The 72,089-nt window shown below is 35.3% G+C and overlaps 4 protein-coding genes across 5 annotated transcripts; 3 read left to right on the forward strand and 1 right to left on the reverse strand.

Annotated features, from left to right (window-relative positions):
* Nucleotides 1-3,385: 3,385 nt before the first annotated feature.
* Nucleotides 3,386-20,317, forward strand: LOC100373486 (metal cation symporter ZIP14-like). Its single transcript, XM_002739090.4, has 8 exons — nucleotides 3,386-3,928; nucleotides 7,060-7,318; nucleotides 11,788-11,957; nucleotides 15,269-15,388; nucleotides 15,710-15,952; nucleotides 16,451-16,703; nucleotides 17,128-17,315; nucleotides 18,436-20,317. The coding sequence occupies exons 1-8, from the start codon at nucleotides 3,494-3,496 to the stop codon at nucleotides 18,586-18,588; spliced, it is 1,821 nt and encodes a 606-aa protein (XP_002739136.1). The 5' UTR covers nucleotides 3,386-3,493; the 3' UTR covers nucleotides 18,589-20,317.
* Nucleotides 20,318-25,367: 5,050 nt separating this feature from the next.
* Nucleotides 25,368-32,561, forward strand: LOC100373331 (metal cation symporter ZIP14-like). Its single transcript, XM_085501790.1, has 8 exons — nucleotides 25,368-25,799; nucleotides 26,248-26,503; nucleotides 28,605-28,774; nucleotides 29,447-29,566; nucleotides 29,827-30,084; nucleotides 30,501-30,756; nucleotides 31,567-31,754; nucleotides 32,406-32,561. The coding sequence occupies exons 1-8, from the start codon at nucleotides 25,368-25,370 to the stop codon at nucleotides 32,559-32,561; spliced, it is 1,836 nt and encodes a 611-aa protein (XP_085357916.1).
* A 6,436-nt stretch (nucleotides 32,562-38,997) lies between these two features.
* Nucleotides 38,998-41,735, reverse strand: LOC100373183 (uncharacterized). 2 transcript variants are annotated; one of them, XM_002739088.4, is made up of 2 exons: nucleotides 41,619-41,735; nucleotides 38,998-40,766 (listed from the first exon to the last, which is right to left on the reverse strand). In XM_002739088.4, the coding sequence occupies exon 2, from the start codon at nucleotides 40,739-40,741 to the stop codon at nucleotides 39,923-39,925; it is 819 nt and encodes a 272-aa protein (XP_002739134.2). In that variant the 5' UTR covers nucleotides 40,742-40,766; nucleotides 41,619-41,735; the 3' UTR covers nucleotides 38,998-39,922. The 2 variants fall into 2 exon arrangements, with proteins under 2 accessions (XP_002739134.2, XP_006822014.2); XM_006821951.3 differs by having other exon boundaries at nucleotides 41,658-41,734.
* On the forward strand, nucleotides 41,731-54,459 carry LOC100373036 (actin-like protein 6B). Its single transcript, XM_085501130.1, has 13 exons — nucleotides 41,731-41,862; nucleotides 42,903-42,979; nucleotides 43,203-43,383; nucleotides 44,185-44,285; nucleotides 44,511-44,608; nucleotides 45,102-45,196; nucleotides 45,868-45,974; nucleotides 49,539-49,687; nucleotides 49,907-50,021; nucleotides 50,943-51,023; nucleotides 51,999-52,094; nucleotides 52,632-52,718; nucleotides 53,096-54,459. Exons 1-13 carry the CDS (start codon nucleotides 41,838-41,840, stop codon nucleotides 53,174-53,176), a joined length of 1,293 nt encoding a protein of 430 aa, XP_085357256.1. The 5' UTR covers nucleotides 41,731-41,837; the 3' UTR covers nucleotides 53,177-54,459.
* Nucleotides 54,460-72,089: the final 17,630 nt, after the last annotated feature.

Genomic DNA, 72,089 nt, shown 5'->3' on the forward strand with positions numbered 1-72,089 from the left:
TGTCCCTTAATAGTTTTAGTTTAATAATTTGCATTTAATGTCACCGTTAGTTGTTCCTAAATAGAACAAATTAATATGACTTCAAAAGTGTCCCCATGTCTTCAAAAGTGTCCCTTAATAGTTTTAGTTTAATAATTTGCATTTATGTCACCGTTAGTTGTTCTTAAATAGGACTAATTAATATGACTTCAAAAGTGTCCCCATGTCTTCAAAAGTGTCCCTTAATAGTTTTAGTTTAATAATTTGCATTTAAGATCACCGTTAGTTTGACTTCAAAAGTGTCCCCATGTCTTCAAAAGTGTCCCTTAATAGTTTTAGTTTAATAATTTGCATTTATGTCACCGTTAGTTGTTCTTAAATAGGACAAATTAATATGACTTCAAAAGTGTCCCCATGTCTTCAAAAGTGTCCCTCAATGGTTTTAGTTCAATAATTTGGAGTTGTCCTAGTTCCAAATTACTTGATGGTCCATTGTATTTTGCATGCATATAATTATGCAAGTCACACTTTCAAATTAGTCAGTCACTAAATTTTAACCATCTCTCAACGAAACTTTAATATGTTATAAATATTAAATTATAAATTATATTAATTTTATCTGTTTAAAATATGAAAGGTTTTAAAAACTATATTGTAAGTTACATTATACGACCTGTTTTATATTATTTAATTATAACCTAACATTTAATTTTGTGTCTGGAACCCATTTACACAATTAAATACACCTGTATTTGGCTGAAAAAAAAGACCGCAGCTGGGTTACTGCAACTTGGCAAAAAGGAGTGACATCACACTACGCACATCAACACCATTGATGGCGCACTATCGCTTGCGTTCCCGACACAAAGCATATTGCTTCCGCAATACGTTATATCAAATATATCTAGTCGGTGTTTAGTGTCTGCTAGTATTGCTGTCATTTCGCCCTCGGTGTTGTACGCCCATCGCAATAACGAACTGTATCAAACCATGGATCAAACTTTAAGCTCCATTGTCGTGTTTGAAGCCTTTAAAGACATTTTAAAAGATACTAGTAATTTATTGTAATAAATGCAACAGCTATGAAGTTCGAATTCGCAGGCTACACTGTAGAGGCACCATACATCCTGGCTACCCTCCTTGCCAATATATTAGTAGTTTAATCATCGTTTTATTTAAACAATAATGAACGATCCGGCAACCCATAATGCGCGAAGATGTACTTTGTGTGGCATACTATGTGCAAGGTATCAGCCGAGCACATACATATACATGCATCGTCCGAATCGCACGGTTTGTTTGTGTCGACTTATTGCCGACTCCGCCAACAATATGGTTAGTTGGGAGGGGTGACTCTAAACAACCGTCCCATGGCTGGCGAAGATCATATAAATGAAGGGCCATGGAGGACAAAGTATTTCGGTATTGTACAGCGCCCTCTGTTAACGAAATGTTGAAACCTGCAAAACTTGTTTGTGCCCCTCAATTTTGAAAAACAATTTGACCGGAACATTGTTTCTCCAAGGCAATAGGCTACTCACATATATTCGTTACATATGCGCATAAAACAATGGCACTACTAAGTTCGTCATCAAAAGTCCGTCTGTCCATCACCGAGTCCGTTCGTCAGTTGCTTGCAATGAGTCACGTGGGTTAAATAACTTGGTGACAGGCCAATAAATGATTCATGTGTAGTATGTTGCATCATGAAATCAATTCAAGCCCACACTGCTGGTATCCAGTAAGGTTATTTAAAAATTGTGGACGTTTTCCAGCAGCTATATTATTCGTTGGTTGGAAATTAATATGTAATCACATGGTATACTGTAGATAAGTGCATTTCCGCAATCGGGGTGTATTTTGTGGTAATTTTCTTATATGTACCATTGGTAAGGAAGTGGAAATGTTACGAAAATGGAGTTATTGCTAGTATGATATAATATTTACGTAATTGTTCTGTTAGAGACGATAGACTTTTATAATTTTAATTTCAGTAGAAATAAAAAAAAAAAAACGTGCACACAACAATGACTATAGAGATTACTTTCTAGTCATGATACGCACTGGGGGGATATCATGATTTTGTTTCAGAGTCCTCAGTGTACCGGGTCTCATCATCGGTGATTGTGGTGTGTAACCAACTATACGAAGAATTGAGATTACACAGATGTGCACTGAATTGCAATCACACTGACTTCAATATGGCACAACAGATGTGACCACGGCACCTAATTTTAATTACATTGTCTTCCCAACGCGGAGGTATAATTATCCACACATTGAATCGTCCAGTATACTGACCGTACGTAGATGTAATGGATGGTTGGTGTACAAACCACACACGGAATAGATATCTAACATATACATACATAGTAAGTGTTCTGTATGCAATAGCACCCGTCCCCCGGGGAGGAGTTACGCACACAAATTACATATTTAAAATAAGTTCCGTCAAGGGGTCAACCATTATAAACTCGGGGTATGTTAATAGGATTATGTAATTGGTAAGGAGATTACTCCATTCTGTAAAGCCTGGGATGAATTGAATTTGAGGGGAAAATACAGATGAAATACTAAACAATAATACACTTTATTGGCTACGACGTTTTCGTAATACGTAATACGAATCAACGCATTGGCACTGACACTCAATGAAATGTTGACCCGGTCCAGAGGGCAATATGTACGAATGTGGGATACAGTAATAAGTCCTCTGAGGTCATACAAATTACAGCGGGAAATCGATTCTACTCGACAGTTTAATGTGAGCAGCGTGCAACTTTATTTTGGATTAATTTACTGAAACACTTATAAAAGCTTGTCAGACGGAGGCACTACCCTGGCAGTGAGATTGCACAAACAACGGACGCTGTAAAACTTCTGGCACGCGGTCAATATCAACAACAGAGATAGTGACCGCAATGAACAAAACACATTTAGTTTGTGTCCGTGTATTTTCAATATTCAACTCGGTACGATCAAGAAAATTCACCAAATTCTTCGCTCTGTTCGAGATATAGCAGCAGATTATTAACAAAAACTACATGTTGAATATCTAGACGTGCAATGAAACACAAAATGATGCGTAGAATTCAAGTTTGTGTGATTTAGTGGGCACGGTGATTAAGTCCAGGGAATATTATTATGTTTTTGTTTTATCACTGTACACTAAAAATAGTATTTAATTATTACGAATCCCAGCAGTAAAGTGACTGTTGTGATTCCCTCGACTTTCTTTGAGTCAGTGTTTGTTACGTCTAGACACTCGTTTATTTGAATTGAACAATGCAAACGCTGTTACTATCCTTGGCCACGGATACATTAAGTCTGAATGGGCGTGGTTAACTCTTGCCAGCCAATCATGGCTTCGTCATGTGGTACCACTGAGGTCAAAGTGCATAGTTTTATACGCTGAACCAAACGTGTCGGTGGTATAAAACGTGGTTTTAGGCAGACCTTTTTTTTATGTTTTAGCTACTTCTGTAAAAGACTCTACTAGTGTTTATAAGGAACGATGAACCCCACAAATGCTGCCATGTGTTGTCTTGGCGTTCTCTATACGTCTCTAATCCTGTGGGTGCCAACATCACTAACCCTCGAACTTGAAGACAACACTTTAGAGCTAAAATCTTATTTTCCGTCGCCGGACGAGTTTTTGGACGATCTCATCAACGAATATGGTAGCGATGGTACTCTGTCAGTGAAACAGTTACAGCATTTATTAGGGAAATTCACTGAACGTGGCAGCGTGGGGTCTCGTAACCTTGGTCAAGTTGCGGGTGATGTTGTTGAACGAAATCACGCATTTGCGTCGCCATCTTTCGAACATCCTCGACAAACAGAACTCGGTCACGACACGGTTAACGACCGTGATCAAGGCGGCAATGACCTGTCCCGGGGCTTACATAATAAGGGAGGCGTTATGGAATCAACTCAGAAGGAATCGCGGGTAAGTACGCCGTGATTACGTGTATAAATGCACGTACTTTCGCTGGATGAATGCGCTGGTGTATCCTAACTAAGGGTTTGACCATTATTTTGACGAGGTGGGGAAGGCAGACACTGAAATTAAAATGCATTGGAGCAAAAAAAGTAACATAGAAGAAACTTGTTTGTGGTAAAAATTATTTATATTTCCCAGTGGACTATAGTAATCTACCATAAAATTCAGACTCCTGTAGAAATAATGGTTCATCCCTTGACCGAATTTCATCTAATTTGCATACAATGTGTTTATGTGTATACGTGATGAAGGCAACAACCAGTATTCCTTTTAAGTGTGTTGTTTTTAATCTGCGTGAACAATTCTATTTATTATTTTTCATTCAATTTTTTTATTGCTACTGGTCTCAAAAACAACCAAAGGCAAAGAATTCCTTTTGATAACTGAAGGGGCATATACATGTACAATTAAATTGGAGGGTAGGGGTCGGAATGCCGAATATTTTGGTATTGGACGTTTCAGCTAAGAGTTTTGACCAGGGTGGACGTTTCGGCCCATGGCTCTCTTCTGTAAAATAAACGATCTTCAGTATTTGAAATTAGCGTTATAAGTAAAGTTGCCCACAATGAAGCCATACAGAAATATCTCCCAAATAGATCAAGCAAACAATGGTGGTAGCATATAAAAAAGCAACGTTATTAATTACCACTTTTATGGCATAAGAAGACATTATGATTTTCTTTCTTTCTTTCTTTCACACCTATCGTTATGTGTTGATTGCATGGTCTATTACGTGATATCAGCATTCTTATTCTGATTGACCAGGAATAGTAATTTTGTCTGATAGTAATTTTGGCCCCCAAGGATGCCATAGAATGCTCCATTTTAACTTTATCAAAAACTCCACACCCTGGTAGGAAGAACCCCATCTCCCCCACTTGGTGGCGCTGGTGAATTGCAGTGCTCCCTTATGCAATTTTTTTCTAGAAAACCCCCCGCAGAAATGTTTAATACAGTCTATTTTGTGATATCGGCATTCAATTGTTTCATAAATAATTAATACATAGTCACGTTGTGGCTAAGATCATCTTACCATTGAACTCTACGAAGGCCGAAACGTCTGCTCTGGCCAAAACTCTTGGCCGAAATGTCGGGGTTCAAAACGTTTGAGCCAAAACGTCTGGGGCCGAAACGTCCATCCACCAGGGGTAGAGGGTACAAAGGGGACTCTTTCCAAAATATTGCCTGCTGACTTCTTTTGGCTGTGGAGCGTAATAATAATTATGGGTGTGATATGTGCAGTGATTGGCTGTCAAGTCATTAGTTTACCCGTAGTTACAAATTCTGAATTGTTTATTAAGGTAAAATAAACTTGTTTTTAGTTCCATGTTGTGAATGAAAAAGGAAGTTTTATTTTTTTTAGTGTTGAGGGAATTGGAACCCAATTTTCAACTTTTACAGTACTCCAGAGACTGAACTTCACAAAACCGTTATAACTTAAACAGGCAAGGGTTGAGTTGTCTCAAAATTTGCTTAGGACATTCTAGTGTTATGGGAAATTTCTTATTGTTTGCCATATACATGTACAATTAAATTGGAGGGTAGGGGTAGGAATGCCGAATATTTTGGTAAAATACCAGCAAATTGCTGATGTTTAGGTCTTAGTAATAGGTTTTAGTGTTACTTGATATAGCTGTTTTTTCATGTCATTAAATGTTGACCCTCAATATAAAATGTGTGTATTGTTTAACTTTTTAATTTTAGTTTTTTGTTTCAATTTACTGATATTTCCATTCCATCAAACTGTCATTTAATTGAAACCCATTTTATAATTATTGAGTGGTCAGCCACGGTGATCCTGACCATTATTTGTGGCTATTTGTTTTATGAAATGGAGAAACCACCACTCACTGATATACAGTAGTACTCTTGATGCATTTCAACATTGTCAGTTTGTGGATGCAAATGATTCATTGCATTAATAATTATAATATGAACTGTTATTCATAATGTGATTTGTTCCTAAAATTTCTTCTAAATTTGTTATTTTGTTGTAGGAAAGTAAATAAAATATTAAATATTTTTTTTGCTAGGCCTTAAATAAGTATCAATGTCAAATAAACATGATTTATTACTTTAAGTAACAAGTATACAATAATGCATTGTCATAATACTACCTAGCCTTGGCTTATTGTACAGCAAGCTGCCACCTTGAATAAAACACAATTCATATACCTATGCATTAAACCTAAAATGTGGTGTCTGTAGGATTGAATCTCACAGCTGTGGCAGTGTTCTCGCATGGCCTGTTTCTCGTTTTCACATTTGCAGTTCTATTGCAGAGAATCACCTTGATTGTCTCGTTTATTTATGACAATAGCCTCTGATTTCTGACTACAAATTCTTTTGTTTGATGTGCAAACCTTAATTGAATGCAAATCAAGAAAAAGCAAACATATTCATTATGATTTATTTTGTTTTGCCCACCTGACAGATACTGAATGAATCAAGTTCTCACATGATTGAACGTTATAAAGCAAATATGGTACTTAAATCCAATTAAGAGTACCCCGCGGTACTGAAAATCAGAAAAAAGTCTGCTAATAAAATAAAAATAGATAAAATAATATAAATTTTATGTCTCAGCTTAACATTTAGGGTAGTCCTAGCAAACAAACTATCAGTTCTTTCGACTTACAGAAAGTGTACTTTAAATTACAAAAATTGTTACCAGTGAACTTTTCCTTGAGGTCCTCATAGTGGAAAGTTGAGTTTGTAGGATGCCATTTTACCTTAACTATTATCGCTTACACTAACTACAAACTATCAGTAATTAATGAAATAAATCACCAAATCTTGAAATTAGTGTATATTTTATTTATTTACTGATAACTACATGTATATGTCGTCAGAGGTACATTACTTGGGGTTTACAATGCGCGTATATAAAAAAAAAAATGTTATGAAAATACTATTGCTCGTATATTTCACTCTGGCTGTGCTTACCTTGCAACTTGTCTTGATTTTCATGTATCAAGGTAACATGCGTTGTATATGTATATATGGGATGGATATGGACCACAACATAATGCAATGACTGACTTTAAATATTAAATTGTATCATGGTTACCTTACAGTGCTACACATCAGAAGAGATTCTACAGATTCATAACATGGACAGTGACATTGACATTGATCGGCACAAAATGGTTGAAATGTGCCCAGTTATACTACAGCAAATAAGTAAAGGATGTGATGCTGATGACGATGTTGCTGATCAAGATGATGGTGATGATGATGAAACCTTGGAGTTTGAACACTTTTGGTTACACCGGGTACTCAGAAATGTTGGTAATGAAACAGACGATAGTGATGATTCCCCGACCACTGCTGAAGGTAAAAACTGCTTGACTGAAAATCCAGAGATTGTATTAAAGGGCGATGGTCGTCACGCATGTAAATCATTGTCTACATCGCTACAGTATATCAAACATGACATTGCACGATGATCTCAGTCCTTTAACTTCATTCTCTGTCAGAAACAACTCTCATATTTTTTTTTACAAGCGTGTGTCCAATTTGTGGCAATGGTATGCAGAATTGATCATAATGTATCTGCTGACTGGAGAGTACATGCACACCTCATGTATCTGTGGTTTATTAGTCTCAGTTTCAGGCGCAGCCTGAAAGGTGGACTATTAATTCTTATTTCCAGTTTCCGTCTGTGAGGTCTCTAACATTTTCTCAGAAATTCTGCAGCAGATATCAATGAAACTTGGCAGGGTGATGAATAAGTCTATGCCGAATATGCATGTAATTTTTTTTCCAGATCTGAAAATCCTAAGTGGGTCTGTTTCATAATTTTCATCCAAAACTACCTCTTCCAACACCACTGAGAGAACAACTGAGCATGCTCAGGATAAATAATTAGCTAAAATTGTAATGCTAGGTCATGTCAGGGCTACATTTTGTTGGAAATTGTATTGGTGATACTGAAACAAACCCAGGTCCTGGTAATATACAAAGACCTGAATTAACAAAGAAGTCAAGTTGTTATTAAAGGTACATCAAGGGTTACTCAGATTTATGAATGCAGTTTCTTGAGCATGTATGAGACATATTTTGGTTGCACTTATGTACTCTGAGATTTTGGACCCGGGTCAATAAAAGTTATCAGTTATTATGTTCCATGTATTATTTCAACATGAGTATTTTATAAATAAATGATAGGGACGGGGGCTGTGACATTCATGTCTTGTTCATAGTATACACACCAGTCTCCATGACTGGCACACACTGTATACACCCTCATGATCAGAAGTTCATGGAACATGGTCAAAGCAATGCAGTTGCAATGTAGTTTTTGTGCTACATATATTGTTTCTTTGTTATCTTATAGTTAATCGATTTCTAGTAAAAACTGTATAACTTTAAGCATGCATGCCTATGAACAACGTTTAACATAATTTTATTAATTTTTTACTACATGTATGAAAAGCAGTTATATTGGCCATACTGTAAAAAAATGTTTACGATACTTTACTCTACTGAAAATATAGTTTTGGTGCTAGCAAAATGGCTTTAAATAGTGCTAATATACACGTTCCTTGTATGATAAACTGCTTACGTGCATTTGTAAAAGTAAATAAATTATGGTGAAATCTGATAAATAACTTGTCGTACTCTGGCCTCTCCACCAGACTGTTTTAGTTAAATTCCAAAGCACAAAGTTACAATGTATACGAATCATTTTTTATTAAGCTCTTTCATATCATATATACATAGTCTGATTAAACTTGTTCAAAGTATACAGTGTACGTACGATTCAAGCAACTTTTGTATGTTGCAGAAAAATGTATTTTTGGCTCAATAAGTAAATTATGTCAGTTGGGCATTGTAGATGGTGCTCTCTTTGCATTTGCTAGGTGTTAGCTCAAATAAGCCCCAATTGATGCTCTAATTATTGTTATGGATGAGGGTCGTGATCTGAACTGAATCCAGGTGTCTGAGTACACAGATGTACATGTGCATAACCGAGTTGAGGTTCTTGCCACCCATCTGTCATTGCAGTGACTTACGTGATCTACGATTGAATCTGGTATCCACCATAATTTCACACTCCTAATAATACTTGAAACAAAAAAAAATGGTTACCAGTATTAACAATGTGGTGCAAGAGTTATACTTATTAATTTAGCCGGTATATTCGCATTAATTTAGCCGGTATATTCACATTAATTTAGCCGGTATATTCACATTAATTTAGCCGGTATATTCTCATTAATTTAGCCGGTATATTCACATTAATTTAGCCGGTATATTCTCATTAATTTAGCCGGTATATTCACATTAATTTAGCCGGTATATTCACATTAATTTAGCCGGTATATTCACATTAATTTAGCCGGTATATTCGCATTAATTTAGCCAGTATATTCGCATTAATTTAGCCGGTATATTCGCATTAATTTAGCCGGTATATTCTCATTAATTTAGCCGGTATATTCACATTAATTTAGCCGGTATATTCACATTAATTTAGCCGGTATATTCTCATTAATTTAGCCGGTATATTCACATTAATTTAACTGGTATATTCACATTAATTTAGCCGGTATATTCACATTAATTTAGCCGGTATATTCGCATTAATTTAGCCGGTATATTCACATTAATTTAGCCGGTATATTCACATTAATTTAGCCTGTATATTCACATTAATTTAGCCGGTATATTCACATTAATTTAGCCGGTATATTCGCATTAATTTAGCCGGTATATTCACATTAATTTAGCCGGTATATTTGCATTAATTTAGCCGGTATATTCGCATTAATTTAGCCGGTATATTCACATTAATTTAGCCGGTATATTCACATTAATTTAGCCTGTATATTCACATTAATTTAGCCGGTATATTCACATTAATTTAGCCGGTATATTCGCATTAATTTAGCCGGTATATTCGCATTAATTTAGCCGGTATATTCGCATTAATTTAGCCGGTATATTCACATTAATTTAGCCGGTATATTCACATTAATTTAGCAGATATATTCACATTAATTTAGCCGATATATTCACATTTTACTTGTGTCCTGCTGTCTCTTTTTACCATGCTCTGTAAAACAAAAGCAATCTAAAACAAACACAAAAGTTATGCACTTTTACTGAAGATGTTCTTCTAATAGGGCAATTACAGTAACTGCATTTTTGTAGCTTTGACATAATGACCATGATTAGCATGTTTATGTAGGAGCCTAGCTAATGGCACTTCAATTGGGCAGAATAATGATTATTCAGAGTGGAGATTTGCAGTGACGGAAAGTAGAAACATTCTCTTTTTTTGGGAACTCCATTTAGTACATGATTTGCAGACAGTTGTAATTTTACAATTTGTAACCTCTGTATTGTTGCAATTAATTAAAATGAAACCTAATAAACAGGTCACTAAAACTGTCAAACTGCTATGTTTCCTGAAAGTTCAATAGACCCTTTTTCATTACCTACAAGATCCCATGAAATCGAATGTAAAACAGAACAGACATAGCATTGTAGTTCCCTCAAAACATGTTGATAAACACAAAAATATGTTTTGGGTATTTCCTGGTTAATAATGTGCAATACACATTTGATGATGGTCGATTTAGGTGAAGTAAGGGTATCTCTATGCCATATTCTTCTCTGAAAGATATATATTTTGACATTGAACTGTTAAAAAAAAAGAGAAAATCAAAACATTAGATTTCCGTGGCCATCGATCTGCGTCTTTCAGTCATTGCGCAAGATCACATATTAAATGGAAATTCACTTACTGCTTTTTAGCTCCGCTGTCGACTTTGTCGAGCGGAGCTTATCATATGAGTGATTGTCCGTCGTCGTCGTCCGTGTCAATGTTTTACTTTTTCGACTTCTTCTTGAAAACTACAAGCCTGAATGCTTTGATACTTGGTGTATATGTACCTTGGGTAGACCTCTCTTAGGTTTGTTCATTTCATGTTGATATCTTCAATTCTCTAATTTTGGTGAATATTTTTGTCATTTTTGGTAAAAAGTGATATTTTCGACTTCTTGTTAAAAACCGCAAGTGCAATTGCTTTGATATTACATATATAGGTACTACATGTGGACCTCTCTCAGATTTGTTCATTTTGTAATGATATCTTTAATTCTATAATTTTGGTGAATATTTTTGTCATTTTTGGTAAAAAGTGATATTTTCGACTTCTTGTTAAAAACCGCAAGTGCAACTGCTTTGATATTACATATATAGGTACTACATGTGGACCTCTTTCAGATTTGTTCATTTTGTGATGATGTCTTCAATTCTCTAATTTTCGTGGATATTTTTGTAATTTTTGGTAAAAAGTGATATTTTTGACTTCTTGTTAAAAACCAATAGTTCAATTGCTTTGATATTACATATTTAGATACTACATGTAGACCTTTCTCAGATTTGTTCATTTCGTGATGATATCTTGGATTCTATAATTTTGGTTAATATTTTTGTCATATTTGGTAAAAAGTGATATTTTCGACTTCTTGTTAAAAACCAAAAGTTCAATTGCTTTGATATTACATATATAGATACTACATTTAGACCTTTCTCAGATTTGTTCATTTCGTGATGATATCTTCAATTCTCTAATTTTGGTGAATATTTTAGTCATTTTTGGTAGAAAGTGATATTTTCGACTTCTTCTTAAAAACTGTAAGTCCGATTGCTTTGATACTATACATATTGTTCATTTTCTGATGATGTCTTCAGTTCTTTAATTGAAATGTGCATTTCTAACAGCGGAGCTATCTCAGCCGATAGGCTGCTTGTTGTATTACTAATGTATTGTATTTCTGTTTACTTTCAGTGTGGGGATATAGCTTCTTGTTTGTCACTTTGATTAACCTATGTTCATTGGTTGGTGTAACCATTGTACCATTTATGAAAAAGAAAGTTTACCAAACCATTTTGATGTTCTTGATATGTTTAGCTGTGGGTACATTATCCGGTAGTGCATTGCTGCATCTATTGCCCGAGGTAAGTTTATATTGAAGTTATTGAACTATTACGACTTAAAGTTTCCCAAATTTATAAGATTATTCAAACAACAAACCCTCATGGCTCACATTAAGAAATCCTTGCTATTTTCATATAGAAAAAAAGCATGTTTTTCTCAAGCTACAACTGCACCTATATTCACTTTTTAAAAATTTCAGGATACCGTACTCGACCACGTTAAGCCCATGCTTAGTCAAGCGCCCACCCAGCACTTTTGTGCAATTTTCATATTTGTGGACCCATTTGGCAAAGTGCCCATCCCTTCAAAATGCCACTATTTTAAAACTTGGTCTTTGATCATTGATTTACGAATACTGGTAATCATTTTTATATGATACAGTGTGGATATCGACCACCATGTTGTGAATGCTTAGACCACGGTGACCGTGCATAAACTATGCTACAACGATGACCTGTCAATAATAGTAAAATGCAGTAAATATTTCATGGCATATTCAGTTTATACATAAACAAATAGGTACTACAGGTGGACCTCTCTCAGATTTGTTCATTTCGTGATGATATCTTCAATTCTCTAATTTTGGCGAATATTTTTGCAATTTGTGGTAAAAAGTGATATTTCCGGCTTCTTGTTAAAAACTGCAAGTTTGATTACATATAGGTACCTCAGGCAGACCTCTCTCAGATTTGTTCACTTTCTAATGATTTTTTATTTGAAATGTGAATTGCTACCTAACAGCAGAGTTATCTCAGTCGAGAGGCTGCTTGTTTTAAAAAACCATGTCGTCTATTCCCCAAAATCAATTCCAACAGATCGTACTTCAACATCGCTAATTCACTTCCGCATTGTGTTACCAGAAAGTACAACACAGCAATCTGATTGGTTAATAACAGACTTGACCCATAAAGTCAAATGACACTCTTGCAGGTCAAATCATGCAAAAATACATCATGGCAGAAAGTGCTTTTCATCGAGAGTTTGCGTACGATCCAACACATTCATCATTGGGTATAATGATTTTGACCTTGACTGTGTTCCAACAGACTTTAATATTTTTAGCTCCGCTGTCGACTTTGTCGAGCGGAGCTTATCATATGAGTGATTGTCCGTCGTCGTCGTCCGTCGTCGTCGTCCGTCTCCGTCGTCCGTGTCAATGTTTTACTTTTTCGACTTCTTCTTGAAAACTACAAGCCTAAATGCTTTGATACTTGGTGTATATGTACCTTGGGTAGACCTCTCTTAGGTTTGTTCATTTCATGTTGATATCTTTAATTCTCTAATTTTGGTGAATATTTTTGTCATTTTTGGTAAAAACTGATATTTTCGACTTCTTGTTAAAAACCGCAAGTGCAATTGCTTTGATATTACATATATAGGTACTACATGTGGACCTCTCTCAGATTTGTTCATTTCGTGATGATATCTTCAATTCTCTAATTTTGGTGAATATTTTTGTCATTTTTGGTAAAAACTGATATTTTCGACTTCTTGTTAAAAACCGCAAGTGCAATTGCTTTGACATTACATATATAGGTACTACATGTGGACCTCTCTCAGATTTGTTCATTTTGTAATGATATCTTTAATTCTCTAATTTTGGTGAATATTTTTGTCATTTTTGGTAAAAACTGATATTTTCGACTTCTTGTTAAAAACCACAAGTGCAATTGCTTTGATATTACATATATAGGTACTACATGTGGACCTCTCTCAGATTTGTTCATTTTGTAATGATATCTTTAATTCTCTAATTTTGGTGAATATTTTTGTCATTTTTGGTAAAAACTGATATTTTCGACTTCTTGTAAAAAAACGCAAGTGCAAATGCTTTGATATTACATATATAGGTACTACATGTGGACCTCTCTCAGATTTGTTCATTTTGTAATGATATCTTTAATTCTCTATTTTTGGTGAATATTTTTGTCAATTTTTGGTGAAAAGTGATATTTTCGACTTCTTGTTAAAAACCGCAAGTCCAATTGCTTTGATACTACATATATAGGTACTACATGTGGACCTCTCTCAGATTTGTTTATTTCGTGATGATATCTTCAATTCTCTAATTTTGGTGAATATTTTTGTCATTTTTGGTAAAAAGTGATATTTTTGATTTCTTGTTAAAAACCGCAAGTCCGATTGCTTTGATATTACATATATAGGTACTACATGTGGACCTCTCTCAGATTTGTTCATTTTGTGATGATATCTTCAATTCTCTAATTTTGGTGAATATTTTTGTCATTTTTGGTAAAAAGTGATATTTTCGACTTCTGGTTGAAAACTGTAAGTCCTATTGCTTTGATACTATTCATATTGTTCATTTTCTAATGATGTCTTCAGTTCTTTAATTGAAATGTGCATTGCTAACAGCGGAGCTATCTCAGCCGATAGGCTGCTTGTTAATATTTAAAATCAGGTGGTATGTACTTGATATTGTAATAAAATGTGCATATTCTTGTGACCATGCATTTCTGTTTCTTCATTGTAAAATTCAATGACGACGCAACTTATTTCTTAATTTTATTTTCCCACAAAGACGTAATATCCCCCTCATTTTGTCGCATAGTGAATTAAAATTGTCATTTGCACTCTTTTCCAAGGGGGGTGCTCGGGTAAACGCCCACCCCTAAAAAATCATGATTTTTTGAGTTGAGGACCCTGGGTGCTAGTACGGTCGAGTATGGTGTTATAAATTGGGAAAAAAAGTCTCTGCACTGCCCATTATCACATGACAAAGTGGAGACGTTTGGTAAAATAATTCACTGCATCTGCCCATTATTAGTGCATCCCCCACATCCTTTCCCTGTTATTTAAAACTAGAAAAAGCCTGACCATCGTTCTTTGTTTCCTAATCAACGGACAAACCCAAATTGGCTGTGGTCATTGTTCAACTGGTTTTTTGTGATGATCAATAAAGTAAGTTATGACTGAATATACCGGTAGAATTTATGACAGTACATGTTAACTTTTTTCCCCACCAGAATTTCTCGCCAAAATTATTGTTATATATGTATTCTTCAATATTTCTGGAAATGAATTCTAATTTTGGAGCCAACAGACAAAAATTTAGTCATTTTTCAGTTTTTACTCAACAAATTTGGCTACTTTTGTCTTAGTCTTCATAAGAAAAGTGCAGACTATAAATGGGACTTTTTTCTGAATTTGTGATGAAAAAAGGGATCTGGTGGTGAAAAGATTAAAGACTAATATAATTGGAGAATACATAGTTTTGATGACAGTGTGTCTTTAATGATGACCAAAAGTAACTGGTCTAACTGTACTTATGATTTCAATTCTGTAACGTTACTGTTTTTTGTTTACCTAGGCTCATGGAATGCTTGTAGTGGAACCTGGTTATGTTTGGATAAACACTACAGTACTTGGTGGAATCTATCTATTTTTCTTGACAGAAAAAATCATGAAAATATACATCAACAGGAGGAAGGTAAGATTTAGTGTACAAAATCTCCCTATATGAATGTGCAAAAGTCCATGATACATAGATGCTCTTTGATAATACTCAGGCCTGACAAGTTTTTAATTAAATTTAATATTTTGAATTCTTGTTGAAAACAACAAGTCCGATTGCTTTAATACTATACATATTGTTCATTTTCTAATGATGCCTTCAGTTCTTAATTGAAATGTGCATTGCAAACAGCGGAGCTATCTCAGCCGATAGGCTGCTTGTTTTTTCTTCTCTTCTTCAAAAAGTTATTAATTTAAATAATTAAGTCGTACATGTCTTCATCTATCTGATATTCAGAGATTGGCTAAAGCTGAAGCAAAAGAAACTGGAAGTATTGAACTTAAGTCTGCTGATTTATGTTCTTTGATGGCAAAGCCGGGACATTCTGACCATCGAATATTGGACCCAGTGGAAGAAGCAGCAAATAACATTGATAAAGACAAGTGTATTGATATTAGTAATGGTACTAGCAAGCATACTACAGATTCTGAAATGGGGAACAACATCACAGTTGCTATAAGCAACGGCAATGTCTTCCAGGTACGAGTGTCCATGGCATTCTTTACATAATGGTTTTTAATAGAAATTAATGCATGTTGATTGGCCCAACCTTGATCTATATTTTGGCATTATTTGCAAATTACCGGTAGTCTATTGATTGTCTAATATGTAAATATTATTTATAATGACCAAACTTGATGCATATTGATTACTTTAATTATCATAAATGTTTTGTGCATTGGCCAAACCTAATACATATTCGATATCTATTTAGCATACTTGGCCAAACCTAATACATATTTGATATCTATTTAGCATACTTGGCCAAACCTAATACATATTCGATATCTATTTAGCATACTTGGCCAAATCTAATACATATTCGATATCTATTTAGCATACTTGGCCAAACCTAATACATATTCGATATCTATTTAGCATACTTGGCCAAATCTAATACATATTCGATATCTATTTAGCATACTTGGCCAAACCTAATATACCACATTTAAGATTTGTTGCTTTTGTTGTATATAGACTTTCCAGAATGAGGAAAACGGCCTTTCAGAAAGTGAGAATACACCGTTGGGACATAAACATTGTGCCCATACTGATATGGCTTTGAAGGAGACTCCTACTATAGCAACTGTTGCATGGATGGTAATATTTGGAGACGGGTTACATAATTTTATTGATGGACTCACTATTGGTGCTGCGTTTTCTGTATCAGTTATGAATGGTATCAGTGTATGCATTGCTGTCGTATGTGAAGAGTTTCCACATGAGTTAGGTAAGTCGAATAATATGCTGAGAGAATTATTTTAGTTCCGCTGTTGACTTAGTAGAGCTGAGCTTATCATATGAGTGATTGTCAATCGTCAACTTGATATATAATTGACATGGATATGAACAAAAACAAAATGGCCACCAGGTGGCCTTTTTGATGAGGTCCACCTGAGGTGCATACATGTCCTATATATCAAAGCAATCAGTCAACAGAATGTACACCCACAAATCTGGATTACTGCTAGTGATAGCATTTGTCATTCAATACAGAACTTTGACTTACATGTACATTGTAGCATTGTCAGTGCTTCTGAATATGGTACATTCTGTTGCCATGATACTGTTGTACAGTTGGCATCATTAGAAATCAGAGATATCTCAAATTGAAAAGTAAACAGTTTCTTTATATTCTTATTGTTTACATACAGGTGACTTTGCAATTCTGCTGAATGCTGGTATGAGCGTAAAGAAAGCGCTGACGTACAATTTCCTGTCTGCCTGTATGTGTTATCTTGGTTTGGTATGTGGTATATTACTCACTAATCACACAGATGCTGCTGTGTACATCTTTGCTATAGCAGCTGGAATGTTCCTCTATATCTCTCTGGTAGATATGGTAAGTATTATTAGTCATTTATTAAATGAGGTCTGAGACAGAATAATCAGGGTGAGGTTAGAGGTGTGTATAGAATGTGAATAACACGGAGGGCAAATACTGAGTGCATAACACTCTTTCAGAAAGGGATAGTGTGAATGAGAAAACAATACAATGCTGATGGATTAAACATAGAGCACGGAAACTTTAATACATCTGGTGAATCATCCTGGTGAAAAATACACAATTTCCCCTCAGGATAATTTGAAATTTTACATAGTGAAATCATATTTTACCTCTTTGGGTGTTCAGTTTAGACAGGTTTCACTGAATCAAGAAACCTCTATAAACGAATTATTTTGGTGTTCAGTTTAGACAGGGTTCACTGAATCAAGAAACCTCTATAAACCAATTCTTTTGGTATTCAGTTGAGACAGGTTTCACTGAATCAAGAAACCTATATAAACCAATTCTTTTGGTGTTCAGTTTAGACAGGTTTCACTGAATCAAGAAACCTCTATAAACCAATTCTTTTGGTATTCAGTTTAGACAGGTTTCACTGAATCAAGAAACCTCTATAAACGAATTCTTTTGGTGTTCAGTTTAGACAGGTTTCACTGAATCAAGAAACCCCTATAAACCAATTCTTTTGGTGTTCAGTTTAGACAGGTTTCACTGAATCAAGAAACCCCTATAAACCAATTCTTTTGGTGTTCAGTTTAGACAGGGTACACTGAATCATGAAACCCCTATAAACCAATTCTTTTGGTATTCAGTTTAGACAGGTTTTACTGAATCAAGAAACCCCTATAAACCAATTCTTTTGGTGTTCAGTTTAGACAGGGTTCACTGAATCAAGAAACCTCTATAAACGAATTCTTTTGGTATTCAGTTTAGACAGGTTTCACTGAATCAAGAAACCTATATAAACTAATTCTTTTGGTGTTCAGTTTAGACAGGGTACACTGAATCATGAAACCCCTATAAACCAATTCTTTTGGTGTTCAGTTTAGACAGATTTCACTGAATCAAGAAACCCCTATAAACCATTCTCATTCTTTTGTATTCATGTTTGAGTATCTCGCCATCACACAAACACATGGACACACCATACAACGTACTATATTTATTGTATTTGCAGTTGCCGGAGATCAATTCAGTGGAGGAAGACGAGGAGAATATTTCTGACAGTAAACAAGCCAAGATATTTGTTATTCAAAATTGTGGTCTTCTTCTTGGCTGGGCAACCATGATAATACTTGCTTTGGTTGAAGCAAATATACAAATAGGTTAATGGTTATATCATAACTATTTTGAACAACATATGGAAATGAAACGCATTTTCTTCCATAACATTACATCTCACCTTGGTGCCTTTCAACTTTAAATTGCAAATACAGATACCATATTTGCTCTATTAGAAGCACATCTCCAAAAATTACATTTATTATATATTCGATCATTATAATATGACCATAGACACACCTCTGTCATTCACGAAATTTCAGATAATACTAATAGAGCAAATTTGATATAGATGACAAGCTTCAGAGCTGAACTATTTGCAACAACTATTTGTTTGCAGTAAGACAATTTTTTTTTTGTTCATTCTTCTACACATTTACGTAAACAGACTGTTTTAAGTAATTATAACTTTCCTAGTTTAATGTGTAGATTCAGTATTATGATACACTATCTGCCAATATAATCAAATATAACTTTATTATAAAAGAAATTACAATTTATAAAGTCTGGGATTTCAGCTAAGGGATCTGCGTACAATATATTGTCCAATAAGTCAATTTTATCTTCTGCAATTACTGGTGAAGTTTGGTCAGTGTTTGGAAACTCATTATCCATGAGTCAACTGGTTTGGATAACTGCTAAATAGTTATAAGCTTATAAGTTATAAGATATTTCATGTCATGTCAGCTCATCAGTCAAATTCAGTGCAATTTACTGTAACATTTACACTTCTGGTCAGTTTTTTGATCAATATTTAATTCATACTGCACATTCCATATATTTATATTAAATGTGCCGGGAAGTGTTTTTCCCCCTATTTGACTCTGCAATAAATAGTAAAATAAGTCGAACAAATTTAATTTTATTGTACAATGTCATTCTTGAAGTGAGATTACAGTGTACATATTAATGAAGCTATTTATAACCCTATTATTTTAACTTAAAGTGTTTTTTACGATGTCCCTTATTTTGAAGACATTGTCAAACTCAGTGGAGTTTACTTTTATATATTGAAAAGAAATATGGCTGCCTTTACAGTCAAGTTTATTTTTTTAAATAATGACAATTATAATAAGTTGTCTAAGTTGATAAACTAAAGCCCAACTCAGGTCAAACTCAGTGAAGTTTACTGTATATATATTTTGTAAATGCTACATTTATACTTGCCTTTACCCTGTTGTGCACTGCCCTTCACATTCTTAAAGAGGTTGCGCTTTTAATGCTTTACTATATACTTAATAATTCATAATAGGCCTCTCTACATTTTCATCCTGCATTTTTTCATTATCACTGATTTTCTCAAAATATAATCTGTTTTTGATGTTGAATGGATACGAGATACAATAATATGTTAAGAACTTGACTAATGAGTAAACCTGTTCACTAGTATAATAAGTGTTGGTTTTGGTTAGTCAATCCCTGTAACTTTAAAATTTTAGTGTTTAATATAAGTAGTGGTTGATTTTGATTTTTGTATGGAATGAAAGTAGCGAAGAGATTATTTTTTTGTGACAAAATTTAATCTGGCTATAATTTAATTATAGTATGGTAACATAATTACAATTAGTTACAACAGTACAATTTACTGTTTTCTTTTTTCTCAGTTTTAATGAGAAAAACAAATTTTAAGACTTTCTGGGTGACGTTACTTTTGTTATAAGTTTTATACATTGGTTTAGTTGAGTTAATGTTTTTTTTTGTCATACAGTGAACTTCATAGAATTTAAATACCAATTTGTAATGAAGATCTGTGCAAATAAAGTTGGTGTCAATAAAAACTTTGTTGCAGCATGCTTTTTAGTCCCCATTCAGGCATAACCTGAAAGGCGACTATTACCACGCCTTCCCAAAATGATGCGAATTAGATCAATGCAGTTATTTGCTGCTATCTCTAACACCACCGTGTCAGTTTTTACCTTGCCCGTACCATCAAAGATGGAAGGGAAAGGTATATTAAGGGAAAAATTTTGTCCGTTGTCGTTGTTGTTGTTGTTGTTGTCGTCGTTAATAATTGTTATTGTGTGCATAATAACTTTACTAATTCTATTCCAAACTTTATCAAACTTGGTCACCTTATTCATCAGTATAAAGTCTTCCCCGAGTTTGAACAACAGATGTCCTGTATGAAAATATCATGCAAAAATTCGACAAATGAAAACTCACAGGAATATGTTTCAGCTATTAGAACAGAATGATAGAGTTTTTATAATACTAGTTTAAAAACGCACTTCAAAGATTGCAGTGTTTGAAGATGTAGATTCTCAGGAGGCACCAGTACTGTTGACTTCTCCCTCCACTGGACACCAACTAACTATTTAAGTTGATTTGCATACAAAGCAGAGCTTGCAACATGATAGCTATTCATAAAGGGTGTTTTTTTTTACTTTTCATATAATACAGTAGTCACACAATGAGGCAGTTCATATTTGTCTCAGTGAATCATTAATTTTTGACAGACACCTGTACAAAATACTTGGACTAAAGCCAGCTAAAATTTTCTGTTATCTTGCATGTTTTATGAATCTATTCACATCTAAATGCAGCACTTTTTTTTTCAATGAGACATTTGTTTTTATACTAAAATATCTGAATTACTTTGAAGAAAGCTGGAAATTATGTCCCTTAAAATAAACAAATAAGGCACCAATGTTTTTGTAAGATATTTACATCTTTTAAGGACATTCGGTAGACTGATTCCCCACTGTTGGTTCAACCCCCAAAACTTGTTTGTATTCAAAATTAATTATGACAATGCATATTTATATTGAAACAAACTATGATAAAGGGAATTATATTATATAACAAAGGGCAAGGTCACCAGAGTACATCCATGGTACGGGCAAGGTAAAAACCGGTCACTTGTGGCTTTGTAGACTGCCGCCAGTCGGTCGTACCTAATATTAATCTGTTATTATTAATAAATATTGTGTATAAACGTAATAGGCGTGAATAAATTGCGAACGCCGGAATAGGAAGTATGGAATGCTGTTAGGCATGACCGACTGTCCGGTGCTGCAATTCACTGGTAAGATTTCGTACCAGATCCGGGTACTTTCATATGCAAATGTATATCTTTTTATCGTGGCCAATCGTGAAAAAGGTCAGGGGTCGCCGGCTACTAGGATCGCCCACGACTTACGCGAAGTTTGTTTTGACTGTACGCGATCGCGACACTTTCCACAGCAGTTTTGATATCATGTCACAAACAAATCTTGACGTGAACAACCATCGCATTCAGGGGTCATTTAGAATAAATTTGCATGCATTATGTTAATATATTTATTTCGTTACGTCTGCATCAACTATGAATTATTCATATCAACTAGAAACTAAGGTCCCTCGCGTGAAATGGTTCGCATTTCTAATCAAACGCCTTCGAATTTCGAATGTCTCAGTAACATAATTACATTAGGCCCGAGGACTGTCGACAGTCTAGTGGCTTTGTTGTCGCCCATTTACGCTATAGAAATGATTCATCACTAGACGGCGCACTTATAGACATATAGCATATATTCAATCAGATCTTGGTGACCAAACTAAAATTGGTGCAAGTAGTGCCACACGTAGACTGATATCTTCTTTTTAAAGTAGTCTGGAATTTCTGCTAAGATACTGCTCCTAACCTTTTAAATTTCATGAAGAAATGTAGTCACACTTTCGTCATTGTGGCAACTATCAACGGATGTAGCACATGAGGAGGGAGAATACTTATAACTATACATTATTTGGAAAATTAACATTCAGATTAGCAGTGTGATGTATTTATCTGCCAGTCAATATCACTGTCATCTACAGAGGTAAATTTGCAGACCGTTAGAAGAGCCTCGGAGGCAACCCACATTGTATAATATAATATTACCATTGTCAATGTTGACAACAAACTTGAGTCCATATCTGCATATATAGAGGACACATTGCAGTAATACAAGACCAGTCTTAACAAATGCTTTATTGCTTTACTCAATGTACGAGATACAGTATATGGTAATACACATCAATGAACTTGTAAGTTGTATATGTGTGTGTGAAATGATATCAGCATGGACTACATGGATTATTGAATTATTTGTTATGCCACACAAACATTTCGTTGGCATTGTCACTTCCAATCGGTCGCTTCTATCATTTTGTATCAGAAAATCTGTCTTTTATAAAAATTGTCATTTTATAAATCAGTTATACAAGTAGTGGTCGTTTTCTCGATATCTATATGTACGTGGTCATGTAGGCCTTCGACAATTTATTCCGGTAACGGTGCCTGTGAACAAATTTCAATTCATCTGAAAATTGTCCTTGTACATTTCACCTGTAAATGAATCCTCCTACTTACTAGTATTTTAATAATCTTGCCTATGAGATGTCGTATATCTTCAAATTCGAATTGTCCAACGTAATATTGCCATCCAAAACGTTCACATTCGTCCTTTTCAGGCGAAAAAAAAGAAATATTCTGAAATTACAATTTTAATCATGGCAAAAGTCAAACACAATCTCTTTTTTAAAAGAGATTCAAGAAATCCACATCGTTTCTGTATTATAGAAACTTGTGGTGATTATTAAAGCAATTTCAAAACTTGACAATCCGCCACTGTAACCACATATAGTATATACTGTTACTAGACAGTGTAATGATTTTGATTTCCATTAAGAAAAAATAGGATATGCTACTGTATTTCACTGTGAAATCAATAGTTGCCAACCAGCATATCAGCACTAGCTCGCCCTCAGCTGTGACAACGTTGTCTATAAGTTAAAGCGCATGCGTCAGATGACCATAGCATGTCATTGTTTACAAACAAGCGTCTGCTCATGAGACTTTGCGTTTTTAGAGTGTGTTGTTATCGTCACTTGGGACTCGCGCGTGCGCAGGTGACAACCCTCCCGCTTTAGTGTTTTACTAGCAGGGATACACAGATGTATTTTTAATAACAAAAGTAGCAAACAACGCCATTAGCGGTACTTTATTTTCGAATGCCAGCGTCACTCGGCAGACGCACACACGTAAACCATAAACAATGCGATCTCCTATAGGAGATCTATAGTACATATCCCAAATAGATCTCGTATTCTGTGTAATACAACATTCACTGCCATACACATTTGATACATGACTTAGAAAAGGAATAACATAGGTATTACTATTTTGCGGTACGTGGCGCTCGCGAAAGTTTGGCCTCAGGTAACATAACATGTCATAGCTGTCATAGTAATGTGTGAATCAACTGGGAACAGTTACAAATTTGGCATTCAAAATATCCCTGAAATGTACTTGAAGTGCAAAACTATATCCTGGAAGCTGTGACTAATAATACTGAGTATATATTCCAAGTTTGAATGTAATTGGTCAATTAAAAGCTTAAATGAGAATACCAGACAAACAGAATAATACTTCCGAGTGAAAGCGCTTCACAAATGTAGGAGACTATATCATGTTTCATTCTCTAGATTTTCAAGTTTTCATCAGTATGATGGAGTCCATCTTGATTGATTCTCCAGCCAAGGATTGTGGGTAAAAGATGACGATCGTAGCTTTTTTTGAGAAACATTGAGGAAATGTAAATTGCATTCTACATTTATGGAGCTCCTTCATCTAGGGACATTATGTTGTCTTCGCTTTTAAACGTTGAAAAAACACACATAATTCTCACCCTATTTTTTTAACCAAAAATCCTAACATATTTTGACCCTAAATAACAACCTTAAAACGCTTTGATTGTGAAATTGTGTCAATCAAGCATTTTATGGTTTCCAGCCCTTTCGACTTGGACTATTGCTACGCGGCGGGTCAATGGGCCATCGTTGGTTATTGGCACGGGCATACCAATAACCACGGCCTAAACAAAAACAATAGGGTTCAAACAGACTTTACCCCCAGTCATGGTGTCCTGATGCGATAGCGATATCACAGGGACAGTCTGTTGCACGTCATTGGTTATCGCTGTAATGGGCGTGGTAAACTGAAGTGCCGCCTCTTTAGCTATCGCCTTGTCGCACATTTTAGAAAATATGCCGATTTAACCCTTAAGAAGCTATGATGTGCTCATGATAAAATTACATGTCGCATTTTAGCATCTAACATAATACAGGAGGCCTGCTTTTTTAATTTTGTTTCACTTTACGATAGGATTCCATGTTCAAATGCGTCGCATTTTGAGACCGGAATAATGAATATTAATTTCTTGGTATTGCATAATGAATAAATAATAATGAAATACCATCACATTCAATTTTCCGAAAACAAACAAATCATAAAATCAAGCCACGATGAGTAGATTTAAAAAAAATAACCTGAAAATTTTTGTTTTGCCTATATATTTTGTAATTTCTGTCTGTGAAGCAAGAAGGTTATACGTACAACTTGGTAAAATAGGGTAGAACAATAATAAAAAGCCACACGCGAGCGTCAAAACAAATTACCAGAAATATTTTTCACCCAAATATATCAATCTATATTTTGGATATATTTGATATAACACTGTCTGCACCATACTCACTTAGGGTATGTCATCAATTAGGGTTCAAAAGTACTTTACGTGAATGATTAATCATTGTGTTATCACATTCATCCTGTTCGATAGCGATAACAACACGTCTACATACGCTGTCAACTGTCGAACACAGGCTGTATTGGTTATCACTGTGATGGGCGTGGTCAACTCAAGTGGTGAACCCCAATCATTGGTTCGTCAAATGGTACCACGGAGGTCAAAGTGCATACTTTAGGCATAAACAAAAGATGTCGGTGATATGAAAACGTGGATTTATACAGACCTTTTTTGTAAGTTTTTGCTACTCTTGTAAAAGATTCCTTGGTGCTTGTACGGAGCTATGAACCCCACAAATGCTGCCATGTGTTGTATTGGCGTTCTCTATATGTCTCTAATCCTGTGGGTGGCAACATCACTAACCCTTGAACTTGAAGAGAACACTTTGGAGCTAAAATCCTGTTTTCCATCGCCAGACGAGTTTTTGGACGATCTCATCAACGAATACGGTAGCGGTGGCACACTGTCAGTCGAACAATTACAGCATTTATTAGAGAAATTGACCGAACGTGGCAGCGTGGATTCTCGTATCAACCTTGCTCAAGTAGCAGGTGTTGATGATTTTGACCGAAATCACGAATTTGCGTCACCATCAGTCGATCATTCACGGCAAATAGAACTCCGTCACGACGGCAATGACCCATCGTTTTGGAGCTTACAGAATATGGAAGACGTTATGGAATCCACGCAGAGGGGATCGCATGAATGGCCAATGGTGGTTAATTATTAATTTTTCGCATTATAAATATTTAAGCACTGGAGCTCATGTTAAATGTCTCTGTTAAACTGAACCAGAATTATGCTTTCTCCCAATATATAAATGCATATTTTTGATATATTCGATATAACACTGTCTGCACCATACTCTAGTAAGTCCCACGCACATGAATACATTTCATATTTCAGACTTATTGCAACTATATGTATTGATGTACTTTGGTATACACATATTGACCTGTTTGTTTTGACATTTGGCAGAAATATTTCAAAAACATGTCAGCGCTAAAACATGTAATAAATAACAAACACATTTGTATTTTCATATATTCTTTTCACCCTGCAGCACTCATGTAACACGGCAATTTACACTTGTTGTATATTTCATATGAGATCCGTATCGACTAAAACATAATGCGATGACTTATATCATGGTTACCTTACAGTGCTACACATCAGAAGAGATTCTACAGATTCATAACATGGACAGTGACATTGACATTGACCGGCACAAAATGGTTGAAATGTGTCCAGTTATACTACAGCAAATAAGTAAAGGATGTGCTGATGATGATGATGCTGATCAAGATGATGGCGATGATGATGAAACTTTGGATTTTGAACACTTTTGGTTACACAGGGTACTTAGAAATGTTGGTAATGAAACAGATGATAGTGATGATTCCCCAACGGCAGCTGAAGGTAAATAAAACTTGACTCAAAATTCAGGAATTGCATTAACCCCAATTTCTGCTTCCCAGTACTATTAAACTAGACTTGGACATTACCATAGGAAAATACCCAAAAATGGGGATCTTTAGGTAGAATGCTACTCTGATGCTGACTTTTCTTTTTAACATGTACGCATATTTTAGTGCATATAACAGTGACGAAATCTGTTTACATACGATCGTTTTAGCATTAGTCAATAGAATGTTTTTTGGTTGAATGCCAATCAGTCCTAAAACAAAACATTTCCCGATTTCCGAGCTGACCCTAGTACAAGAACCCACATTTTCAATCTATTTTTTAATAGTTGATAACATGATATATCAATTATGATGAAGAAAATTACAATATTTTACTTATATGTAGCGTCCTACCTTAAAGACAATTTCCAACATAGATATCCATGGACCCTCCCCCTTCCAGAACAATTTAACAGTACACTTCTTTACACATGAAGTATTGGGGGGGGGGGTATGTTCATAGATATTTTACATTCTCAAAATGCAGTGTTTATATGGAATATTGCTAAATTCGAATACTTAATCGTGTCCGGTACTGCTTTTCAGAGGTAAAAAGGGCGAATGCCTCTGAAAAAAAACACATTTCACAGACCAGGACCATGTATGCAGGGTTTTTTGTGCACGTCATACTTATTTAGATTCGAAAAAAGTAGTTAACTGGCAGTCATTTGTTTGTGTGGTATCCATGTTAGTTTTTTCTGTCTGTATGTGGGATTATAATCACTACATATTCAGTCCGTGCAATTTTAGTCATAGTGCATTAGAGTGACATACAAATATAGACATGTATACTTAAATGTGATTTGTATTTATCTGGCATTTTCAAGGTGAATTTTCCGGCAAAGCAGTTCAGGGAGAAATCTTCGAACGGAACAACACCGTGCAGACGGACAATGAGAATACTGAATCAAAAATAGCACATGGGTTGTACATAATCAATCGCTTGTTGGCTCTGTTTTAAATTATATCAGAAGTGCATTATATCGGGGTTCTTAGTTTGCATTTGATAGGTATTGGTTTCAAAAAGCTCTAATTGAAGCCCTAATCATTATTATGATCTGGACTGAATCCAGGTCTAAAAACAGGTATCAGAGTCAATTCCGGTGGCCGTGGCCTACACTTGAACTGGCACTTAACACTCCTAATAAACATTTGAAGAAAACAGACGATTTCATACAGTTTGGTACAAGAGTTATAATTATATATGTAGCGGGTATAATCGCATTTTACTTGTTCGCTGCTGTCTCCATTTCATGCATTGTAAAAACAAACACAAAAGGAACTGGAAAAAATGTTTAGTTTGACATTAAAAACAGTTCAAAGTCTGTTTACTTCTAGTTTAATTAATAATTGACTATTTAATATGTTTTATATCATGTGTATAACTCGTGACTGTCATGTGTATAACATGTGACTGTCATGTGTATAACATGTGACTGTCATGTGTATGTCAATGATGAGAGTATTTACGATGGACTAGTTTAGTGTCAGACTAATTTTTCAGAATATACATTACAGTTTTTGGTATTTTAACAAATATTAAATAATTTGTCGTTCTGAATTGTAGTTTATGGTTGTTGTTGTTTTTTTCATTTATTCGCCGTATTTGCTTTAATGATAATGATGATTTGCTTTAATGCACAAGTGTGCCTGTGGTAAAAAAAAATAAGTCATATTTTAACAATTCAGCATCGCAGTAAATGCATTTTTTTGTTTACGTGCTCTTATGTCAACATACGCTTTTACTCGTGCAAATACAGTAACCGGATTTTTGTTGCTTTGATGTAATAGCCATGATTAGCATGAATAACCATGAGCCAAGCTCACAGCACAGCATTTTTGTAGTTAAATGTCACATTACATAAATATGCAATTACCACAGGATAGCGAGAAAATTCTCTTCCATAGAACTAGTAGATGATTTGAAAACAGCACTATTGTTGAAATGGAAATAAGAACCGATCGACATATCACTAATTAAAACTGTTTTCAAGTGTTACATAATAATTACTCTATATATTACTAATGTACTGTTGTGTTTTGTTTACTTTCAGTGTGGGGATTTAGCCTCCTTTTTGTCACTTTGATTAACCTGTGTTCATTGATTGGTGTCACCATTGTTCCATTTATGAAAAAGAAAGTTTACCAGACCATTTTGATGTTCTTGATATGTTTAGCTGTGGGTACATTATCCGGTAGTGCATTGCTGCATCTATTGCCTGAGGTAAGGTTTATATTCAAGTTATTGAGATATTGTTTAAGCAGTTAAACATGAAAGTGCGCATTAACTACAAAATGTATACTAAAACATGTTATATTTGACCATTGAAATGCTACTGTCAGACGTGTTGACACATATATGCGCTATGAATAGAACAAATACAATACAGTCATTTATACCAAAGACTATAGAAAAGATATGTCTTTGTTTATACCGAGTTGAGTTTTTTGTTCATATCGTACATGTTGGTGATTGGACTAAAATCGCACACAACTAGTGTATGTTCGAATCTCGTGGAAACAAAACATGTTTCTTTTCATACATCACGTGCGCGCACATGTAGTATGACGACAGTTTACTTTTCAAACCAAAAAATGTATAAAAAGTATTTAACAAAACCAAATTTGCCGTAGTCATTGGCTTTTTGTGATGATCGATGAAGTAAGTAAGAACTGAAGTAGGTGTCACTTTACATTCACATCATTTCAGTAAACTGAATATAAGTAGTAGTTATGACATGCACATTAAAGACTATCCGGAAACAAATAGAACAGATAGAATTGAAAAACAAATATATAGTTGTGATGGCAGTGTGTCTTTTAATGATGGTCAAATGATCTAATATTACCCACTATTTAATTTCTTTTCTAACGTTACTGTTTGTTTTGTATCAAGGCTCATAGAGTACCCGCAGGTGAACTTGATTTTGTTTGGATAAACACAACAGCACTTGGTGGAATCTATCTATTTTTCTTGACAGAAAAGATCATGAAAATATATATTAACAGGAAAAAGGTAAGATTTTGTGGGCAACATACCCACTCCCTTTGAACAATTTCTCTAGTTTTCGATGAATTGAAGAAAACAAAAGACCTTGCCTGTAATGTGACTTCAAATAAAGACTTTCTAATCTACCATAATCTAAGGGTAATTGTACCCTGACTGCATTATACTTATTTTGTTCTCACTAAAAATAATAAAATGTAAATTAATCTTCTCTTCTTCAAGAAGTCTTTCATCCCTGATTCATGCCTCTTTATCTTTCCGATATGCAGCGATTGGCCAAAGAAGCTGAAACAACTGGTGTTGAACTTATATCTGTTGATATATGTTCTTTGATGGCAAAGCCGGGACATTCTGAGCATCGAATACTGGACCCAGTGAAAGAAGCAGCAAATCTTATTGATAAAGATAAGTGTATTGATACCAGTGATGATACTAGCAAGGATACTACAGATTCTGAAAATTCTGAAATTCTGGAGAATGAAGTCGCTGTTGCTACCAGTGCTACCAGCAAGGACAATGACCTTCAGGTTTGAATTTAATCTGTATGTGGTCGCTTTATAAAACTTGTATATTGCTCAGCGTATTCTGTATATTAGCCAAATTTGATGCATATTAATTACATAATTAGCATTTTCTATAAATTGACCCAACTTGATGTAAATGTTGTTTATATTGGCTCTACTTGGTGCATAATTGATTATCTGATTAGCATATACATTGTATAGTGTTCATATTTCTATATTTATATAACAAATATGTAGTATTTATTTATTTCCAGTTATCTTGAAAAGCGTTATTTTTAAAATACCCAAAATGCATTGCTTTTAAGTAACCCAAAATACTGTAACTGAAAGAGTTAAAACTAGACAAGACCTTACTTCCTCAGATTCTCATCATTCAGGAGTGTGCCACTATAAGGACTTTTCGCTTTTGTTGTATATAGACTCCCGAGAAAGAGAAAAACGGGCTATCAGAAAGTGTACAGAATGCACCATTGGGAGATAAACATAGTGACCATAGTGATGTGGCTTTGGAGGAGACCCCTACCATAGCAACTGTTGCATGGATGGTAGTAATTGGAGACGGGTTACATAATTTTATTGATGGACTCACTATTGGTGCTGCGTTTTCCGTATCAATTCTGAATGGTATCAGTATATGCATTGCAGTTATATGTGAAGAGTTGCCACACGAGTTAGGTAAGTTGAAAATGTGCTCTGGACGAACGCATAGTATGACAACTATACCATATGTAATTTAAAATGTCATTTCTTTTGAACCACTGTGACATTTGAAGGTCTAACACAGAAATAACTAATTGCCACATTGATAAAAACATACTCAATGATCTCAAGCAGGAATTTTAATTTCAACATTGTAACATTGTAATGTTTTTCATTAAAACATCTTGTACAATGTAAACAACATAATAAATGCAATTATACCAGGATATTTTATGTACAATTGCTCAGTCAACACAATGGCAGTTACTGGGTTTATATATAAATCTCTTATTGCAATGCCTGAATGTATAAAGTGGGCGGTTATGATGGACAATCAAGTTTGATATCTGCACAGAACATTTAGGCAAAAGTCAGTTTATTCATATTTAGATGTCATCTTTTCTACAAATATGAGCAAAGGTCAGTTTATTCATATTTAGATGTTATCTGTATATACGTGTACATGTTGGTGTCCTCTTTGCCTTAAGCGATTCCAAAGCCTCAAATTTATCATTTTAAAATCTTTCACTAATTTAAATATTCCGTATCCGCAACCATTATCATGTATTGAGCATGTCATGAATACATTAATGTAAAAAAATGTATGAATATCGATTTCTTAATAACAAAAGCTAAGTGAAATAAGGCGTATCGAGGCCGTATTCGGCGCCTCGATCTCCTACTGCTAATACTAATGCTAATCAGAGATGTCCCAGAGATATCACATGAATTGTCATTGCAGAATTGTGAAATCAACAATATCTTTTTATACTTGTTTACATACAGGTGACTTTGCAATTCTGCTGAATGCTGGTATGAGCGTAAAGAAAGCGCTGACGTACAATTTCCTGTCTGCCTGTATGTGTTATCTTGGTTTGGTATGTGGTATATTACTAACTCAACATACAGATGCCGCCGACTACATCTTTGCTTTAGCGGCTGGAATGTTCCTCTACATTTCACTGGTGGATATGGTAAGTATTATTAGGCATTTATTAAATGTAGTATGAGACAGGATGAAGTAATTCAGTTGAGGTATTATGAGGTTTGAATAACATGGAGGGCGAGTACAAAGTTCGGAACGCATATTCAGAAAGAGATAAGGCGGATGAGAGACGGATTGCACATAGAGCTCGGAAGCCCTAATACAATTGAGTATGGTTGGTGATCTTTCACAGTCGATATGTCAAAATCAATAGCAGGAACAGCAAAATATCCGGAGTGATGACAGAATTAAAGTACAGTTTGTAGCACATATGGCGCACTGCAGGGTTGTGATAATAGACGACCTATTTATGTATTCATTGGAATAATGAGTGTGACTATTCCTACACCTCATATGTCTCTTAGACCAAATGTTACTCATGACTAGTCCTGTACCAAACAAATATAGCCAATCGTATACCAAACGTGTCTTCTACTATATATTTTAGACCAAATTTGACCAGGCCATACAACATACGAGTTCAATATCCGTCTTTGTTCTCCTTTATCACATAGCAGAGTAACTTGTTAAATCTATAAACCTATCCCTTTGGTATTCATTTTTGTGTATTTCGCCATCACTGCCATCACACAAGCACATGGACAAACCATGCAAAGTAATTTATTTATTGTATTTGCAGTTGCCGGAGATCAATTCAGTGGAGGAAGACGAGGAGAATATTTCTGACAGAAAACAAGCCAAGATATTTGTAATTCAAAATTGCGGTCTTCTTCTTGGCTGGGCAATCATGATAATACTTACTTTTGTTGAAGCACATTTACAGTTAGATGAATAGTTATATCATAACTATTTTGAACAACATATGTAAATTATATGCAAATCACCTTTAGAGTTTATAACTTTCTCACTTTGGTGCTTGGTCATTTTAAATTGCAAAAATTGGCGTTCAGACTGTTATTTTTAATGATTAGACGAAAATTTAAAACATGTTTTTTTTTCTACAAATTTTTAATCCGCCAGTTTTACCGGGAATATTGCCCTTGCGAAATTCCGAAACATTTTTAGCTGTGTTCCAAATGCATTCATTAGCAATTGAATTGTCTAGCCACATGGAACTGAAATGGTTATTGTGGTCTGTATACAATAATGTATAATCCGAATGTACACTCTTTCTTTTAATATTAAACCGCATTTCAAAACAATTGAAAATCTATGACAGTATTACGGCAAAAGACTTTATGAGGTTATCACCTGATATCATTTGCTGTAGGACTGTTTCATACGAGTGATGCCACGTGACCATATGCTAATTAGCATGACGTCTTACCGCGTCTAACAACGCACATTTGCAGTTACGGTCCGCTGATGGTTTTCGAATTAGATAGAAATATTACACATCTTAGCAATGTTTGTTTTAAAAATTAACTTTCACTCACCATTACCATGAGTTATTTCCTTTGCACCCTGCTGGTGATTGCTGTTACTCGGTCTGATATTCTCCTATCGCAGCGATAAATATGGTACCATTGTACTAAAGACATTTTTTTACTCAAAAAGTTGGGTTCCAGGTTATGTCAGCTCATCAGTAAAATTCAGTGCAATTTACTGTACCATTTACACTTATAGTAAGTTGTTTTTTTGATATGTAATTCATCTTGACATTCCATGTGTGTCCATTTTATAATTTTATTGTACAATGTCATTCTTGAAGTGAGATTACAGTGCACATATATTATTTATGAACTCATTTATTTCAACTTAATACATGTTTTTTACGATGTCCCTTATTTTGAAGACATTGTCAAACTCAGTGGAGTTTACTTTTATATATTGAAGAGAAAAATGGCTGCTTTTTCAGTCGAGTTTATTTTTTTAAATAATAACAACTATAATAAGTTGTCTGGGTTGATAAACTAAACCCAACTCAAGTCAAACTCAGTGAAGTTTACTGTATATATTTTGTACTGCTGTATTTATACTCTTTGCTTTGCAATATTTTTTTTCCTTCACTTCACAGGGTTTTCGATCAATAATTGTCATTCCAGTCGGGACTTACTGAACAGCCATGACATGCCCCAATCCCCCATTCCCTGCATATTACGTGGTCTCCGCAACATTTGTGAGGCTCGTGTCACGTTTTCACTGGTTGTGATAGTTCACAGCTGGCTTTCGGTTGATCTGTTCCCTTCCATTCCGCTGACAACTATATTAGCTTTGAAGCAACTATACAGGGTTATTATATCGGATTAGATTGCCTGCCAAATTTAAACTTCTTTCTTGTGTATTCTTTTTTAATGGTTTGAGGTCTTTGTTTAGTTAATTGCTGGTTAGTTGCTGCTTCCTACTGATATTGAACATTAATTGAACAATATTGAACATCAAGACTATGTATTTTTCAGTGCTCTTGATCCAAGATAGTTTTTCTGTTCGATGCTATTTGTTGTTCATGGAATGTGAGCTGCTCTTCCATTGCTATTCACTGCTATATAATTTGTCTTGAAGCTATTTACTTCTGAACAATCATTTTTTTCGCGCACTCCTCCACTTGTTTCTGTAGTTTTTGTGCATCATTCATATTGTTGGAAAGCAGCACAATGTCATCAGCAAAATCAAAAATCTTGATGGCTACTCTTGGGTACAACATGCTTTGAAGTACTTTCTACATTTTTGTTGCAAATGATGGCACTATTTTTTTTGTGAATCGATTTTCTAAAATCATTATCTGCTATCCTCGGGGGCGGACATCCGGGCATTTTCTACCGCCTGGCAACCCTCGCGGTGAAAACAAAGACCAAAAACTCGCAGAAAACGGTACTTTGCGATGGTTGTTGAGAGTCCCCTGAACAGTGTAACAAGATTAGCCTTACGTGTGTAACATATATGAATTTGGTTGTTCAGGATTACATCAAAGTTGAGTTTGTGTTGTTTTCTCGAGTTTTCACCGGCTCCACCGGCGTTCCACAAACAATCATCTACCTAAGAGCCTTTGCGTTTTTAACGTGTGTTGTTATCGTCGCTTGGGACTCAATTTCCGCGCTTGCGCAGGTGACGTTCTTCCCGCTTTTGATTTTACAGTTTAATATAAGCATACATTGGATTGTTTTTATTTTGATCTCTATATGAAATGAAAGTATGGTAGTAAAGAGATATTTTGTGACAAACATTAGTCTGGCTTTAATACTGTTGGCTGGTAGAATTATAGTAACCACCATAAACTAATTAAAAATGTTTCGTTCACTATACCTTTAAAGGTCACATGCTAATATGTTGGTATAACATGTTATACATGTTTATGTATGTTTTTAAATATGTATAATTTTAATTATGGACCCATTTATTTTGACTACATGTATTTTACGATGTCCGTTAACTTGAAAGACATTGTCAAACTCAGTGAAGTTTACTTTTATATATTGGTTTATTTCTTTTTAAATAAATAATGTCAATTATTATAAAAGTTGTCAAGATGGAAGCCCACCTCAGGTCAAACTCAGTGAAGTTTACTGTATATATTTTATCTAGTTTCCAGTTAAAATGTGTATGTATTTTTTGTAGGACATCTTTGTGAATTGTGGAATAGATGGACATTTTTCATTGGCTACAAATCTTAATCGCACGTTCTGAAACAATATAGAAACAAATTTTGTGAAAGTGACAGAAGTTGACTTTCAAATGGTTAAAAGTAGAATATTGTTTTAGTTTTAGTTGTTTTCTTGCTATGCAGTGAGCTTCTTTGGATTTGAACACTAATTTGTAATGAAGATCCGTGCAAATAAAGTTGGTGTCAATAAAAAACTTTGTTGCAGCGTGATTTTATTGTGGGACACACTGATTTATAAATCATTGTATATAATGTAATCTAGTCAATGTTTTACTATTGTCAGTAACTACCTTTAATAATGGGTTTGTAAATCCACTCAAAGTGTACAATACAATACAGTTTTGAAGTGGGTTGCTGTGACAACAAAATGATGTTTATAATTTAAAACAATGTCATTCAATTCAAAAACTGCGTTTGGGTGTAGAGGTGTTTATCAGATAAACTAAAGAATATAATCTTTATTGCTGGGCGACTATATATTGAAACAATATACATACGGCTTTCGTGTCGCCCATTCACATCGCTAGAGGGCGCGCCTAAGAAATAGGTCTCAATGACTGGTCTGGAATTGGTGCAAGTTGCGTCACTCGTAGACTTGCTTGCAGTCTGTTGCGATTCCTATGAAAAATTCTTGAAAAATAAATATAAATTGCGTAAACGAGGGGTGAACGCGAAAGTCATGTGACCACTAAATCCAAACAGATTTGCCATCATTGCAAGCGCCCTCAGAATACCGGCCAGATTCGCCTCCAGTGGGTTTGGTAGTGCTCCGCAGCCAGTTGAATACGTGTAGTATGTTAATAACTTATTTCAGTCAAGAAGGAAAATATATTCATAGCGGATCCACTGGCAGACACGTACGCGGAACAGCGCAATCGTTCTTCGTTGGCGATGGCGCTGTTACTGTCAGTGCATATTCCTTATCGGACGCTACAACTTTCTTTTTTCAATACGTGTCAAACCAGTGAAAAATATAGAGACAGATTTTGTTTTTACACTTATTACGTATATAATTCTATTAATTGTTATTATACAAATATCTCGGTACCCGTGGAAACCAGTGTGCGTAACTGACACAAGTCAGATAGACTCACTGATGTAAACACCTTTGCCACCATGGTTACTAAAAATGAAGTAACCGTTCCTCTGCCTAATGCCCTTGTTTGAAATGAGCATATTCAAGTTAGTTATTATACAAACTACAACATACGTGTGTATACAATTTATCTTATTATTATTATTATTATTAATTTAAATTTCAATCTCTCACTGACAAACGAATTTATGCTGTTTTGAAGGTCTACTATTATATTTCCTATGAGCTACTGGAATCATCACTCATTATGGAAGTGAATGAACTCGTGAAAATTCTTATTTCATTGCAGCATTTATTTTTTTAGTTTGTTACCTTTTGTTTATTAGTATGCCATTGTTTTGGTCTTCATTGTTACATTGTATGGAGCATATACATGTACATACTGAACATTGTATTAAATTTGTTGTCTACAATTATTTCATCCACATGGCATAGGCTTGTATAATGTTGTAATCATTATTTTTATTTGCTATTCTCTTATCTGTAATTTAATGTCAAAAGAATAGATACAAATTGACCCAGTACATGTTCACTTGATGGAACAAAACTTGTCCATTCGGATAGCTAATTTGTTTATGTTGATTCCTAACAAAACAATTATTTTTAATGATAAATCATATTGTTACTCGCAAGATTCACATTCATTGTGATATACAAAATCATTTGATACATTTATAAGAAAAAAATGCTATATTATCATTTAAGAATAATTTTTTTTTTGAAAACGTATATTAAACATTCAGAAAAAAATAAAACAGTTTGAAATTGTTTCATGGGAAATGGTCTTGGAAATGCATTGAAAAAATATTTTTTTTAAAACGTTTTATATTTTTGTTGTTTAAAAAACATTTTAAAATAGTTTGCAAAACATAACTGTTTAGCTCACACTCTGTTGTTTTATTAACAGAGGTACATAAACTAGCGATTTATTTTTAGATATGAATAACTATTTTATGCCAAGCAGTCACTTAGCACATGCATGCACACATAACAAATCTTATAAGGAATCTACATGAGCAATACTAACTGGTCCTCATATTTGTAATAATCACACAATTTATAATATGCCTTCCCTTTCATGTACATTCGATACATGGTTTTTAGTATAGGAACAACCAGAGTATTTTTCAAGGGTTTCAGTAAAGTGCATTTTGACTGTTTTACAAACCATTATTACGCAGAGAACCCTTCTTCAAGGTGGTGGCACTTGCAAAAGTTTGATTAGAGTCGGTTAACTGATGATATTAGTGATTGTTTAGAACAAAATTTTATGTTCATCATCTGAGAGGTATGTAGTGCAAACATTACCGCTTGTCAGAATATTGGCATTTGTGCCCTAGCCCTATAACATTAGGTATGTTTGGCAAATGTTCTCCTGCGTTCGGACACAAACACATATATTAGGGTAGTAATATACTCCTTATCCCTGTTCGGAATAATTTAACAAAATTGCTTGACTTTTAAAAATTAATTAAACCAGATTGTTTAAAAGAGACAAACCAGTTTTTAAAAAATCGGTACTTAATAAATTCAAAAAATCTCTCAATGAGGAAAAGTGTGCATTGTAATTCTAATCACCACAGCCATAAAGACAGCACGTTATTTTTACAGAATAGCGCCCTTGAGTTCATAAAAGAAACGCCTATAAAAACAAGCAGCCTATCGGCTGAGATAGCTCCGCTGTTAGCAATGCACATTTCAATTAAAGAACTGAAGACATCATTAGAAAATGAACAATATGAATAGTATCAAAGCAATCGGACTTACAGTTTTTAACAAGAAGTCGAAAATATCACTTTTTACCAAAAATTACAAAAATATTCACCAAAATAAATAGAGAATTGAAGATATCATCACAAAACAAACAAATCTGAGAAAGGTCTACATTTAGTATCTATATATGTAATATCAAAGCAATTGAACTATTGGTTTTTAACAAGAAGTCGAAAATATCACTTTTTACCAAAAATTACAAAAATATTTACCAAAATTAGAGAATTGAAAATATCATCACAAAATGAACAAATCTGAGAGAGGTCCACATGTAGTACCTATATATGTAATATCAAAGCAATCGGACTTGCGGTTTTTAACAAGAAGTCGAAAATATCACTTTTTACCAAAAATGACAAAAATATTCACCAAAATTAGAGAATTGAAGATATCACGAAATGAACAAATCTGAGAAAGGTCCACATGTAGTACCTATATATGTAGTATCAAATCAATTGGACTTGCAGTTTTTAACAAGAAGTCGAAAATATCACTTTTTACCAAAAATGACAAAAATATTCACCAAAATTAGAGAATTGAAGATATCAACATGAAATGAACAAACCTAAGAGAGGTCTACCCAAGGTACAAATACACCAAGTATCAAAGCATTCAGGCTTGTAGTTTTCAAGAAGAAGTCGAAAAAGTAAAACATTGACACGGACGATGACGACGGCGACGGACAATCACTCATATGATAAGCTCCGCTCGACAAAGTCGACAGCGGAGCTAAAAATAGAGCCCTTATCTATTCAATAACAGAAACGTGCATTTGAATCTGGATGCAAAAAAGTAGATCAATGAAAACTGAGCATCTTATTTATTGGTACACATTGCAGATAGTCATCTTGCTACAGATGACTAGACACAAGGATTGTTGGTACATGGCTTAATTGAGAATACTTCATATACAAGAAACTTTTTATTACACCATGCACCATGGAAGTTACATATTGGTTTTCTCAGAGGTGTCATTATGTGACTACTGTAAAACATGTTGAAAAAGCGACATGTAATTTTAGCGAATTGTGGTAAAATGACGTGATAGCGAGATGTTGATTTAGCAAATTGCTATTGTAATTGTTGATTTACTGTTTTCACAATATTTGCCTGTTGTGCCAAAATAACAAAATAAATGCGGTTATCACCTCCATAAACACAAAGAAAAACTGTCAAGTGTAATGTGATTCTGTCCGAGATGATAAAAAACCTGCTGCGTTACATCCAGAACATTCACCTTTTATATTGAGATTCAAAAAGTACTACTAATTTCCATAATAATACATCAGTATCACTTCATTTATAATTTCATTGAAATAATGACCACCACAAAGTAGACATTTATTTTTTTTTTTTGTTAATTTACTTTTCAATAAAGTGTATCTATCATGTCAGTACGTTTTTTGTGTTTACAAAATGTGTGTGTAGAGAAAAAAAGTCATTGTTTGGCAGCCATTTTGTATTAATAATTAATTAATATCTTGAATTAGCGAACCGGTTCACTCGCTAAATTCGCTAAAAAGACATGCTCGCGAAAAAGACATGTTTTACAGTATTTTCTGTTGCATTATGTTAGCTATGGACAAAATGCTCTAGTCAACAACCCATGAACTGAAGCTCTGTTTTTGTGAACTAGGAAGAATCATCCCAGTGATAAGGTTAAATTTTGTGAACATGTTTGAGGAAAAAGAAATACGTATTTGTTTCTACAAATGTGTTTGAATGCTTAATTATCTTGTTCTTCATTCCGCTGCCTCATTTGTTGTCTCCGTCCTTTTGATTTGACAGATTTAAAACTTGCTACGCTCCCACTCCCACTATCATATGATGAAGTAACCTTAGATTGACCTTGTACTGTGTCATCTGACTTGCTGTCCTCTGACTGACTAACATCATCATCCAAATGATGGAGGTCCAAACAGCTGCTTGTCTGTGAGTTATCAGTATTCACAGTTGAGATATTCTTTTTGTTCTCTCGTTTTTCCTTGCCAACCACATACCTGAGTTTTATTTTATGTGTGTTATCAACAAACAAGGATGCTGATGTCTTGGGTTTCGTCTTTTCTTGAACCTCTTTCTTTTTTATTGGTTTTTTGAAGACCATTTTTCTATCATTGTCCTCTTCTGTCATCTCCTCTTTGTCCTCACTTGGTGTTTTGTTTTTTTGAAGGAATTCTAATGCAACTTTTTTATTGAGTGAATCTCCCTTCTCAGACATGTGTTCTTCACCGGTTTCTCTCAGGGAGTACTTGGTCCAACTGTAAGGATGAAGAACATAATCTGGAGTTTTTCGTCGTCCTCCTCGTCCTCTTCCTCTTAACCGATCTACATTAGGGATATCAGGTCTTTTGAATTCGCGTCTGCTACGCTTGCAATGGCTTCTTTCACCCTCATCAACATCATCGTCATAGCAGCTGGATCTCTTTCTAGCATCCACTAGATAATGATCTTCCAGACTTGTCAATCCGCCAAACACATCTTTGTTACGGTCTTCAAACCCATCCTCATCACTCTTTAATTTGAATCTATTTCCAGAGTCCTCCATAATAAACTATTCTTTAATATCAATTCTATATATCAAAACAAAGAAGAATAGCAATTAATTTCAATAATCTTTTGTTTTTACAAGGATTTTTCCATTGGCCAACATTGTATATTATTATTATGACTGAATAACATCTTATCCCGAGCTACGTAACATATCTTAAGGTAACCTAGGGCTGTGGTTGGAGCGGGGTGGTGTTAGGGTAACCCTGGGCTCTAGGTATTGTCAGAGTGGGTGTTATTTACATTCATTTGTAGGCTGCCCAATCAAACACTGCCATGGCACCTACTATTGAAAGTAGTGGAATTTTAGGAGAAAATATTTGGAATGCATATGTGTACATATGTGAAATTTTGAGGTTGCAGTGTGTGCTATCGCAGACACCGTGGCAGTGTTTGATGGGGCAGCAAACGACCGAATGCAAATAACGCCCACTCCGATACACGCCGTAGATCCAGGGATAGATTAAGGGTTACCCATTTGAAAACTATAGCTAGAAGATATTAGAAAAAAATAACTTGCACAATGACTGTATAATGTAAAGTAATGGGGAGGTAAGAAGACAATATTTGTCATCATGCGGATCACATGGTGTTGTAACGTTTCTAAGTCAGTACACCGAGCGACGTAACATCTGCAAGCCCTTACAGCGAGTACCGTAGGTGCTTGCAGATGTTACGAGTACGTCGCTCTGGTAATACTGACTTAGAAACGTTAGAACACCCTGTGATGTTGATGTGAAAACAACCTTGTCTCAATTCCCTCCCCTAGTTTTTAAATTGGGTCATTCCTGAGATTAAGGACGTCGTATATTTAGCATATATCGATCTTCACTCTGCGAAAAAAGAAACATTTTGACTGTGATAGGTATACGTACTATGTAAGTAATTATGGCTTCATACGTTGTAGACAATACCTGTAAATAACGTTAAACCACAGCTACAACCAAAACATGCCAGTGCGCAAGCAGTTACCTTTAACCCGGAAATGCAAGCCATCGCAATGCATGATGGGAGCCGCCATTGCACGACAGTTTGGGTCATGCTTTCTTCTTTGTTGATTTCACTATTTTAAAGAAAAGCACAGCGTGTCGAAAATGAGTGGCGGAGTCTATGGAGGAGGTATGTCGACTACATTATGAAAGAATCGTGCTATACTAATACGCTCAAGTAACTTCGTTCTTTATACCTTGACGTTTGTTGATCGTGATCGCAGGCCGATTGTAGATTGTTAGTGTTACCGGTGTTCGCCATTCAATGGTGGCGCTTTGTTTTGAAAACACGGAAGCAGCAGTGGAATGAAGTGACAAGCCTAGCTGCTGTCCTTTTCCAAATTACAAACCGCTTATTTATACCTTTGTCAAATTTTAGTTAACATGCACCTCCCTCCACTGTCCGTGTTAACGATCCCGATTCATTCACAGGATCATGAAGATAAAACAAAATTACTGCCGTGTGCAAGTGGTACACTATCATACGAGGTCTCGTGAATGAAGTCCTATGACTTCGTCGAATGTGATGCGACTTCCACTGTGTGTTGATAAAACAGTATATTGCATCAGTCATTTACAATACCCGCCAAGTAGCGATCATAATGTTTTTTTTCAACCTTTCAAAAAACGAAACACAAATAAGTAGCGTAAACTTTCATTTTCTGATTGAATTTTGAAAAATGTCCAGCACATGTATCTCCACTGTACATGTGCATGGATGTTATAGTCAGATGGCGTATTAATTTTTGATCAATAAATGAAACTTCTAACCTATATTTACTATTAGTATAGGAAGCAGCTATGTTGAATTATCATCAAACATTAGAAAAATATATTTATGAAATTTACAAACACATTTTTCTGATTCTTACAAAACAGTAAAAAAAAGTTCTAGTCTTTTTCACCCAAACAATTCACTGGGTAATTTTAAGTTATCTGACAATAAAGTTTGACCACTTTTGTCATTTTTTTCTTAAAAATTTATGCATACAAATATATTTACATAATTATTCACAGAAATTATTACTACATGTATGCACTTTAATTAGGATGTGCAGGTAGTCTCTTTGAGGCAGTAAGATTGGGGTAAAATGGCAGAAATGAGCACAGTACATATGGAGGTAAAAAGAATACAGTTGATGCAGTATATGATTTCTTTTTGTATTACAGATGAGGTTGGTGCCTTGGTCTTTGATGTTGGTTCTACATCACTCCGTGGCGGCTATGCCGGGGAAGACTGTCCTAAGGTATATTAACCAGTGCTTTCCAGTGTGTAGACTTTTTATTGTGAAGAATGTCATATTTTTGAATTATCAAGAATGCATTTTCCCTCTAGACTATCACAGTAGGACTTTGTATATACTATTATTGTTACCATGACAACTATTGTACACTATACATGTACATCCTGTATTCTGTGAAAAGTGTTCAACAAGGGGATGTGTAAATTGCCACTTTGTCACTTTTCAGGCTGAGATACCCATGCACGTTGGTTTTAAAGATGAACCAAAAGAAGAGTCCATGGAGGTAGATGGCAGCGGAGATCAAACTAACAAAGACAGAAGTGGAAAGAAATATTACATTGATACAAATGCTGTTCATGTACCAAGAGACGGAATGGAAATGGCATCTCCTCTTAGAGATGGCATGAGTATGTACAGAATTCTGTTTTGTACCAAGTACTACTTTATTTAGTAGTACACTGTTGATAATATAATAAATTAAATGATTTGTATTATTATACATCTGTCACCATAATGCTATACGCTACAGCGTGTCAAAATTTTACGGTATTTTACTAGGTATTTTCATCCTACCATATAAGGAAATGCGAATTCCAAATATAGAATGATTACGCACGTAAGCGTCCTCTAATAATGGCAGCCACCAGGGTTTGACCGGACTCCACACAAAGAAGTTCGCTGATTCTGTTCTAAACTTTTTGGATTTCGGCATTCCCATGATGTATCCTTGAAAGGAAAATATGTATAATAATACGGTTTTTACAAGAATACCTCAAAGTATGCACGCAGACGCTGAGCGTCAGTTGATACACCCACTGTACCGTCTTCGTGCATACTCTGAGGTATCCTTGTAATAACCTCATATTATATTGAATATATACCTGTACTTTTGAATCTTTGAAAGGTAATTAGTAAATTGACCAGCCCACCAATCATTGTACAATGCATGTTCAGATTTTCAGTAATTACATGTAGTAATGTATATACAAGTGTTGTATATGTTGCATGGGACCCATATCAAAGCTTCTAATCATTGTTATTGTGAATTATGGTGCCTTTCTGACAGATTTCTTCTGATGCGAACAAGTAAATTTGACCTAGAGTAGATTCACTTGTGCCGACCATGGCAGGCTGTTACATTTATTTCTATAAGAAACTCTCTGTGTTGCTTTCACTAATGATTGTGTCATTAATTTGGTTTCTTTCAGTTGAAGACTGGGATATGTTCCAAGCTCTGTTAGATCATACCTATAAAAAACACATCAGATCAGAATCACCGCTACATCCTGTACTAATGTCAGAACCCCCTGTAAGTGAAATTGATTTGACTTTAGTGTGGCATAAGCTGTAATTTAACTCTACATGTGTCATCATAATGTACATTGACATGCGTTAAATTTGATATGTATAATAACAACTTTGCAGCATCTTTTGCTTACTTGCCTCTTAAAAATATATTCAACCATGTCACTTTTTGAATACAGAGTATTGCATTGTACATGGCTTTTCAGTATTTTTTTTTTTTCATTTCCAGTGGAATGTCAGAGGCAAAAGGGAAAAGTTAACAGAATTGATGTTTGAGCAGTATAATATACCAGCCTTCTTTCTTTGTAAAAATGCAGTTTTATCAGCGTATCCTTTCTATATTGTTTATAAGATCATTACAAAGGTTGGACTATAAACACATCAATATTTTGAGTTTGTGCTTGCAATATTGTGAATTAATGGGGCAATAACTTTGATTTTGACAAAATTGGACACAATTGCATGGGCAAAGTGATCTTACGCAAAAGTTGTGTCATGTAAAACGAGATGAAAACTAAGTGTTGTGTAGTCTCTATTTCATAATGTGAGGGGGGGCCTGTAAAAAATTGACAAATGATTCCCGCTATTATGAAAAATATCACCTAAAATCATCAGAGAGAGCCTGTCAGATAGACTTAGCCTCTCTAAATGGCGAGTTATTTGTGTCCAAGAGCTGAATTCAGAGTGCTGAAGTCAAAACAAACACAGCTGGCAATGCTCCTAGGAATATTGCCATGTTGCATTCATTCCCTGGTCCACATGGATATTGATAGATATATACCAGTAATTATGATTTTATATCATTCCTTAATGTTGGGAGTTTTGCTAATGGTCGTTCCACTGCTTTAGTTGTTGACAGCGGCGCAACCCATACCACTGCAGTCCCAGTGCATGATGGGTATGCACTTGCATCAGGTGAGAGAAAATTAAGTGTTTTATGGGGAAAATAAGGTAATATTTAAATAATTCACTATGCAACAAATGACATTTTTGGTTTATATTCCATTAAAGATGCAATTCTAATACAGTAGAAAAGTCAGGTATATTTCGTATTTCAGTTTTCTCGGGATACAAACAGCAAGACAGTATCGCCACAGTGCTTTGATTTACCACCACTCTGGTCATCACAGTCATTATTTTCCTGACTGCCACTTTCGTGTATTTCCCCTTTGCCATTGCTGAATTTTCAAACTGAATTGCTGAAAACTTGTGTGGACTATTATCAATCTTGATGCAAGAACATTTATTTCAAATGAATAATTTTGTGTGTTGTGTGTTGTGTGTTTGAGTATGTTAATCATCACAATTTCTGTTAATTACACAATTAATATGCAAATTTTATGCATGGGACTATGTAAATTTTTATCACAGTTGTGGATTTAATTTTATTAAATTTACAGTATTTTAATTACAATAAATACAGTTAATTTATGTGGATTTCTAATAAGCAAGCATGGTAGTGAACATAAAGTAGGCAGGCAATAATTGGTTATCACACTATACTGAGAGAACACATATTATGGTACTAGTAACTGCATCCTAGTTAACTTTTAAGGTAATGACAGTTATTCTCTTCTCTCTGACAGCTTCTGTGAAAAGTCCTCTTGCAGGAGATTTTGTAACGCTCCAGTGCAAGCAGTATTTTGAAGAACAAAACATTGAAATTGTGCCGTCATATATTGTCGCTAAGAAGGTGGGTCAATCAAAAAATATTTGACATCGGTAATGTGTTATTTTGTCATAAATCTTAAATTTTTTAGTCCCCGTTCGGACGTAGTCCAAAAACGGGGACTTATGTTTTGCCCTGTGTGCGTTTGTGCTTGCGTGTGTGCGTCCGTGATCACCTGTATCTCGAACATGCATGGACCGATTAGGTTCAAACTTCACTCATACATCACACATTACAGTCAAACCTGTCTATAAAGGACAGTCAGTGGACTGAGCCAAACTGTCCTTTATAAACAGGTGGTCTTTATATGGAGGTGGCCTAATTTATTCATTCAATCATGAATATTAATTAGGGCGGGAATTTTAAAGGGAGATCATAAGCAAAACATAAAAACAAACCTACACATTGTACAATGAATAGGTCTTTTTTAATAAAAGTCACTCATTTTCATCTGGATAATTACACAGCTTTACTTTTCTACTACAAATTATATCATGTAAATTCACTGAAACCAAGTGATTCTGCCCATGGATTCATTGGTGTATTTAATGCATAAGAACGATTGTCAACGATCGGCTGCATTCCAGCTCAGTCTTTCACACACGCCATGCAGTCTTATTCCCCAGTCTCTTACACATATTCCATCACAGGCGGCAATCAGTCCCATCGTTAGTATTGTCGAATGTACACTGTGACAAAATGCACAGGAAAAGTTTTCGTGTTTGAAAAAAACAAACAAGCATCAAATATGAAGAAGCATTGGTAATAAACAAAATTTACCAAACTCATAACCATTGCTCCAACTCTCGGTGTTGAATCAGAAAGTCAAACGAACCGGAAATGAAACACGATGATCGTACACGCAATTTTACAGTTATTTGTTGCAAGCATCGACGTGTCAAAACTTCCCAAACGAAACGAATTTTCTCGATTGCGAATTATTGATATTACCTTTTATAAAAAAAAGAGGATCAAAATAGAAAACATCTTTCGTTGAGAATAACCCTGAGATGACCCCTCAGTAACAATACGCCCATGCGCTAGCTTCATTAGCATAATTTATAACGATCAACAACAAACAACATGGCGGCCAAAATAGGTTGGATTTTGCAATCCCGCGAGGAAAACGAAATAAACGAATGTTTTATTATTTTGTTTGGATATTTTGTTTTCTTTATTTGTTTTCGAGACGGGAGGAATTTGCTCTTCATGTGCAAGACAGTCCACAGAAGTGCCGTTGGCCGGCTGGAAATCGATAGTATAATACGGATCAGAAACAAGCTAGTTTTTCATTTCAAACTTTGAATGAAACTTTTTTAATTTGTTGTTAAAATCTGTCCAGTCTCCAGACGTTACATTCAGATGATAATCAACTTTTTTTTTTACTTTTTCGCAACTTCACAAACCAAGTTGCGATGGTCACCCCTGTCTATTAGCCCTAAAGATTGCGTACTCGGTAATCTGAACGTAACATATGGCCACTTTCCTGTTAGCGATTCGCAAGTAGCTATTGTCTTTTTGCCGAGACTGTCTGATGGAAATGTTGGTGGTCGTTATACAAAGGTTAAAGTGTGAATAGGTCTACAATAGGGTGTTCGCTGGTCGCGTTGGACAGGTGGTCGCTATATCCAGTGTCTTTAACGTGTAAACTGCGAAGGGACTGTACTAAGGTGGTCGCTATGAGCAGGTGGCCGCTCTGCACAGGTGGTCGTTAACACAGGTTTGACTGTATATGGGACATATGCACATACATTTTTTTCATGATCCGATAAACGATAGCCGAAAAGCGGCCATTTTAAGGCCGAAAATGCATCAAAATCACACATTTTCACCATTCTGGACCCGGATCTTAGTTATGCATGGACGGATTTCGTTCAAATTTGGTACATACATTAAACATAATAGGACCTTGATGCACGTCATTTTTTTTTTTGGATCGGGTTTGAAATGGCCGACTGGCGGCCATTTTGTTTTAAAGAATTCAGTTCTGGATCCGTATCCGAGACATGTCTGGATTGATCAAGTTCAAACTTCACACACACATGGTACATCATGTCACAAATAGATATGTGCATTTGTTTCATGATCCGCTTAACAATAGCTGAATGATGGCCATTTTAAGGCTGAAAATGCATCAAAATCACGTATTTTCACAATTCCGGAACCTGATCTCAGTCATGCATGGATGGATTTTGTTCAGATTTAGAACAATGTGTTGTACATATGCAGGTGCATTTCGGTCATGATCTGCTTTGAATGTATATGTCACTCAAATATGAACGGAACGGGGGAGGTGTCATTGACAATGACTTGTTCTTGTTCTAAGTACTGGTAGTGATTTGAGGTGTCATGTAACATACACAATGCATTTTGTTTACATAAGCATGCTGTATGACAACTGTGGCGCGTTTATTATATTCTTTTCGTAGTTAATTTCCTTTGAAAATGTGATGAGTGTGTCATTGGGCGTCAGCTTTTTCTATTATCCACATTGTCCATTATCGTTTTAACACAACCAATAAAATTACTTGTGTACTTTGTATATTCTATATACAACATGTATCATGTCATTTTAATGTTATCATTTTTTATATCTCCGTAATAAAAATCCTGGCATTCTGATTGTTCCATTCAAGCGGATTGAACTTTTGAAATCAGTATTTGTCTAGTAGTTTCAGGTGTCAGCTAAAACGTATACATATATTTGAGACATCATTTTAAATATTTCCAAGTTCTTCTTCTCTGAATTCAAAAATGTGCTTTATCCATGTGTAGTGGTGGATTATTCATGGATTATGATGAGGCAACTGTTTGAATTAACTTGAAAATTAGATGGATATTTTAGATGAATAGGAAATCAAATTTATGACTCTACAACAGGGTGTTGAGAGGGCGGGCATCCATTTGTGATGCCAAAATTTATAAAATGGTCCTAGCATATAAGAATAATATAGGGAATATCGGCAAATAGCCTTTGATACCCCAGTGGAGTTCAAGCCTTGCTTATGATATTACATTTATCTAACTTTTGCACTAATTGAGATTCATTCCTCACCAATGGGTAAGGGGTCAATCATAAAATGACCTCTATTGGCATATGGCAGTATAGGTTTTAAGTTTTATACACAGAGCTCTAGGAGGTCATTCAGAATTTTGCAAAATTCTTTTTTACTTCATGTATTTTATTTCTCTTCCTATTATCTCCTTACACATACACTGAGGGTTCTCCTGCACGATTTGTGAGCATTTCTGAAGACAATATTTCACTATTATTAATATTGCTTGATTTTCTCTGAATCACTAGTTCATAATGCTCGTCACATATGATTAAATTGACTAAGTGTCTCACCACCATTTTCCAATCCCTGTAAATGTTTAGAAAGTTTGAAACCTGGTGATTCGTATTTTATTTCATTTTCAAAAATTCAGTTTGAATATCCTTAATGTTAATGAATACCATTAACATAACTTAACTAAACATTTACTGGTATATTATTTTCAATTGCTGGTAAACTATCTGCAAATGAAACTTACTTGATATGTAATACAACTACTGACACCTTTCATATATACATATACTATACTCAGGAGGAAGTGGGTGATGGTGCTCCACCTTGCTATGTTAAGAAACAAATACCAGATGTAAGCAAGTCCTGGCATAACTACATGGTTAAAAAAGTGCTGCAGGATTTCCAAGCCTCAGTATTACAAGTAGCAGACGGTCCATTTAACAATGAGTAAGTTTGCTTTATTAGAGATACCCAACTTAGTCAACTTTTAACACATGGCCAATAATTTTTGCATAAATATAATTTTTCACTTTGAATTCATTTTCGATAATTTCACTGAAGGTATGAATCATTGAAAATAAAATTCAGTGAAAATACATTTTTCCCATATTTTACATTCAACTCATCAAAAATCTGATATTGTTATCCCTCGCTTTTTTTTTCCAGAGATACTACAAACTTATTACCATTACAGTATGAATTTCCAAATGGCTATCACCAAGACTTTGGACCGGAAAGATTCTATCTGGCTGAGGGTTTATTTGACCCTTCTAACATTAAGGTGAGCAGCTTGCTGTTATTGGTGGATATGGTTTCTTTGATATTTATAGATTTAGTTTTCATAATTTTAAAATGTGGTTTAACAATTTACAAAGACGTTTGATTGAGCCAAAGACACTGGAGAATTCAGGGACAAGCAACGAGAAGACTTGAAAGTTAATGATACTCTGTGTAACATCTATTCTATTACATATGGGTCCTATGGGTGCAACAATTCCACAACCATATCACACTTTTTCTAGTTGTTTATGATATTGTTTCAAATCACATCTTCACATATTTTACACCGAATACGAGTGCAAATGTATTTTAAGGAAATAAAAATACAACTTTTATGGAACTCTAAATCTGTTGCTTTTCTTGTTGGGTGTATAATAGTTGCTATTAGTGTACCATTCCCAGGAAGGATGCAGCTTGATATTTTCTGAGTGAAAAGTCATTTCAAATATTAAATGAAAAATAGCAAGTAAATTTTTATCCATGGACACTATGGCTTTGCAATTTCCTAATTTGGTGGCCATTTTGTATTGGAAAGTGAGCAAAATACATATACAGTTGTGGTTAATAATGATACCGGTAATAATCATCAGCAAAAAAATAATTTAGCAAAGTTTTAGGAAATTCCTGTACCTAAAGTACCCTGGTACTGTAAAACTGACCGAATTACATGTAGCTACTTGCCATTTTAATGAATTTGACTCAATGCATGAATTAACTGAATTTAGCTAAAGTGCCAAAAATCTCATTGCGACAATATTCTCTATTTTAAATCAATGACATCTTGAATTACAGATTAGCTAAAGTAGCATGCTAAAAAGACTTGTTTTATAGTATTTTAACCATGACTTTAAATTGTTCCCCCTGTGTCTTGCTGTATAAGAAGTAGTTCTACCGGGTAACTTTATTTTGTTATTATTTTCAGGGCTTGGATGGTAATACTATGTTGAGTGTGGGACATGTAGTATCCACTAGTATCGGGATGTGTGATATTGACATTAGACCAGTAAGTCAATTATTCATTGTGTTTACCATGTCATCAACCTTTTCATCACATCTCTCTGGTCATTAGCAGATATGTGTCAGCTCTTGAAATTCATGTACATTTGTACATTCATTTTCTGTTCTGAGCCCATTTTGCTTTGCATTTTTATCTTGTCTGTATCATTGTAGATGAAGGTCTAAGTATATGAAATAAAAATGTCTGTCCTTGTTGGTGATGTTGTTGTCATCATTATTGACTCAATCATAAAACGTAAAACTTTTATTGTGGTTACAATACCTAAAATAGCTTTTATCTAATTCCTTTCAAACTGGGATATTATATTAATAAGTTTGAGATCTCAGCAAAGTTTGATTTCAGTACATTTTCTGTATATATTTTTCAAAAATTGGTTTAAATATCCTTTAAAACTGTCTTTATCTGATTATCCTCAAATTTGGGAATCTTATCAATTACTAAACAAGTTTAATTTTGATGTAACTAGCAATTTTTAAGATATTTCAAAATTTTACTGAATTAAACATAAAATAATGGACAGAATGAAGACATTGAATTGTTATTTGGGAACTTCTAAACAATTAATGCTATATTATTTTTATAAGGGACATTGATTCTTGATTTTGCTTAGATCTGTTGCTCTAATATTTTTTAGGAACTTTTCTGCAATTTATGTTATATTATTCTATGAGGGACATTGAAGTTGCCGTGATACAGTACATGTAGTATTATTTGAGAAACATGAATGTTTATTTAATTTTTTTTTATGTAATTATGATGATCTTTTTCATACTTTTTTGGGCAGAATTTTAGCCAGTATTTTCTGTTTCAGGACTTTTATACCGGTACTCACACTTGCCATGCAAAGAAAAAAAAAAGATATTGCATTGTTAGTTTGTTATCCATTCATCACTTTATTATTTAATTTAGATTCTCAATGGACAATGTTGTAATATTTACACTATGTTTTTTTTCTTACAGAGTATGTATAACAGTATTATTGTAACCGGTGGCAACTCCTTATTGTTGGGCTTTGTTGACAGAGTAAATAGAGAATTATCTAACAAAACACCACCGGTAAGTTGTACAGATATATGTACCTTCTTATAGAAATCAAAGATAACAAGTAGTCATTGATATAACACATTTCCTGTTGTGGAATGGAAACAAAAATGAATATGAAAGTTACATACTGTAATACTTCATTTTCGCTTGGAATTAATTTTCACTTAAGGAATGATTCCGTGAAAATAAAATTCAGCGAATATACCTTTTTTTTTCCATATTTCACATTCAACTCATCAAAAATCAGTGAAAATTAATTCTATACAAAACACCCAAAAAGTCTTTTCAGCGAAAATTAATTCCAGCTAAAATAAAGTATTTTACAGTATTATATCCTATTGTATTTATTGACATAATTTTAATATCAAAAATGAAAATATAAGCCAGCTATCTTATATCCCCAATGTAAGTTGTTCAAATTAAAGTTTGACCAGGCTGGTAAAGCAAAAAGACATGCATCCAAGGTCTCAGGATGTTCAATTTAATGTGTGCCAAATTTGAAAAAAATCAATTTTTTTCACGAAATCAATGTAATGTTTGTTATCACAGAGCATGAGGTTAAAGGTCATGAGTAGTGCTGGGACAGCAGAGAGAAGATTTAGTTCATGGATTGGTGGATCAATTTTAGCATCATTGGTAAGTACTGGTAATTTAATAAACCATGGAATTTTTGCTTTTTTATGGGAAGTATTTTTGCAGTTGGTCTGATCAAGATTTCCTTTCAAAAATTATCATAACCACATCATTTATTTTAGCATCTTATTCCACTGATGGAAACCCATCTAATGTAATCCAATTGCCAACATCAAATTCCATGTTGATCAATGGCAAAGCTTCCTGAAATTTAATCTCTGATACTGCTATTCAGTATTGTTCAACACAGCCAGCATATTTTTTCAATGTTACTTAGCTGACTTTATACTGACAATGTATTTTTTCTTTTTTATATCCTTTTTTTCCCCCAAATAAACAATTTTTCATTTATTGAGGAATTTGTTAATTTTTTTTTTCAGGGTACATTCCAGCAAATGTGGATATCTAAACAAGAATATGAAGAATCAGGAAAAACTTGTGTCGAACGAAAGTGTCCATGAAATGAAATCACCACTTGATGTCAACAACGTTTCTATAAACAATCTAAGAGCTGAATAATTAAACAGTTTTCCTGTTCATTTTTGTACACACGTCACGACAAATACTTGACTGTATTTAAACTGACTCAATCTTGATGCATATTTATCCGATTCTGTTCGTCTATCTAGTTAGGAAATGTAAAACAACTCCATATCAGTGTTTTCCTTGATTAGCCTTCACTGATAACATATAGAAGTGAACTAGTACACATTCACTAATCAATCCTGGAAACATACTATCATACCACATTGGATGTCATATTGAAAGTACTCCATTGCGAATAATCATGTAGTTTGGGGGAGGGAAAGGATGTATGTACATATATGTTGCATATCACAGAAGATAACATACTCTCTATCATCGCAACCATAAATGTACGAGTTCCATCTGATGAGAATGTGTCCATAGCAACCAATTTTAGATGACTGCAATATTTTCAATGTTCATTGATGACAAACATTGGACCAGTTTACCTTGATAAATATTCCTGACGATGGGCATAGTCATAGGATTGTAGTAATGATACGGTACTAGTTATGACTGTGAACCATGGTCCTCGCTCGCAGTCATGACTACAAAAGAATGTTGCTCCGTAGAATGCTCAAAGTGTAGAAGACAATGCACATTCCACTGTAATGATGACACTATTCTCATTTTATTGCTGACTTAACTTTGCAGCCTTCTGTCGTACAGATATCCAGGTTTTGTTATATAAAGCCTTTACATGGACAAGCTTCCCCTTAGTCAGTTGGCTGATTTGATAGAGAAATCATAAAATATCATTACTTTTATAAATAACGTCTTCACACCTATATGGTAGTGTTTGGGGACCTTACTCATGCAATTTCGGTGAATATATATGTGCTATCGTCCGGATAATTTGTCAACCAATGTTTTATTTTTCTTTATTACATGTACACCCTTAAAGGACTTGTGCTGCATTAGTTTTCCTTTCATGTTTGCAGCGATGAGAATTCAATCCTTGTAATACTGCCAAGATTTTGAAAAAAAAAAACTTTTAATTTTATTTCATTTTAGACAGCTTTAAGAAATTTGTTTTTCAATATTTTGGCGGGAAACTAGTAGACAACGTAAAATATATGACATGTAGTGAAAAAAGCAGTTGTCCATTTATACTTTTTTTGCTACATAGCACCTATAGTAGTACTGGTCTATGCTTAGCAACCACTTTCTCAGAATACACATTGATTTTGTTTGTAATAAAAAGATACTTTACACAAGATCACTTTAGTGTTCATATTCATTATGAATGTGTGACTTGTGCATGCTCATTTTTAAGAACATTAAATTAGTAGGATGGAATACAGAGAATTTACCATAAACTGCCCCAATTTTATTAATAAGAAAAGTCCAATAAAGCCACACCGACTTAATTTTATGGATGACATCCGCGCGCGCATTAGTTTTCGTCTGTTCTCAAAAAAAACAAAAAAAATCTCAGACGACGAGTCTACACGGATCGGTTTTCTGTCGGAACTTGCCGACTCATATTGCCACAAAGCGCCGGCTTGTCGTAAAACTCGTTTTGGACTACCTCAAAACATGCCAATTTTGTCGTAAATGATTCCAACATGGCGACCACGCCACCAAAATACGTGAGCATAAAAGTTCAGATGAAAAACGGATGGACTGTTGTAGACTGGTACGCAATTGACGTTGGCCAGGGAGATGTGGCGTTTACACAGCTATACGAGAGATTGGTAGCGGCAAGCGAGTCTCTCCCAGACAACTTTAAGGACATATTGTCCAGCGTGGCTATCCTGCGTTTCTTCTGCAACGATGAGAGAAATGGGAGAGGAGTGAAGGTGTATGGTGGCCTAAAAGTTGGTCAGGCGACAAGTCAGTTCGGTTGTTTTGTTAGCATTGAAGTCGACAAAACTGCAAAGAAAGCAGAGGAAGTTCCGCTTTGGAGGTGAAGAAAATTTTCTTCTTATTTTCTGATTTGGATAATTTGCTTGCACACACAGTGCAATGTTTTGTTAGTTATTGTCATAAAGTAGTGATATGTACAACATGTACATGTGTACATTCTGCCTTGACTTGAAAATGGTGTGCATGCTGTACCTTGAATGCAGTGTTTCTGACTGAAGATACTTCATCATGACTACATGTACATGTCTGAAATGGTTATACATGTACCTGTGACAGTAATACAGTACGAGAGGTGTATATCAACATGTGCCTCCTACAAATAAAGACTTCTTGTTGTTTTTTTAGTACACTCTGTTCTGTGGTTCAATTCGTAATACCAGCTCCGCAGTCCTGTGGTTTTAGCAGCATTTTTTTGGGGGGCAGAATTTTTTTTTTTCGCCCTCTCGCATTAGTTTTTGGGTCTCCAGAGGATGTCATCCATAAAATTAAATCAGTGTGGCCTAATAACCAACATTGACTCACAGTGACTTTTGTGAAATTTTGTCCTTATACCTTGGTTGAACCAGTGTGTATTGTGTCAGTGCGCCCTCTTTGGCAATTCAACATTCTCCACTTTGATTTGGGTGTTTACAGGCATGACCAATCAGATTTATCCAAGGTCAATGATGCAACCTTTCAATATGAGAAATCAGCCAATAAAGAACGTTTACTGTTAAAAAGATTTAATAATTGCACAGACTGAACAGTTAACCATTCTGTATTTTTGTCTCATTGCCACACACTGATAAACTGCTAGCAATCTGCTGAGTGTGGAATCAGGGATGTATTTGCTATCATTGTCTTTTTTTCCTGTATTTCTGATGTTCTCTGAAAGACATAAAAAAAAATGCATGTAGTAATGTAGGACAGGAAGGTTTGGGGTCAAGCCTATTCTTTGTTTACCATTGTATACACCCTGAGTGTTTCAAGCTGTGAATTGAATCTCACCTGCAATATTCAGACTTTTCACAACAGTTTAAATATTGTTGCTAATGCGAGTTGCTAATGCTTAGTATGATGTCATTAAGACACTCATTGCATTGTGGGTTATTTGGTGAATCCAACATGGCGGAATAACGTGATCAACAGCAGTAATTGATGAGTGTTTAAAGTGACTGAATGAGAATTTGAGCTATAAAAATCAGCAAGAATTCCGATATTTTATTATAACAGTGGCCATAAAAGGAGATTTGATAGTTTATGGGTGAAAGAGAGATAACAAGATTGGAGAAATGGTTACCTGATTCTACTACAGAAGAACTTGATGTGTATCAAACGATATGATAGATATTTATTTCTCAAGATGAAATAAGAATAATGAAAGCATTACGTACGACTTATGCAGTTAGGCTAAAAAAGGCCATTGAGTTTGGTGCAATTGTGAGAAGTTGATTTTAAAACATCTGATTCCAGCAATTGACGAACATAACATATAAGGTGTTAGTTATGAAGTCATCAAAAGAGATGTCAGTGGCTAAAGTAGAGCAATACAAGAATTAAGGGATTTCATACGTGCATGGATTCACTAGACCTCACATGAAAGGCCATAAATATAACCACATAGTGTGTAAAACTCACTCAGTAAGAGTGAGCATACAGGTAGTTGTTCCAAGACAAATGGCATGGCCTGACAGTGTTGCAGATGTCAACATTTATGGGTGGGCATCAGTTCGAAAATCTAGTACACTCATCAATGATGAAGAGAAGAGCCAATGTTAAATATATTTGCAAAGCAATCTGCTAGTCAAAGGTGAATTTAAGGCTGATGTGGAGCAGCAATAAAATTTCATCATAGCTAAATGTACAATTAATCCACCTTCACCCACTAGCAAAAACGCCCTCATTGGGCATTGTACTGTTTAAATCAGATGGTTCACTAGCATAAACTTAAAAATTAAACCCATTGCAAAGGCTGTCACAGAAGATGGGAGCCAGTTGGAAAAAATACTGACAAATGCAGCAATATATTCAGTGACATAGAAAGAATAAGATATCCAAATCACAACAAAGAGAGCGAAACCAGAAGAAGTACCCATACCACAAACAATGCCCAGACCAATGACATCCTGTCTGTAGAAACCTTTATGGCAATGGTTAGAACAATGAAAAGAAGAGAGGATCTTTGAGAAAATATCTCATGGAGATCCTGTGTGCTCATGGTGCTCACCATTAGTATTTCAACTCGAACCAAGATTTTGAAAGACACCAAACAAAGAAATAAAACCAAATATGATAAGAGCCAGTCTTAATTTGAGAATACTAAACAAGTCCATTCTACAAAATGCGACAACATTACTTGGAGGACATAAAATAGAAATGTATAACAAAATATTTAGTAACAATTCTTCAGAGACCAGATGGCTTTGACATTACCTTCAACTTAGAGAAATGTTAATTTGGCATTTTTTAGAATTTTAGAATTCTATGGATACATATTTTCTAATGAGTGGTTGAAGCCAGCATCGTAAATGATATTACAGAGAGCACTATTAAAGAAACTGACACACAAATACATCCGACTTAAATGCAGCTTTTGAGAGAATCAAAGAATCATCACAAGTAAATTTACACTGCTTTAGTTAAGATGGTGTACTTAGGCAAGACTTGAATGATAGAAGCAACACTGCAACGGAAAACCGTGAAAATCTTGGTACAAGTAAAAATCGTGGTACAGTACCATGTAACTGGTGGAAAAAGCAATACCAAATGATACTGTCTGGATCGAAGCTTAACCGGCTATAACAAGGTCTGTGTGGTTGTCTGGCATTGCTACATCCACAGGCATTCAAAGCCATTTAAGTCAATGCTGTAGGAAGCAAAAATTAGTTGGTACGACCATACGTCTCTGGCCTCGCACAAAAGCTGCCCCACAGTTAACATACACGTTGTAGTCATTTTGATTGAACCTGTCTTCAATGCATGTTACCATCAGGTCAAGGACTTCAAAGTAGATTTGGTGGTAATAGGCTTCAGGAGAAGTATGGTTAATGTTGAATCCCAGAACATTTTGGATTGTTCATCTGTGTGCATGTTTTGAAGCGTTTTCACAGTCATGGCTGCCACTACTTGTCCCTCAGCTGCTGAGCAGACATAACCTCATGTTGGAGCGTTGCACTCAATGTGTCTGCATGTTTCAACATACAATGACCAAAGTAAAAGTCAAAACGTTTCATGTGAGAATCAACTCCACGTAGCATGGCTTTCATGTCAGTGTCTGAACAGTGTTCTAGAGACCACTCCCATAGATCCATCAGAACATCATAGTTTTCTAGTATGCCTCTTGGCCTCAGCACGAACAGTCCATCTAGTTGGACACAACACCTGAATACCATGCTTGCCAGTTGTTGTGTCATCTTCTTACATTTGTTTCTGCACCTTCTCCAGTTGTGAATCACGCTTAGGTGATTTTTCTCAAGTTTTGTAATCTCATATGTGGTGTCAAGTGCATCACTGATCATCTTACATTTCCTAATGCTGTCTGAACAGGCGAGGTTAAGGACATGGCCATAGCAGTGGGTGTACAGACATCGTTTCTATTTTTTCTTGATGTTTGCTGCCATCATATCATAGTCCTCTGCACTTACTGAGGCTCATGTTCATTCTCAACAGCACATCTTTGATGACTTTTGTTTATCGTCTCTGCATCTGTCCGATCCACCACATGTAAGCCAATAAACTCTCCATGGGCTTCAAGACTCTCATCTACCCATCAAATACAGATGACCACTTGCTCCCTGTTAGAAATATCTGTTGTCTCGTCTGCCATTATAGTGAAAAATGTAGAGCTGTGAATACATGAGGAAACTCCCCTCAGCACCTTCAGGGTCATGACCTTCAGCACTTCATTCTGAATTGTAGCACTTGTGTGCTTGTTGGTCTTTTTTTTCACCCATTCTGTTAAATCTGCATCATCCTCGCCTCTCAGGTGAAGCAGCTGAATAACGTTAGAATTTTCCCTTTTGAGATGAATGTAGGTTCTAGTGTTGGTGATGCAAGTTGGTTTAACTGATATGCCTTGGTACATGGGAAGCAAAACACTTTGTCTTCCCCTTCTACATAGTGGAGCCATGACCAGTTGTGAAACCAAGATGATTGGAACTTGCGTTTCACAATAGTGGTTTTTCGAAACTGACGGAGGGAAAAATCAAATAATGATGGTTGGTGTGGTGAATCACCTACATCTGGCATAGTCAGCTTACTTCGTTTAGAAGCCTGGAAACATAAGGTCATGGTAAATTAATTCTATATATTTCTAGTTCTAGTTCAAGGAAACATGAATACAATTTAAGGCGAAAACTATAGATGTAGAAGCCTAGAAAAATTCAGTATGGAAGAATTAGTAATCTGCTAAAACAGACAAATATGTGTTTCTTTTAAAGGGAGAGAAAGATAATTTAAGGTATAAACCTAGATTTACTTCAAAATAGTTCAGATCTAATCCTAATCACACTGATGCCGAGCTTAGAATAAGTAGGCCTATAACATGGCCTAAATATTCAGATACATAAAGGTAGCCCAGCCCTATAAAAGTAAGTGATCGGATCAATACCCTGGGTTTTGACAGGAAAAATAATATATATTATCTTTGTCAGCATTTTTTTAAATATATTATTTATGGACCAGATTATTATTAAAATAATGATTATTTGAACTGAAACATGTTTCTATTTTTAAATAATCTATATAAATATATCTATGTTACCTACAACGTCATGCATGTATGTGCATATTTTACCTGACAGTAAGTTATGTGGTAGAAACAAAAAGGGTTTGTATTATAATTTTTATTAAATATATAATTTGTAAGTTGGTTAATAAAGGATTTACTTTAATATAATTTATTAAAACATTTTGCACAATTTGTTTAGGTCTAGTGCATCTGCCCCTGGCCCAGTTGTAGTAGGTCTAGTGCAATTGCCCCTGGCCCAGTTGTAGTAGGTCTAGTGCATCTGCCCCTGGCCCAGTTGTAGTAGGTCTAGTACATCTGCCCCTGGCCCAGTTGTAGTAGGTCTAGTGCATCTGCCCCTGGCCCAGTTGTAGTAGGTCTAGTGCATCTGCCCCTGGCCCAGTTGTAGTAGGTCTAGTGCAATTGCCCCTGGCCCAGTTGTAGTAGGTCTAGTGCATCTGCCCCTGGCCCAGTTGTAGTAGGTCTAGTGCATCTGCCCCTGGCCCAGTTGTAGTAGGGCTAGTGCATCTGCCCCTGGCCCAGTTGTAGTAGGTCTAGTGCATCTGCCCCTGGCCCAGTTGTAGTAGGTCTAGTGCATCTGCCCCTGGCCCAGTTGTAGTAGGTCTACTGCATCTGCCCCTGGCCCAGTTGTAGTAGGTCTACTGCATCTGCCCCTGGCCCAGTTGTAGTAGGTCTACTGCATCTGCCCCTGGCCCAGTTGTAGTAGGTCTAGTGCATCTGCCCCTGGCCCAGTTGTAGTAGGTCTAGTGCATCTGCCCCTGGCCCAGTTGTAGTAGGTCTAGTGCATCTGCCCCTGGCCCAGTTGTAGTAGGTCTAGTGCATCTGCCCCTGGCCCAGTTGTAGTAGGTCTAGTGCATCTGCCCCTGGCCCAGTTGTAGTAGGTCTAGTGCATCTGCCCCTGGCCCAGTTGTAGTAGGTCTAGCCTAATTCAAGAAATTACCCGCATAACATACATGTAGGCATCCCGGTATATAATGTTATTAAAATTATGTTACTTTTGCCCCCCCCCCCAAAAAAAAAACACACGTTGGAACTTATCAACAATATTGTCACACAGCGACAGTCAGGAGTATGTAATTAATAGTCTACATAAAACAAATGTATGCAACCTATTCTTGGCGCTTATATTAGAGTGACTTCTGAGACTTGTAGATAAACCCAGATAATAAATGTATTAAGTCTGTTATTTTCATAAACCTGTAGCCTACTAGGATGAAACTCAAGTAACAGTTTAAATTTATGGTGTATTTGGGGTCAAATGTTGGTGTTGACAAATTAATGGCCTTTTCTGAGTAGTTTTTATACGGTCCCCTAGAAATAGTTTTTCCACGCTGTATACGATAAACCAGGCCTGACAATAAACTAATTGAAGTATGCCTAGAAGTTAGGCTGTTATTATTTGACAAGTATATAGGCATATTAGCCAGCATTAGTCATATTTGTAACTCAATAAAATCTGCATGCTCTTACCATGATATATTGTTTGTTTGATATTGTTTGTTTTAATTTCTTGCAGCATAAAAACTTGTACACCGGCTTGTAGACAATCAGTAAAATGTGTTTGGCAACCTTGACGTTCCTTCGGCTTGACTTCCGATTTTCGATTATAGGGGCCGTCTCCATGCAACACGATTTGTGGGCGGACAGGATGCAAGATGTTTATATGATATAACGGGTTATTTAGATAAAAAAATAAGGTGATTAGCCAGATCGCACAGACCTAAACCAGTTAGATTAAACATGTGTTCTATTACTATAATAAGACACTCCATTCTGAGCCATTCTTCCGTTATGTAAATGCATGAAGCCTATACTAACTAGTGTTAAAAACAAATCGGGATGTGCAGAAGTGGTCCGGCCATAGCCGGTAAGGCCGATACGGTTCCTACGGCCTTGCTAAGCAGTCATCACGTGCACCTGCTGTGTTTTGCAGGTCAAGGGCAAGCATAAATGTAGCCATTCTATTTGGGTTGGCACGAAATACTATGGGTATAGGGTATTGTGCAATCCGGAAATACATACTGAGCCATGATTGGCTGTCTTTGGAACTCATGGTGAGCCAGGAGAAATTAATCACAGTTTGAACTCACTCAATGCTTGTTTTTCTAGCAGTTGGATACAATAAACATAGTTTTTTATCCAATTCAAGTGTGTAGTTTGGATTGATTACTTTCCAAACAGTAAAATATCATCATTCTGGAGACCACTGCAAAGACTGCAGTTGGAAGCACTAGCATTGCTGGGACAACAGTGCATGATGAAAAGATCCTAAACAAAACACTTTTGTTGATGATGATGTTCCTGGATGCCTTAGACAAATAAGGTCATCAAACCAACCAACATATTTATCATGCACACATTGAAATGGGACTGTGGAAACGTTATGTACAAAGCATCGCATGGTTTCTGACAGACTCTTCTATTAAAATGATTGCAGGAAATGATTGCAGATCATAACAATTACCAATGCAATCAGTGATTTGAGTGGCGTAGAATACAGATTTATATGATTGATAGTGACGAATATGTAATTGTATAGCCATATAATATAACATACAGCCTGCTAGTTTCAAGACAATATGATTGATTGACAAAGTCATGTCATTATGTACGTCATATGACAATTCAGCTCCTTAACATAAAAATGCATGTATGAAGTGCTGACTGGGATAACAGACTGGGCAACATTACACATTTACATTACCTCTTTTTTTGTTGATAAAATTTTTGCAATGTTAATGTGCAATATATCCATAAACATGTTGTATGCTTTTCTGGCATTTCTATGTGCGTTAGTACATATGGAATGGCACAGTTTTGGAGCAATTTCTCCGATACTCTCTGCCTTCAATCTCGATGATGGAATACCTAGGTCAACCGCCGAATGCTTTGATCACGGAAAAGTGATTGTGATTATCTGTAGCCTGACCATCCGTTCTGATTTAAGCAGTGCTAATGGTTTTCAATTTTTATCAAAGTGTCATTTTTGTCTGGATTTCTCTATTGATTGCAACATGGTTGTTTCTTTTAATTAATTATTGTAGTAATTTCTTACTAGTATAGTATAGTTGCATATTCTTCCAGGTAAAATTGTGACAGGTCGATTCTACAGTCAGGCTCATCTGATTACCGTGGACATTCTTCTTTGGTTCTTTATATGGCTTGTCTGCTGATTCAATTGACTTTTGATAATTAGGACTACTAGACACATGGCAAAAGTTCAAATTATCTGAGAACTTCTTGTATCGCGACTTATCATTATTGGAAATAACTATATGCAGATTTACGAGGTGACAGAAACATTTTATTTGTTTGTTTTATATTTGCAGTCATGGAAGTCAAATAATATAGAGAATCTATATGAATCGACTAGCACACGATTGTGCGGACAACTCCGAATATGTCAATTTCTATGGTTGACCATAACATTGTGAGCACAACATATTTTAAGTAAGATAAAACCCACATACTGTGACTCTTCTAGAATATAAAGTCCTCCTGTACGATAATAAATTGTTGGCATACAGTCTCGGAATTTTGTCAAAATGAAGTACATGTACATGTAGTTAAAGTCACTCAACTGAGAGGCTATGATGTAATATTCTGGTACCCATATACACCGCCCTCTCGATGGAGTTGCCAGTGGCAATTCTTCCCAGTGGTCCAATAAGTGAAAAAACATCACTTCAATGCTAAAGGAAATGTATCAAAACACGATATGAGGCGTAAGGATGTGAATAATGTAAACAATAGCCTTGTTCGCGCATTAGGTTGGAAATGTTGTGTGTCTTTGCATGTGAGGCAAAGCGAAGAACTATAACATAGATACACAGGAACGAGGCATTTGGTTCGCGCAAATCACTAACGATATTTAAAATAATTTTTACTTGGTTTATTTTTTCTAACAGCAAAACAGTTAAACAGTTAAGTAAAATCTGAACCCAATCTCTGTAGAGAAAACAGATGTTATTCAGAAATCTGTGACTGAATAAAATGCTACTCAGACGTAATGTTTCATTTTTACATATTAGGTAAAATTGTATGTTACAGGAGTACTCGGCTCGGCGAAAATTGATGTACACAATGAAGTGAAAACAGCATGTTGTGTCTGTTTTAGGGCATTTTCCCACTATTTCCTATGACAAGAATCTCAATAATTGTCTGGGCGACATATGGGTAAACAAAATATATAGTGTCTTACATTAATGTATATTAATGAAAAATGTGTTTTCATTGTTGTTTGTAGAAACACTTCGTAAATTGCCGTTTTAAGTATAACTTTTGACAGTTTTTCCCGGAAAAACAGAATGACAGTGAATTAAAAATGTCCACATACTGTTCACTAATACGTGAAGGGTTAATTATAGACAGATATTTGCAAAAAAATGTTGTCACTAAAACACACACAAATATCATTCTACCTTAATGGGAATACAGAGTCACGCGATGTTGCGGGGTCATAAGTTCGAAACGGTTTTAGAAACGGTTTTAGAAGTTGCTAACTGTAAACAAATGCCAACATTACTTTCTCTTTTCGAAATATCATTTTGCATACAACGCGGTTTCGCCAGTTAATTGTGACTTGCGATAGCGGAAGCCTGTTTTAAGGTCGCGGCGCAGACCACTCTATATATTTTGACTAGCTTATATTTTTAAATTGATGATTTTTATTTCCGTGAGTCACGTGATTTTTCTTTTCAACGAATTCATAGAATACTTGACGATTCGCAAAAACACATTAATTAGGGAAAATACATAAGTCAGATATATATTATTAGTTTAAAAAAAAACTGCCAGTCACATGATTTGATCACATCATATTGTGATTGTTTATGATTATCGAACCCGGTTGTCGAAGCAAAACACTAAAGACTATAGACTGATTCTTTACACGTCAAATACTCGTGTAAATTAATAAATATTTTAATTTTGTACAATGCGCAAAGGGTGCTTGACACGTTTTAGCACGTACATCAACGGGCATATTGTGATCGGTCAGTTATTTTAGATTAATCTGTCCCAAACTCAAGGCTAAATATTCAAGCAACTGAAAATAGCAAAAACAAAGAAAACAGAATTTCTGGAATATTGCATTTTGCATTTTAACCATTTTTATCACTAGTATTAGTTGTATGTTAATTCATAGACTATGGTTAATTAGCCCAATTTTAATTACAATTTCTGTGTGTTTTTTATGAACCTCAATTCGACATCTTTAACCACACCAATAATTTTGACGGTAAATCAAGTCAGTTGGTGCAAATATTGATTTTACCTGAAAAAATATAGTATGTATATTCGAAACGTCTGATTTATAAATACAAAATTCGACTAAAATCACGGCCTCTCACAGGTACGGTCACTCGCACAGGGGCTCGAATTTCCGGTATAGAGGCGAATAACCCCAGCGACGGGGATCATGTAATGTTTTTTTTCGTGTTGTGGTCTAAAAAATGACAATTGTTCCATTTTTGTTCGTAATTAACAATTGTCTACACACACCCGGCTTATCGTGCTTACCGTGCACCACGTGCACCGGCTTACCGTGCACCACGTGGTGTTTAGATCACGACCAAGCTGTCCCATTGGTCGGTGCCTATCCTCTGATGTAAGGACCCGAAGAGTATAAATTCGGTGGTGCTACGACCAGCATTCTACACTCTTGAGCTGACAACAGTTGTTCACAATGGCAGTCAACGTCTTCGTATTAATCTTAGTGTTCATATTTGGCAGTCAGGGATCTCCAATCCCTCCAACAACCCTAATCGGTGCGCTTGACGTTGATGTCTTAGACACCGTGATGTCCGATACTTCTTTGGTCAGAGAACACTATTCGAACAACATTCTTGTTGCCAATAGTCACAGAAAATACATACAGAGTCAAGGTAAGTGTTATTCTTACGTATACGTCCCGGTATACGTCTATTAGCTGGTATCGCTACTGCAGTACCTGAGATATGGAAATTAACAGAATTATAACAAACGAAAAGTATAGTGAAGAATTTCAATAACGGTTCAAATATCGCAACAAAGACTGGTGCGTTTCGGTTCTAACATTTTCGAATACACGACCGCTCACTACCTTCCAGGCTACTAGTAGTCAGTGTGGCCAATTATAGAGAACAGTATGTTGGTCGGATTTTCAGTGTACGCACATTGTGTTATTGAATAACTGATTTTCGCGTTTACAAAGAAATATGTAATCCCAATACCATGCCATAACGTTTAGTTCATTGCTTAGTATTAATGCAAAATGACTAGAAATGGAAAAAAAAATATACAAACTTTAGTTCCAGTGTATAGGTTGTTTTATTTCGGTGGAGGGTAACACCACACTGGACAATTTGTTACAATTAGCATTGTGGCAATAATGTTAATTGGTTACTGCAGTGTGAATGGGTAGTATTTTGATTGTTTTCGCATCAAAATCTCACAATGATTGATTTAATTGTACCATCGGTACTAGCTTGATGTCGGTTTTCCCTATTTACTTTTTTCAACGCTGTATGCACGCTGACACAATTCCAGCCACTGAGATCGACGTTCATATGTACTGCGTCGATACAATGTTGGACTGACAAGGACGGTTTTCTTTTTTGTTACTATAAAATGATATATTTGGTGGATGTGTTTTATCTCATAATTTCCCAGCGTAATATTATTTATTTTATAATAATATTTATTTTTTCAAAATGGATTCTCCAAATCGGTAACAAAGATCGAAAAGTTCCGGTGGGGTAACTAAAACTTGGTGTTAAACTATGTACCATTATAATTCTGAATCACTAGTATTTGATTTTACCTTCCCACCCTGACCGTGTGGGGGCACAGCGGCCGTGGTTATAGGATCTATATATATAGTGATAATTCGTTTCTGCCCTGTATTGCATTTACACATACTGTTGTAACGTAACGTGTGCCATAAGTAACATATACAGAGCAATACTGTAGTAATTTATACAAAAACAGTACAATTCCTATGTTTTTAGAAATCGTGGATTCCATACTAAATTATTTCCCATAAACGACAATATAAAAACATGAAGCATGTTTTCCCAGAGCCAGTGAGTTTAGTCGTGACCAACATTTTTATTTTAAAAATGTAAAATTTTTGGCTTGCAATTATATTTGAAATGTTATCCCACCCGATCATTCACTGGTATGTTAGTTTGAAAACTCACTTTATCCTTTGCAAAATATGTTTTTAAAAGAGGACGCGGGATTACGCGCTTTGATGCAAATTATAGTAACTGTTGTAGTGTGCAAACTGCAAAACAAAATCTCCTGTTCTCACAAAATATTCCCCTCTGAGGATTACTGCTTTCGAAAACTGAAAATGCTCTCGTTGATCAATATATCCACAGAGTGCGCTTGATTCAACTGTGGTGTAGTTTTTGTTTACGAGTAATCCGTAGATCAAAGGATCATTGTATTTCAAGTTGAAATGCACTACCTCTGAAACAAAAAACTGCTAAGTTTAGTTGCTTATTTTCTCAAAATTTGTGTACATTTGTTCTGAACGTCGGGACTCCATTTAGAGTTGTTATAACAGTGTCTCAACTTGTCCAATATTTCCCGACAAACCCAGTGAAGTTGAATCGGCTTCGATTCGATACTTTCAAATGTAATTCGTTTTTAAAAGCTGTTACAAAACAAGCGATTACGAAACCATCTCGCATCGGCGTTGGTTTTGTTTTTTTGCAACAGCAGGAATACATTTAATTCGTTTATGCGATTCAGTAATGCCACAACCTCGACTGAATATCGCATAGTTACTGTCAGAAATAGCTTTCATTATTTACAATGTATTTATTTAACTTCACACTGAATCATTGCAAATGTGTGGAGAAAATTCCTAGAGGTTGTAGTCATATGCGCGGTTGGTCTCTTAGCCGAGTTTCAGGCATGTCCGGAGATCATGGTCACATGCGAGTGAAGCGACAACAAAAACAATTGAAAACTTAGTTGGACTTTCCGAGGAGCACTTTACGTGAGATGCTCCATTTTAACCCAGCGTCGGGTTTCCGCCCGAATAAAGAGATGGATATATCCTAAATGTTTAATGTATGTTTTTTTGTTTATTTCAGACACCGGGAACAGCGGCATTGTATCGTTTCTTGTCGACAACTACAATTGTCCTGCCTTCACGGACTTACTGTCAGCTGAGCTACTCTTACAATTCACGTATGGAAACAATACTAACTCTACCGATGAATCCCATGACGAACATTCCCTTCAATGGATAGTGATCGGAGCCGGTCGTAACACCGAGAGAGGGGATAGAGATGCCAGCAGTTCAGATCGGGAACTGCGCCTGCAAGTGTCGGTGACGGACACGGTGCGCCAATTGATCTTGGAAGAGAACGACAATAGTAACATGATGCTGAGTTTTAATGTGGATGCAAACACCGGTGGACCATCTCTCGCATTCCTTGCCCTGACGTTTAAATTAGCTGCCGATGACCGACCCCTATTAACACGATTCGGAAACGGTCCCCGATGCTGAGCTGAGTAATGGTGTAAGTGCCTACGACTGATTTCATGCACTACTCGTGTTATTATTACAGTTCGTGCCACAACGTATGAGATCAACCCACAAACAGAAATGCGTTTTGGGGTTTACCGGTCTATTCAGAGTTCACATGCGCACTAGTTTTTCATCGAACGAATAATGTGTTATGAATGTTTTTACTTCATCATAAATCATAATTAAGTGTATATTACTAAAAAATGCGAGTACAATATATTAAAATCAAAATGATCAATATTTCTGCTGTAATGAGATGTCGTTTATATTCTGTTTCAGAAAGTCACCTTGTACGCTGACATGCTCAAGTTGTTCGATATCCGACCGACGGATTCAAGATACAAATCTCTGTTTTTGAATCCTCAAGTATATTCGTTTGATTTAGAGTTGTTTCCGGTTGACTTCGTTTTATAGTTAGTATTCCATCACGGTATACGGGCACGCCCCTTGTCATCGTGATGGTCCGAGTTGGTGCCAACCAGCATAACACGGATGGGAGACGAAATGTTTTTTATTAGCTTACTTACAAATAAATACTATATATACCGATAGTTCTATCATGAAATGTAATTGGATTTTTTAGTACTTTTTATGCAAAATAAAACTGTTTATTCAAGATCTTTTTGTTATTTTATTTTATTTGGATGTAAAGATCAAAAAATGTCTAAGTGATGGGTACACGTAATCTACGAGAGAATGGAGACCGACCGACGAGAAAATTACATTGAAAGTAACCGTTAATAGTGAAACAATACCGAGAAAGTGGAGCCAAATATACATGTACAGCGGTTGTTTTGCTAGTACAAAGCAATGCACACGCGTATTGGATTTAATTAAATTTAGGTTTTCTTAAAGATACAATATGATGGAAGAGAATATGTAATTGTTGATAGTTTGTTTGATAATGCGTGTTGATGTATATGAGTTACCGTGGCATTAAAAAGCTGTTCTATAGCATACACAACTAGAACGGTTATTTTGTTACTTACAAAACAATCACTGTACATACATATTAGTGTTTTTTTTATTTTTCCTTTTACAAATATTGCTGTGTGTCCTGCAAACGTAATGTTTATCGAACAACAATATTACAAAATATATTTGTCCATCTTTAACTGAATACAATTTAATTAAATACTTATTTTAAAATTCAATTGAGCTTAATTCAAATTCGATTAGATTGAATTTAGCCTACCTTGATGTTGTTATTAGCTTTATTTTAAACTTGTATGTGTGGGCGGGCATATCAGGCCGTGAGACTAGTGTAACGAACACAAATTGAAAAGATTTCCACAGGGTCAGTCTCATTATTCACAACACTGCAACTTGACTGAGTGACGATTCAATTCAAACTGGTACGGGAAATTTGAGTTCAATTTCGTTTCGTCGCTGTAAAAGTTTTTCTTTGTTTAAACAAATGTTAAAACTTTATGACCACTAACCCAAACAAAATGTCAATAAAATTTGATATGTAGTTAATAGAAGTTTAACTAATGCATTATGCATACATTTAAAAGTCACACATCCTGGTGTTATAGGTGTATGAAATATATATCTATATGTATATTTCTACCTGTTACTTTGTACATGTGACATATGAGAATACTTCTCTTTGTACACGTATTTCATTTTGTTTCAACCGAATTTGTCTAATTTTCGGCATTTCAACACTGTTACATTACTGTGTACGAATAAAACAAGATTTTGAGTTTAAGATAAATATTAAAACAATAATAGGAACTACAATAATAACCATAGCGATACTCATAGTATGTGGCATCTTAAAATTGTTCTGTTATGATCCTTTAACGCCAAGATTGCAATATATATTTGTATGATAGTTTTTATCAGATAATAAGAGTGAGTCGCTCGGTTGACCGCTACGTAGCGATTGAGAAAAACTTCGTATTTTCTTATCGAAAGTATATCACGAGTTAATACGGTGACGTCATTTCTTCACACTCCAAGTATTATTTGAGTCGAAATACAATGCGTATATATGCAAAACATAGTGTACAAGTTATTCCTGATATCTACAGGGAGTTTCTTATCTTCCCTTTCCCACGTACAAACCAAAAACAACCTACAAATTGCGAATCTTTTCGACAACGATGAATTAATGTGTAAACATCCGAAACGGCCAATAGAGCGCAATTTTGTCTGCCATGGTCGTCTCTGTACAAGGGTAATGCCTGGTTAAAATACCGGATGCAGCTGACAGAAAACGCTATTACCACTGTATATGAGTAATGTACATATCACGCTATATATAAAAAAAAACCACATATCTTATGAAATGTCCGACAGAATATAGCAGTACCTTATTCAGTGTATGATTGTGAAAATAATATACAATACAATATACAATATACGATAGCCGCGTAATTTCATTTCATTTCATTTCAATTCAGCTTGTTCATAAATAAACGCTAGATATGGACATGTATTAAAAGAAAGAAACATTTTACGGTTTTTGAAGTCGACCCAACCTGGTAAAACGGTACAACTGAAACAACGTGTATTACAACCTTCATTAGTCTTTATTTCCAGTATCTGTCCCTCGCATGTATAATTGCTGTTCATTGTTGTTACACTGTGCTCAACGGTAATTGTTATTATGCACAGGGAAACAGATGCAGGGTCACAGTAGGCTGGAAACTAGTCTAACCCTACATCAGTTGTCTTGCAGAGTAAATACATTTAATTCGTCCTCCTGCCAGCCCCATGTAGTTTGTTATTGACATGACTATTCATAAATGAAAATAATAAAGCGGCATTGGCTGTAACTGTCGATCTTTTTTCTTCGATTTTTATTTTTAATAAAACATTTTCGCTGTCATTAGTGACAGTTTGTAATGGCCATCGCCGAAATGTTTCCACTGAATGAATAGCATATACGCTGATGACTGACGTTGTACATTAAATCACTTGCAAGGGGTAAAAGAAGGCCGCGATGCTGCGCCCCGGGCTCCAAGGAACGCCATTTATTGAAATCAAATTTTGTCAAGCGAACCTCAGGGATTACGGTACAAGATGACAACTGTATCTGAGCCCTGGACGAAATGTCAAATACCTCGCTGTGTGGTGTGTTATTACCCGTAATAGTAAGCGTTGTACATTACAATTTTCAACAGTTCTATAGCGTGACCGATTTCAATGAAAATATAAACCAATTTTGACTTCGCATTTTACGCGACATCGGCCATTTGTAGGTTCACTTTGTCCATGCAATTGTGTCTTTTGGTCATCTTTCTATAATGGTTATATTTAAACAAAAAATGATTGGCTCGAGAGTTCCACATTGTCTCCGCCCACAATGCTCGCCCAAGCCTACAAGTGAAGTGGTAACTGCAACGGGCCACTTATTCAAAATAAAGCAAGTGCTGATTGGATGATGTTGAACTTGCTCATTAATATTGAATAGAACTCTTCGTACTGTCGTCAATATCATTTTTGGATTTGCCAATTTGAATTCTACCAGTAATTTTGATTTATAAAAAATTTTGTAATTATAAAACGTTTATGACATACCCAGCATTATGCCTTAAAATGACGTAATGCTTACATTTGCATTCCCATTGCAGAAAACCTCTCACTGTATGCATCATTTATGGCGTTTGGTTTCATGAGAAACATTATTCAACAGAACCATAATTTGGAATCACCACAGTAGTGAGTGATTACACACATTGATATTAAGTTTGATGTGGTGGACTTCTCTAACATG

Source organism: Saccoglossus kowalevskii, chromosome 7 (genome assembly GCF_978046115.1).
Source record: "Saccoglossus kowalevskii chromosome 7, keSacKowa6.1, whole genome shotgun sequence".
NCBI classification, from domain to species: domain Eukaryota; kingdom Metazoa; phylum Hemichordata; class Enteropneusta; family Harrimaniidae; genus Saccoglossus; species Saccoglossus kowalevskii.

Coding starts and splice junctions, on each gene's coding strand:
- LOC100373036 (XM_085501130.1), top strand. CDS start 41,838: ATGAGTGGCGGAGTCTATGGAGGAG. Junction 44,286..44,510: donor TACTAATGTCAGAACCCCCT/GTAAGTGAAATT, acceptor TTTCATTTCCAG/TGGAATGTCAGAGGCAAAAG. Junction 51,024..51,998: donor GTGATATTGACATTAGACCA/GTAAGTCAATTA, acceptor TTTTTCTTACAG/AGTATGTATAACAGTATTAT.
- LOC100373183 (XM_002739088.4), bottom strand. CDS start 40,741: ATGGAGGACTCTGGAAATAGATTCAAATTAAAGAGTGATGAGGATGGG.
- LOC100373486 (XM_002739090.4), top strand. CDS start 3,494: ATGAACCCCACAAATGCTGCCATGTGTTGTCTTGGCGTTCTCTATACG. Junction 3,929..7,059: donor CAACTCAGAAGGAATCGCGG/GTAAGTACGCCG, acceptor GTTACCTTACAG/TGCTACACATCAGAAGAGAT. Junction 17,316..18,435: donor ATATCTCTCTGGTAGATATG/GTAAGTATTATT, acceptor TTGTATTTGCAG/TTGCCGGAGATCAATTCAGT.
- LOC100373331 (XM_085501790.1), top strand. CDS start 25,368: ATGAACCCCACAAATGCTGCCATGTGTTGTATTGGCGTTCTCTATATG. Junction 28,775..29,446: donor TGCTGCATCTATTGCCTGAG/GTAAGGTTTATA, acceptor TTTTGTATCAAG/GCTCATAGAGTACCCGCAGG. Junction 29,567..29,826: donor TATATATTAACAGGAAAAAG/GTAAGATTTTGT, acceptor TCCGATATGCAG/CGATTGGCCAAAGAAGCTGA.